The following is a 67,321-nucleotide window of genomic DNA, read 5'->3' on the forward strand; positions in this document are numbered from 1 at the left end:
GCTAGACCCTGCATACTGCAACTAAGACCTGACACAGTCAGCATATAAATAAATAAATATCTAAAAAATAAAATCAAGCTTGTGATTTTTCCTGCCTCTTCTCCCAGTTTCCCAGTTAAGCAATAGGCCTAAGACTTGCCTCTCTCGTCTGCCCATCCCTCCACACATAAACTGGTTCCTGTGACTTCCTCTTCCTTCAGTCTTGATATCCACAGAACCACTTCCTTCCAGAAAGCTCATGCTCCTGGTCTGCTCCACATCTTGCCACCTACTGGGAGAGGGGTTGTAAGCTCTAGCTCTCTTTGCTTTGGGGCGGGAATCTGTCCATTTCTCAGATTACAAAGGAGAATTCACAAACTGATCCTGAATGCAAATATTCTGTCTTAATAGAGAGAAGCTTGGAGGGAGTGGTAGACAGGATTCTAAGATGTCCCCTAGGATCCTTGCTCCTGGGTTACATGCCCTGCATAATACCTGAGACTGTGAACATGCTGAATTTCACTCCTCTGATCAGATTATGTTACATGCATGTTGACTTTAACAAAGGGAGATTGTTCCAGAGAAGCTTGACCTAATCAAGTGAGCATTTTTAAAGCAGTGAGTTTTCACAAATATGGCATTGGCATAGCTATAGATTGACTTATTAGTCAGTGGAATAGAATGTAGAATCCAAAGGTAGATCCTAGTATATTTGATAATTTAATATTTGACTAAAGTTGTGATTTTACCAAATGTAAAAGAGTGAGTGATTTAATACATGATGGTGACTCTAGTAGCTATCCAAATGAGGAACAAAATCCTGCTCTTAAACCATTAAAAGAAACCTGGACCTATTACACAGATAAGTATGATAGTAATCATTGTTTTATTGTATAATCTAGGAGACTCTGAGTACAATATCAAGGAGGGGAGATCTTAACCAAGATTGGAAACCCAGAAGTTATTAAAAACATGTAAATATTTTTGAGCCTTTAAAGTCAAAACCTCATGGAAATAAAACTAAAGATAAGTTTTTAAAAAATGGTCATATAATGATACTTCCTTACAATGAAAAATGAACTCTAAAAAGTGGACTAGAAAGATAAATAACCCAGAAGGAAAATGAGTAAAATATGAATAGGTGAATGACCAAGAAACATGTGAAAATGACAGATTTCACAGAAGCATGGGAATGGATATTAAAATAATAATACATCACTTTTTTCCAGACTGGAAAAGGTTTTAAAGACCTCATCTTTAATTGTTAGTTTGAATATGGGAAGAGGCATTCTCTCAAACCTTGCTGATGGTAACAGGAATTGCTTAAACTTTTTAGAAACATCATCAAATAACTATTAAAATTAGTTATGTATAATTTCTAATTTTTAAATTCTAATCTATATAAATGTTTAACATGCATTTGTTTCTATTTATAATGTGCATCATTTTTAAAAAATAAACCAAATGGCAAAGCAAACAAAACAGACCACAGCAGAGGGTCTTCTCTTTTCTCTTGTTGGTCCCTAAGGAAGAGGTGAGAGAAATGTGCTCCTGGTGGCCTGGAAGAAGCAGCAAGAAGTCATGAGCCATCTATGGGGGCCTCATGGCTAGGAATGTGGGTGACATCTAGGAGCTCAGAGAGGCCCTTGACATGGAAACTGTGACTTCAGTCCCACAGCCACAGGAACTGATTCTGACCAACAACTTCAAGGAATTTCAGTCAGTTCAGTTCAGTCGCTCAGTCGTGTCCGACTCCTTGCAACCCCATGAATCGCAGCACGCCAGGCCTCCCTGTCCATCACCAACTCCCGGAGTTCACTCAAACTCATGTCCACAGAGTCCGTGATGGGACTCTGTCGTCCCCTTCTCCTCCCACCCCATCTCATCCTCTGTCGTCCCCTTCTCCTCCCACCCCCAATCCCTCCCAGCATCAGGGTCTTTTCCAATGAGTCAACTCGTCGCATGAGGTGGCCAAAGTATTGGAGTTTCAGCTTTAGCATCAGTCCTTCCAATGAACACAAGGAGTTTAGAAGGGGATTATTTCCTCAGAGTACCCAGAAAAGGGGCACAACGTGGCTGACACCCTGATATCAGCCTCATGAGACCTTGAGAAGAAATCCCAGCCACACTGACCTAGAGAATTGTGAGCTAGTAAATCGGTGCTGTCTTAAACCTCTAAGTTTGCGGTAAATTGTGAGTGTATATGCTTAGTTGCTTCAGTCGTGTCTGACTCTTTGCGATGCTATATACTAAAACTGACCAGGCTCTTCTGTCCATAGGGTTCTCCAGGCAAGAATACTGGAGTGGGTTGCCTTAGCCCCACTCCTCCAGGGGATCTTCCCTACCCAGATATCTAACATGCGTCTTTTATGTCTCTTGCATTGGCAGGCAGGTTCTTTATCACTATCACCACCTGGGAAGCCCAACTGTATTGTTACCTGCAACTAATATAGAAAACTAACACAGAGGGAGCATGAGAACAGATGTTATGGGAAAGCTCATAGATGAATCTTTTATTTTTTTCCTCTTTTTTGTCCATGCCACTGGGCATATGGGATCTTAGTTCCCCAACCAGGATCAAACCCACGTCCCTTGCATAGAAAGGTAGATTCTTAGCCACTGGACCACCAGGGAAGTCCCTGTAGATGAATTTTGTTGCTGTTGTAGATGAAAAACATTGCTGATTACACAGTGCCAAGGCTAAAGGCTGAGTGGAGCGCTGAAGGAAAGTGGTGCCAGAGGCCAGCCAAGGGGACCTGTGGCCTGGGACAGTGAGAAGTGGGCCACGTGATAGGGATGGATGATAGGACTGGAGAGCTGGAGAGATCAGGGAAAGACTTTAGGCAAGGGGATTGGTCTAACGAAAAGTGTGTCGACAGGAGTATGCCAGATGTGAGGAGTGACCCTGCTGGCTTCCCCTTCCTTTTCTGCAGTCGATTTGGATGACTCCCCGCACTTTCATACCTCCAGAAACTGGCGTATTCCCCTTCCTCTCTCTATAGCACCCTTTCCCTTTTCCTCACTTGTCTTTCAAGACTCAGCCCCAAACTCCTCCCCCGAAGACCCCCTAACTCCCCAATCTCAGTAAGATTCATCCCAGACCCAAGGTTTTATGGCTTAATAACAGAAGCTGGGAATCCAACAGCTTTACTTGTTCTACTCTTTTCCGTTCACTGAAGAAAAGGAAAGAAACTCTTTGCTGGGTCAATAATCAACTTCAAAATTTAGTCCCTTTGCCTAATTCTCACTTCCAGAGGGGTGTTTTCTTAAAGGCAGGCACCCTATAACTAGGTCAGGCTGGCAACCCTAATTCAATAGAAGGAATTGGCTGTGAGTTTCTAAAGAAGTTGGAGATGTGAGGCACTGCCTGAAGCCCCCAGTGAGAAATCCAAAGCCCCAGGCTCTTCCCACAGGATTCTTGATCATGTTCTCATTTCCTCCTCCAGAAACGTGGGGCTAAAATAAGCCCATAGGCTGAGGCAGGGGTGAGTCAGCTCTTGGAGTGGAGCAATCACTGCATGGCAGCTCCTTGTAAGAAACATCCCCCTTGAGTCCGAGTTGTTTATGCCAAGAGCTGCAAGCCTGAAAAATGAGTTCTCCTAAGATAGGTTGGCTCCCTCGTGGTTCAAATGGTAAAGAATATGCCTGCAATGCAGGAGACTCGGGTTCAATCCCTGGGTTGGGAAGATTCCCTGGAAAAGGAAATGGCAACCCACTCCAGTATTCTTGCCTGGAGAATTCCATGGACAGAGGAGACTGGCAGGCTATAGTTCATGGGATCTCTGGGAGTTGGACACAACTGAGTGACTAACACTTTCCCTCTCGACACAGATTGGTAGCAGGCTTCCCTTCCTACAGACGGCATGGAGCTTCACAGCCTGGAAACTTTCTGTGCCAGCATTAAAAGAAAGGCACCCATCCCTCTGGGCAGGCGAAGCCTGGTGACAAAGGAGGAGGTGCTGGAAGCCAGGTGATGTGAGGTTTAGTCCCAGCTTCACTGTTTACCAGGTAACACCCTCCACCACTGTGGGTGTCCTTTCTCTCAGTTACAAAATGAAAACATAAACCCAGATGATTTTCAAGTTTCTCTCTGGCTTTGGCATGCTTTTGGATTATCTGAGCAGCTCCCCAAATGCCAGGTCTCCAAGCTCATTCTCAGGCCTCAGCTCGCAGGTATGGAAAGTTAAAGGTGGAGAAAGAAATTCTGATGTGGCCTTGGGGGTTGTTGCTCAGTTGAACCAGGCTCCATCAGCGCCTGCTGGCTGGGTGCCTCTACTGTGCTAGCACCCCAGAAATGGCTGGGGATACAGAAGAGAGAGAAAGAGACAGTCCCTGTAAGAACTCGTTTCTAGCAGATGAGGATGTGGACAACAAGATGACCAGCGGTATGAACTCTCACTAAGCCCTGACTGAATGATACATGCAAGGAGCTTAGAATGAGGAAGAGACTACAACATTCCAAATGGGCTTCAGAAGGAATTCAGTCCTGTTACTAGACCCATCTCAGTCAGAAGATACATGCACGCTAATGTTCATTGCAACACTTTTTACAGTAGTCAAGACATGGAAGCAACCTAAATGTCCATGGACAGGTGAATGGATAAAGATGATGTGGGACATACGTACAGTGGACTATTACTCAGCCATGAAAAGAATGAAACAATGCCATTTGCAGCAACATGGATGGACCTGGAAATTATCATACTTATCAACTAAGTCAGAGAAAGACAAAGATGATATCACTCATATGTAGAATCTAATTTTTTAAAACCTGATACAAATGAAAATTATTTATAAAACAGAAACAGACATACAGATATTGAAAACCAACTTATGGTTACCAAAGGGGAAATGTGGGGGGAGGGGATAAATCAGGAGCTTGGGGTGAACATACACACTACTATATATAAGATAGCTAACCAACAAGGACCTACTGTGTAGCACAAAGAACTCTAGCTCAAATATTCTGTGATAACCAATATAAGAAAAGAATCTAAAAATGAATACATGTATATGTATACCTGAATCACTTTGCTGCACACCTGAAACCCAATATTGTAAATCAACTATGCTCCAGCCAACTTAAAAAATAAAACTTAACTGAGAAAAAGATCAGTATGAAATGACCAGAGAAGTTAAAATTCGTTTTCTTCCAATGATTTAACATTTAAATGTCCTTGCAGTTTTCTCCAGACCTCAAGAATAATTCAATAATTCAGGGTTACTTATTGTCCTGTAGTCTCTCCATAATTGAAAGAAAAATAATTCACACACAATGATGCAGGCCACTCAGCTAAGAAACTACTTCCAATACCAAGAGTAAGAAACTGCGTAATTCCTAAGAGTGACAGTTCTATTCCTGTTATGCTCATCATCTGATATATTTACCGTAGTCAGCATTCCCCAAATGTCTTTCAACCATTTAAAAAATATTTATTGATGGCATTGCATTTTGAACCACATTTAAAGGCAAATATTAAAATTTAATCACATATTTTAATATTCTCAGCTACCATGAGGCTTCATTCAGTTTTATGACTTTCTCCTTAATGAGGTATTTTGCCTTCAGGCTTTTTTTTGAAGATTTAAACATAAAATAAGTGAAAATGAAGATATCACATATAAAGAAGATGAATAAAACATATATATGCAGAAGACTGAAGAAAATATATATAATATATTATATAATGGTAAAATTCTCATAAAACAATACTATGTAACCACCAATCAGGTTATGTGGTTGGACAGATTCTCCTCTTTTTCCATATAGGATCATCCAAACTGCACATTTGTCATTTGTAACCACAGCTGTAATATAGCACATAAACCCCTAGGGTGATACCTAGTACCCAGTCAGTGCTCAGTAGGTACTCATCCTAATTGTGATACAGTGATTCATTCAACAAACATCTGTTGAATTTGTATCCTGCTGTATCAAGCACTGGAAGAAAGAAGATGGGTGGAACATGATGTCCCATCCCAGGACTGAGGGGGAGACAGACATTAAACTGATGAAGCTGAAAATTGATTGCAATCTACACCAAAGGAGAGCTTGACCCAGTGGCTCCTGGATGCAAAGGAAGGAGTGATTCGCTGGGGGAAAAAAAGGGCACTGTTCAATCAGTGTGGTGGGAAGATAGTGGATTGTTCCATCACAGGGAACAGCTGAGCAGAGAATGGAGGCTTATGTCAGCAGACTTGGCACTGTGCCCTGTGGGGAGGGTGGGATGAGCCGCAGGGGAGAATCGAAGGAACTGTACTTTCTCCTTGGGAGATGAGAGAACCAATAGTCATGTATGCCCGTTTCGGCATCAAATCAAGATTGCTCTCATAGTGGAAATTTTGGGCTAATGTAAAAATATCTTTCATCACCACCTGTGACTAATAATAATAATAACATTTATAGAGCTTACTGAGCACCATGCATGCATTATATCACTTAATCATCACAAAAATCCTGTGAGGTGTATACTGTTATAATGATAGAAGTCAGTTATTATGAAAACATACTTTTAACCTATTAGTGTTAAATATCCTTGTTCCGCACTTACTGAATATAAACTTTTAGGCAAGAACTTAGCCTTTCCAGGCAGTGGTGTGATGAAAGTGCCAAGATGAGGGGGTTGTGGAGAGGTACACTGATTAGAATGACGCCTATGTGATGCCAGTGTTTAAGAGGTGTTGCTTCTTATGGACCCATCATCTCATGGCGGCAGAAGAGGCTAAGGGAGGAAAGGCTGTGATTTCAAAGGCACACAGTCAGTAAGTTGTCAGTAAGTTGTGGATTCAAAACTCAGGAAGTCTAACCACAGAGCCCATGCTCTTCATCATTAACTGAGCCAGGTTTGGTTGCTCAAGCGTGGGTAGATTTTTTACCTTGACTTTGTTTCAAGGACTTTCTCAAGTTATGTACCCTGAAATGTCCAACCAGAGGGGAGTGAAGAAATGGTCCTCTATTTGGTCATCACCACCTTCAGGAAGCTGCTAAGTTAATGGATTCATCAAACATTATTCACCTGCTTAGCCCCTCCTAAGCATCAGACACAATGTTTTGCCATTTCTCATGAATTATCTCAGATCCTCTGCACCACAAAATGTATATGATTATTCCCATTTTATCAGTGAGAGAGTTGATGCTCAGAGGAGTGGCTAACTTTTCCAGCACCACACAATTACTATCAACTTCCCAACGTGCACTCCACAACATCTGCAAGGGCAGGACTTGATAAGCAGAGCAGACCTCGCAAATCAGATCCCTGTTTCCAGTGGGAGAACCCAGGCCAAAACCAATCAGTGCAGAGCTTTCTATTGGCTATGGGATTAGTTCTGAAATGAGCATTCATTTGAATCAAAAAAGTGCAAGGGAAAATTTTCTCTTCTGTAAATATCATCTTCACTCTTTAGATCAGAGCTTGGCAGGAGACAATCTTATCCTCTGACGTTGTCGTGTATGGTTTTGGGGTCTGGGTACTGCAGCCACCTCACCGTCAGCCTGAGCGTGACTTGTGCAGGTGGTGGGCATGACCAGGATAATCAGACCATTGGATTAAGTCAGTCCTGAAGCTTTCAGTTCCCTGGGCCAATGACTGTCCTTATTGTTCCTAGCAGTTTGAGTAGAGATTTCTGCACAGCCAGCAAGGCAGGGAGCTGGGCTCCCAAGTCCAAGACCAAATTGTGGGCTCCCCAATCCACACTTTCCTGCAGGGCCTGGCTGCAGACATGGCTCTCCTACTCAGGTTGTTTACCATCTGGCAGAAGGCTTTTGGCATTCTGCTGTAGCGGCAGATTTGATCATCAGTCACAATGCCAAGGGGATGGTGGTTTGAGTCATTGTTTATCTGTTGGTCTAATTCTTTCACAATAAATATGCATTGCTTAGATAATAAAACAACAAAAGGGAAAATTCCATGTGAGGCAGAGATAAAAAAGCTCTGCTTAAAAAAGAAGGCTTATATAAAGGTAAAACTGTGTGATCTGTGTTTGGCATGTTTTTTAAAAAGCTAAACAGGATCAGGCCAAAGACAGGAGCAAGGCATCAAACCTTTTATCACGGGCTAGATGCCAGTTCCCTTTGAGATCTGATTATTCAATTGGAGGAGCTGGTTGTAGCTATTGCCAAATTTTCCTTATCCCTGCCCACCCCCCCCCTCCCAATAGAGGACCTTCCATAGAAATACTTTAATCCTGACAGCTTCTGAAGGCATGGGCCCAGCTATGAGAACTCCTGGAACTTAGAGGTCCTACAGATTCATGTAATTCTCAAGCCAGAGAAAGCCTGAGGAAATCTACTGTCCATTGGAAAGCTGGCTTAAAGCTGTGTTTTCATGTGGACTTATTCACTTCCCTGCTTCACAGGGAGAACCTCAAGGACATAGACAGCTCTCTCTCCTTGACAAAGAGAGGCCCTAATGACCAGGGGTAGTGAGGTTGTACCGTAGAGACAGAGAATGATAGAGGAATGATGGAATCACAGAGCGGACAGCCTTCTGAGGATGTAGAGGGCCCTGCCTGGTTGTTAGCACCAGTGGCACAGAGGGGCGGAGTCCTTTTGGGGAAAGGAAAACTATGAGTGAAGGTTTATCAAGAAGCAGATGGAATTTGTCTGTTGTGCTAGTACGGGTTGTTTTAAGGCCATCCTTAGCTTTATGCATTCTGACTTTGGTGTCTCACACAAACATATTAGAATGCCCCACATCCCGTGATAAATGGAATTTATACATGACAAATTATAAAGTTATAAGTTGTAAAAATAAAGTTATGAAAGTTTTTATGATGCATTTTGTAGACATACTAGATGAGACACATATTAATTTAGATTTTATTGCTTTCATATTTCAGGGTAAAAGATTTCCCTAGGTCCTTAGAAATCTTAGAAATCTGTTACCATGCAGCCTAATAGCTAAAACAGCCCTAGTGGATGAGAAGGTCAGTTGTCCATCTGCTGGGCTGTGGGCAAGGAGCAGATGCTTTGATCTCTGCTTTTCTCAATGTCTGGCAAATGGCAGGGGACTCAGTGACAATGAGCAGACTGATGCTTAGGTAGGACAGGAGACTGAACTCAAATAAGGGTTGGTCATTCAGGAAATCAGTGGGGGTTTAGGCCAAAAGCTGTAGGCAAGACTTGGGTCATTCTACACTGGAATCTGATGTGTTTTCTTAATTTCATTTTTCTAAATATAGGGCAGTGATGACATAGATAACTGAAGAAAACCTCTCTGGGTCAGGCACTGTGGGCGTCCCTGTTACATATCATGGTTTCAATGAAATCACAAACAAACTTGTGCAGTAGGTAGTACTTTTATTACATTTTACAAATGATGAAACTAAAGCTGGGTAGATGAAAGGACATGGAGAAAGTCACACAGCAGAGCAGGAACTCAAAGTCTTTCGTCAGAGATGAAGAACACGTCTTTCCCTAGAGAGCTTTCAAGGTAGTAGGTGAGTGCTGGGCAGAGAAGAGGTGAGGGAGAGATGTTGAGAGCTCTCTGAGAGCATTTCTGAAAGTCTGGTTTCTTGGGATCCTTGTCTCCTTGGCAGATTTCCTTTCTGTTCCCCTGCAGGTGTCCTGCTGAGCCTCTGGCTCTGTAGACCTGACTTCAGCTGCCTCTTTATTGCTAAGGATAGATCATCTTACTGGGCTTTGCCAAGGGCCTTAATAAATCAGATCCTGTGATTGTAGCACACGAAGGTAGGCAAAACAATTACTCTGATTCAAAAAACAGAAAATCACTCTCGAGCTAGAGCCCAGTGCCTGACCTTCCTACCCCCAAGGGCACGGGCTAAGGTTCCTTTTCGCCCCATTTACTAGATTAATTTCAGCCTCTAGAGAATCCCAACCCCCAGCCATATTTGCCTACTGTTGTTTTTAACCTCGAACAACATCATAGCAACAGAACTCAGAGGAAAGATCACAGTGTCTGAAGTCAGACAGACACTTGTTCACATCCCAACTCAGCCTCTTGCTAGAACTCGGATTTTGAGTGGTTAGCTTCAGTTTGGTTTCCTCTCCTATGCAGGGTTGGGGGTGAATTAAATGATGTAATATAAACTTACAAATGTATTGAATTACCTGGAAATTCATATTTTTTTTTGAAGGAAGTCCAGGGCAGAGAAGCAAGAGAGATGCCTTTATTTTCTTTCAGGGCAGAAGGTGGAGGACAAGGAACAGTTTTTTAAGCTGAGAGAATAAGCAGTGCGAGGCATCGGGACAGATGAAGTCCAGTAGAGCTGGACTTCCAATAAACTATGGGGAAGGGATTGAGGGGAAGTAAGTCGAGGTTGGAAATCTCAGGCAAATCCAGGTAGTTGAAAGCTGCATAAGGACTTAGCACATGATCATAAAAGCACATGAGTCACCCAAAGGTTTTAAGCAAGGAAGTGCCATGACTTTATTTATGTTTTTATAACTTCATTTTGCTTGGGTCGCGATAAGATTGGCAGAGGGTCAAGGCTGGAGACAAGCTGCGAGCTGGGAGGCTGGTGACCCCGTCTAGGTGATGGAGCGGCAGCCTTGATGGGGAGCAGGTGGGTATAGAGAAAAGTGGGTGATGGTTCCATGTGCTCATCCTGTGGCTTTGGATAACCTTGTTGAGCCTCAGCTTGTTTTTCAATTGTTTATAAAGGAGAATAACAGCATCCTTGTCCCAGAGTTGTTATGGGATTAAATGAGATCATGCATGCAGCGAATGGAGCATGGCGTCTGCCACACACTGAGTGCTGGCAGGATGGAATTGAGTGTTATTGTGGCTGGTGGCGGCAGCAGTGGTGCTGGAAACGGTACAGGATGCTCTCAGGGCACATTGCAGTAGCAAAGGAAACAAACCGCATGGGCAGTGAGTACTAGAACAAGCCAGTTTCAAAAACGAAATCCTGGTTAAAAGGTACAAATGGTCCTGATGAGGAAAGAAGGAGAGAGGGGAGGAGGGAAGTCGTCTAAAGAGATCAGTGTGCCTGCTTCTGTGAGCTGAATTAGGACACAATGAGAAGGTGTCCTAAAAATGCAAGTGGGGTGGGCGGACGGGAAAGCCTTTGAAGAGGGTCGGGAAAGAAAGCTTAAAAAACTCTAGGCGGATGGAAAGACTATTTTTTAGTTTGGTACAAGAAGCCCACAGAAGATATACAGCCTGTATCCTGAGTGTTCCTATCCTCCATCCTGCCTGCCAGAAAAATTAATCACTGAGTCAGGAGAGTGGAAAGTGAAGTTGGTTGGAGGGAATAAAGAAATAAAAATCCAAGGGAGAAGAAAAGATAGTCTTGCTCTGTTAAATACATTCAAGTCGTGTGGCTCAGACAAATGGCATGTGAAGATTCATTTCAAAATGGGAATGTTTTTATTGTTTTTGTGGATTTTAAAAGAATGTGTGCTCATTATAAACTTCTCAGACTGTTGAGAGGGACTATTTTGAGCACTAACTTTGTGGCAGGAACTTGGCGTAGAGCTTTATATGCATTTATGCCATTTAATTATCACCCACACTTACTGTGTAGGTAACATTGTTTAACCATTTTACAGCTGATGAAACTGAGATTGAAGAGGATAAGTGACTTGCCCGGAATCACACAACTATTTCTGCAACTTGCTAGTTTGGAAAAGTTACCTCACCTCCCTGAACCTTGTTCTGTTTTGTCAGCCACAAATTGGCAATTGCCATCTCCCTCTACAAGGATTAAATTGTGTGCCACTGCAGCTGCTGACCTTCAACACCCCTGAAGGAGTTCAGTGTGGAGAGCAGAAATGAGGCACTCTGCTCCAGGAAAACTGGCAGGACAGGTCTTCAGATAGATATTCTCAGGAACTGATTTTATGAGCCCAATTCTTATACCACCTCAAACCTAGAAAAGCACTAAACTCCTTCATGGTGACAGTTGTTTCTTGTCTAGATAAGATTACCAAGAAAACGGCATGTGAAAACTTGGAAGATAAAACAGTGGTTAGGAAGAAGGATCAAAGTGTTACCAAGAACAAGTCCTACTCACTTTCTTTGTTGGTTTGCTTATACATGAACTGTTGGGAGGATGACTAGAGAAATGGACATGTGGATTTTAGTGTGGCATTTTCCAAAATATCACTATGCCTTTGTGAACAAATGACCAAATATTGATGGCATTACTGCTGAGTGGAATCATCACTGAATAACTGTGTCCCTAGAGGGCTGACTAATTGATTAATGACAACCTGGAACAAAGGTCTCTTCTGAGGAGTTGTGGCTTTGGTCTTGTCCAGTTCAACATTTTTATCAATGTTTCATGTGAGAGCATTGATAGTTCTCTAATCAAATCTGAGAATGTATCAAGGCTGAGAGGAAGAACAAATGGATTGTATAATAGAATCAGGATTCAGAAAACTATCAATAGGCTGGCATGAAGAGAAGAAAAGAGCAAGTTGAATTATGCTAGCAATAAATCTAAAACATAGCCTCCAAACTTTCAAACACTAGAGTGAGGGTAAGTGAATCGTTGTTGTTATTTAGGTGCTAAGTCGTATCTGACTCTTTGCTACACCATGGACTACAGCATGGCAGGCTCCTCTCCTCCACAATCTCCTGAAGTTTGCTCACATTCATGTCCATTGAGTAGGTGATACTATCTATCGCATCCTCTGTCACCTCCTTCCCCTTTGGCCCTCAGTCTGTCCCAGCATCAGGGTCTTTTTCCAGTGAGTCGGCTCTTTGCATCAGGTGGCCAAAGTATTGGAGCTTCAGCATCAGTCGTTCCAATGAATATTCAAGGTGCATTTTCTTTAGGATTGACTGGTTTGATCTCCTGGCTTTCCAAGGGACTCTCAAGAGTCTTCTCTAGCACCACAGTTTTAAAGCATCAATTATTTGGCGCTCAGCCTTCTTTATGACCCAGTTCTCACATCCATACATGACCACTGGAAAAATCATAGCTTTGATTATATGGACCTTTGCTGGCAAAGTGGTGCCTTTGCTTTTTAATACACTGTCAAGGTTTGTTATAAAGTGGTAAAGGGTAAGAGAGAGAGTTGGCTTAGTAACAGACTCTGAAAAAAAGACTAAAGTCTTGCCTTTATGGTAAACAACCTTAGACTGTTGGAACATATCAGATTGTCAAAATCATAAAATGACACTTTGGGTTACAATTTTGGAATCTCTTTGGATAGAATAATGCCAGGCACCTAATATATGCTCAGCAGATACTGTTTAAAATAACACATGATTTAATGATTTTCCTGGAACACTGTGTTGAGTTATGTGTGCAGTCACTGAGTAAATTTTTTTTTTTAGGACTAGAGCCAAGCTGCAGTTAAGTGATGGGTACACATCAGTGAACAAATCTATGTAGAAAACAGAAACATTTTTTGAACATCCAATATGTACCAAACACTGTTAAGGTTGTAAAGATGAATACAGCTCCTGCCTTCAAATCCTTGTTAAAGAAATGAAAGTATAAATCACAACCCATAAATGTTACGTGCCATTATGCCTTTAGAAAGAGGTGGTCCTGAGAAGTGTATGATTAACTCATAAGAGGTGTCTGGAAGAGTTGCAGTGGATGGGACATACGTGAGGTTTTTGGTATGTAACAAATAGATATTTGCTCACTCTTGGTACCCATCTGTGTGAAAGTGTCCAGAATAAGACAAAGGGAATTGTGGATAAACCTGAAACTTGCAATATATAAGGTAATAGAGAAGGAACTTGGATTTTTGTAAAACCTGGAGAAATTCTAAGGATAGGGTCAGCTTAATGGGCATGTAAATGTGAGATATTGTTATATATAATAAGGAGTGATCTTGTCCTGTGTGGACTCAAATAATGCCTTTAGTATCGATACAGCTGCAAGTTTTAGCTTTTGAACTGTGGTGCTGGAGAAGACTCTTGAGAGTCCCTTGGACTGCAAGGAGATCCAACCAGTCCATTCTAAAGGAGATCAATCCTGGGTGTTCATTGGGAGGACTGATGCTAAAGCTGAAACTCCAATACTTTGGCCACCTCATGCGACAAGCTGACTCACTGGAAAAGAGTCTGGTGCTGGGAAGGATTGGGGGAAGGAGGAGAAGGGGATGACAGAGAATGAGATGGCTGGATGGCATCACCGACTTGATGGACATGAGTTTGAGTGAACTCCGGGATTTGGTGATGGACAGGGAGGCCTGGCGTGCTGTGATTCATGGGGTCACAAAGAGTTGGACACGACTGAGCGACTGAACTGAACTGAACTGAACTGCAAGTTTTAGGGCAAAAGACCTGGGTTCACACGAGGAAAATCTGACAGTAGTTTATTAGTGGAAGGATGTATTTGCAAAGTAGGGGATTCCTTCTCATTTGAGCCATTCATGAAGAAACTGCAGTGGACACTTCAACATATGATGAAGGTTGACTCACATTGATCTGTGACTCACATTGGCCTCTGAGGTCAGATTTAGCCCTGAAATTCTGTTTTATAAACTTCCATATATTGTATTTAGCAATTTGTATCATGCATTGCTATTTTGCAATATGTGTGTAAATCATTGCACCCTAAGTCAATTTTGAACTTTCTGAGAGCCTGAAAAAAAGGTCTGGATGTGATGTATGGGAGGAAACATGAATTTGAAATTTTTTACAATACCAATACACTGTGTTCCTTTTGGTCAAGCTGTTCTTCTCTGCAACTCAATTTCCACATCTATGAAACAAATGGAATAAAATGTATCCTATTGTGTTGCTGCTAGGATAAGCTATAGTGTGTGGGTAAAGCATTGTGAACAAAGTAACACAAAAAATGGATGTACATATAATGGTAGTTATATTTATGCTATATATATATGTATGTGTATTATTCATAGTATATCTACTGTTATTCCACAGAGGAATGAATAGATTAGTTCTATCTCTCAGGATACCTGTTCAGTTCAGTTTGGTTCAGTCACTCAGTTGTGTCCAACTCTTTGTGACCCCATGAACTGCAGCAAGCCAGGCTTCCCTGTCCATCACCAACTCCTGGAGCTTGCTTAAATTCATGTCCATTGAGTCAGTGATGCCATCCAACCATCTCATCCTCTGTCGTCCCTTCTCCTGCTGCCTTCAATCATTCCCAGCATCAGGGTCTTTTCCAGGGAGTTGGCTCTTTGCATCAGGTGACCAAAATATTGGAGCTTCAGCTTCAGCATCAGTCCTTCCAGTGAACATTCAGGACTGATTTCCTTTAGGATTGACTGGTTTGATCTCCTTGCAGTACAAGGGACTCTAAAGAGTCTTCTCTTCAAGTCTACCTGTTGGGCGAATACTAAATGCTGAGTGATATCTTGGGGCCCAGCAAGCCAGAACTTCAGTGGTCACTGATTCTTTCCCCAAGGAGAAAAGGATTTTGCTCTATTCATTTTAACTCTCTGCTCCTTTGCATTATTCTTTCTCTGGCTCCTCAGTGTTCTTCACTGTAGGTTCGGAAGCTGCTTGCATGTAGACTGGTGGATTCAGAGTACCCTCTAGAGACATGTACTGATGTGAGAGTTGGACTATAAAGAAGGTTGAGCACTGAAGAATTGATGTTTTCAAACTGTGGTGCTGGAGAAGACTCCTGAGAGTCCCTTGGACAGCAAGGAGATCAAACTAGTCAAACCTAAAGGAAATCAACCCTGAATATTCTTTGGAAGGACTGATGAGAAGAGCTGACTTATTGGACAAGACCCTGGTGCTGGGAAAGATGGAAGGCAGGAGGAGAAGAGGGCGGCAGAGGATGAGATGGTTGGATGGCATCATTGAGACAATGGACGTGAGTTTGAGCAAACTCGGGAGATAGTGAAGCACACGGAAGCCTGGCATGTCTACGGGGTCACAATGAGTCGGGCACAACTTAGTGACTGAACAACAGCTAGAAACAGAGGGATTTGTTCCACTTGAGAGAAGCAGACTTTTCTTATCATTCGGTTGCTGGTGCAGGTGAAATGTGCCAAGAACGAGTGAGATGCAGAAGCAGGGAGCAAGGGAGAGAGGTTCCACCTTTTTTTCACTCACCCCTCCCTATCAATGCACTTCTCTGGCTGCTTATATACCCAACCCCCAGATAGATCTGAAGACAACGAGCCACACAGGATTTCTGTTCCTGAGCGTGGGTAGTCAACTGGGAAATTTTTCAGTGGGACTGTAACTGAATCTAGTGAATCCCAAATAGGTCAATGACTCCGGGCCAAGGAACTCACTAAACGTGGTGCCTGAATTATCTTCTTGGGCATCTAGGTAACATATCCTGTTCAGCTGTCAGAAGAAGGAAGGGAAGAGCTTACTCAAGCACAGTGAACCACAGAATGAAATTTTAGTTTTATTTTTCAAATATTTATTATTTATTTTGACTGCACTGGGTCTTAGTTGCGGTATATAGGATCTAGTTCCCTCGCCAGGAATTGAACCTGGGCCCCCTGCACTGGAAGCACAGAGTCTTACCCACTGAGACCACCAGGGTAGTCCCTGCAATTTTAATTATAAAATTTATCCTCAAATATTTAATCTCCAGTTCTTTCTCATACTCAGTTCTTTTAAAGTTCCACACCACTCCTGTCACTAAAGAAACCTGAAGAACAACACATTTCCTGAATGTAGAGGGGAAGGCTGTGAGGGGCAAGAGGAGAAGGGACGGGGACGGGGATTCTATGGTGAGTAATGATGAGGAGAGTGTGATAAGACCCAATTCAGGACCCAACTTTGCCTTGAATAATTAGCAAGAGTTATCAACTTACCAAAATCAGAACACATATCTGTTTCTACTCTTTTTTAAAATGTGGACCATTTTAAAAATCTTCACTGAATTTGTTACAGCACTGCTTCTGTTTTATGTTTTTATGTGTTTTTTTTTTTCAACTCTGGGGCATGTGGGATCCTAGGTCCCCAACCAGGAATTACATTTGTGAGGTAAAATCTTAACCACTGGACCACTGGGGAGTTCCCTTATTTCTGTTTCCAAAAGAAAATGATGAAATAAATTTCTTAGAGTGAGAATGTTATAACTGTTAAGTTTATCAAAGAAAGCATAAAGGAGTTTATTTCTAATTTCAATTAGGCAACTGCTCTAAGCAGGACACAAACCGACTAACTTTAAAAGAAGGTAATTGAGACTTCCGATCTGTTCAAGATATACCATGAACAGAGTACATAGGTAATCCAGAGAATTAGAGAAGAAATTTAAAATTCATAGTGAAGTGAAAGTCACTCAGTTGAGTCCGACTCTTTGTGACCCCATGGACTATACAGTCCATAGAATTCTCCAGGCCAGAATACTGGAGTGGGTAGCCTTTCCCTTCTCTGAGGGACCTTCCCAACCCAGGGATCAAACCCAGGTCTCCCGCATTGCAGGCAAATTCTTTACCAGCTGAGCCACAAGGGAAGTCCTTAAAATTCATATGTATCTGATAAAGCATGTAAGAGTAAAACTTTAAGATTTCTTGCAATCAATAAAAAAAAGATAACCCAGTTTAAAAATGGACAAACAGCTCATTCTCAAAGGAAGGTATCCATGTAGCCAGGAAGTACAGTTAAAAAGGTGCTCAAGTAATTACTCTTCAGACAAATGCAAATTAAAATGACAATGATGTATCACTTCACTCTTAAAAAATGGATATGTTTTAAAATATTAATGCCAAGCAATGGTGGCCATGTGGAACAAGCTGAATTCTTAACCCTTGCTGGTAGCAATATAGAATAGTATGACCCCTTTAGAAACCAGCTTAGCAATTTCTATTGCAGCTGAATATACCCACCTTCAGTTCAGTTCAGTTCAGTCACTCAGTCATGTCTGACTCTTTGTGACCCCATGAATCACAGCACGCCAGGCCTCCCTGTCCATCGCCAACTCCCGGAGTTCACTCAAACTCATGTCCATCGAGTTAGTGATGCCATCCAGCCATCTCATTCTCTGTCATTCCCTTCTCCTCCTGCCCCCAGTCCCTCCCAGCATTAGAGTCTTTTCCAGTGAGTCACCTCTTTGCATGAGGTGGCCAAAGTATTTAACATCAGTCATTCCAATGAACACCCAGGACTGATCTCTTTTAGAATGGACCCACCTTATGACCCAGTAATTCCACTCTTGGGTGTATTATACCCAGGAAAGGCTAGTGCATAGGAGATGAGTGCTTAGGAACACTAATGAAAGTATACAAATATGTACTTAGTAACTTTATTTACAAATAAAAGAAAGAAAATAATTAACAAAAATTTGGGGGCTTCCCTCATAGCTCAATCAGTAAAAAATCTGCCTGCTATGCAGGAGACCCAGGTTCGATTTCTGGGTCGGGAAGATTCTCTGGAGAAGGAAATGGCAACCCACTCCAGTATTCTCACCTGGAGAATACCATAGACAGGCTACAGTCCATGGGATCTCAAGAGCTGGACACTACTTGTGACTAAACCACCACCAACAACACAAATTTCAGGATAGTAGTTATTCGGATAAAGGGAAAGCAGGAGGGGATTCTAAGGGGCTTTTGGTGTATGGCAACACTACGTTCGTTTGGCTTAGGTGGTGAACACATGACTCTTCATTTAATTATTACTGTAATTGCACTGATACTTTATAATTTTATGTGTAGTTAATTTAAAGTATTTTCACATTTAAAAAAGATGAGTTGTGGGACTTCCCTGGCAGTCCAATGGTCAAGATTCTACGCCTCCACTACAGTGGGCATGGGTGAAGGTTGAATATCTAAGATCCCACATGCTGGGTAGTGTGGCAAAAAAGCTAAAAATAAAAAAGATAAATCATATTAAAGACTGCTACCCAAATGTGGGAACTCACTTCCTTTTTAAGCCTCAGCCTTTCCATCTATAAACTTATTGGGATGGAGTGTAATATTCAAGGTGTCTTTCTGTTCTTACACACTATTGCCCTGGAACCACTGGGAAGCTAGGCAACATGAAGATGGAAAATACCCCTAATCAGGAAATTATAAAAGATCCATGATCATCAGTATGTGGTCATTAATTAGCAGAGTTGGATATCTAGACTTGCCCCCTGATACAGAAGCAAAGCCTTCTAACTTGCATGTATCATCTTGGGAGAGACTAGATGTCTGACTCTGTGACCCCATGGTCTGTAGCCCGCCAGGCTTCTCTATCTATGGGATTCTCCAGGCAAGAGTACTGGAGTGGGTTGCCATGCCCTTCTTCAGGGGATCTTCACTACCCAGGGAGTGAACCCGTGTCTCCTGCATTGCAGGTGGATTCTTTTCTGACTGAGCCATCAGGGAAGCCTAGAAGAGACTAGACTAGAAAATAATAATGGAAATTGGTTAATACATCTCACCAAAACCTTGAAAAACAAACGAGTGAGACAAAACAGGGCATTTGAGGAATCACTTACCCGAAGAGCTTCCTTCTCAAGTTGGTTTCTTTGAGGAAGTTGGAAGACCTCTTTGCATGTGAATTGCATATAAATACTCTCGTTAATGGAAACATCTAGCCCAGATTCTCAGAAAACCCAGGCTGAGGAAGAACCTTTCTGTACAGATAATTTACTGGAGGGTGCACTCTTTGAGCACCAGTTGCATATAAAATTGGAAGTAAGGCAAAAAAAGAGAGCAAGTAGTCGTATGTTCCCATGCTCATCAAAGATTTACAGTAGATACTGCTGATGTTAGAACACACGAGCACAAAGGAGCCTTGAAACTACTGCAGCTCAGAACCACCCACTGGATTATGATGTGAGGGAAAATATACGTTCCTGATTTCCCCCTTTCTCTTTTCTATTGATTAAAGTCTGTAGGAGAGGTAGATAGGCTGACTAATGCCCCCCCCGCCTCAAGATATAGCCATATCCTAATCACTGGTTGTTGTCGTTGTTTAGTCACTAAGTCATGTCCGACTCTTTGTGACCCCGTGGTCTGTAGCCCACTCAGCTCCTCTGTCTGTAAGATTTCCCAGGCAAGAATACTGGTGGGTCACCATTTCCTTCTCCAGGGGATATTCTTGAACCAGAGATTGAACCCGCATCTCCTACATTGCCAGGCAGATTCTTTCCCACTCAGTCACCAGGGAATCACTGGACACACAGCAGTTTGTCATCCTAATACAACCAAAAAATGCCTCTTCAAAAAACTTGCTCTGGAGATTGCACAGGAAAATGTTCATGAAGGATTCTGCAACTTTAAAGTTCCCATGGCAGTTCACTATCATTGAGTGGTGTTGCTGTTTAGAAAAAAAATCTGAAAAGTATTAAAATGAATATATGATCTCCACACTCTTACCTGCTATATTCATAAAGGGCTCAAAAGTTATGGCAATGTGATTATTTTCCTCTTTATATTTCTTGCCTTTTTATGGTTCCAAAATATATATTTATTTATACATAAATGCAGATTGTGTTGGAGTAGGGAATGGCAACCCATTCCTGTATTCTTGCCAGCAAGATTCCGTGGACAGAGGAGCCTGGCAGGCTATGGTCCATGGGATGGCAAAGAGTCGGACACGACTGAGAGACTGAGCATGCAGGTTGTGTAGATGATAGACTTTTCTCATAATGCAATTTTAAGTGTGAAAGGGACACTAGTCACAATTGCAGTGGTACAATATGAAACTGGATTGGCACAACATACATAAACTGTCACATCCACAATTGTGCGACACATAAGGGGTGGTAAAGCTGAACACCAGTGGTCAGATTAAAATGGTCTTGTTGGTTTACAGGGCTTCCTTGAAAATAATGGGCTGGAAGGGCTTTGGGAGAGGTTCACTCAACTTCATGAAAAGGCAAATTTTGGTGGCGATGGGCACTTCTCAGAAGCTCCAGGTAGCCTTCTTTGTCCCATTTTTCCTGGATGACCTTGAGGTTCTATACTCAAGATACATGGACAAATGAAGGAAATAAGTCTGAACTCATGCATTTTATGATCAGCATATTTCTGTCCCCCTCCCTCCCATCCTTTTTTAGTTACGATCTTACAGGTTCTCTTCAGAGTTCTCTCTCTAGTCTACGGGAATGGCATCCAGTGCTTACTTGTGTCATAGTTTTTACCACACTGAATTATAACTCCTTCCTAAACACTTGTGTCCTTGACTATACCTGAAGTGTCCAGATTGTAGTCAGAATTCAAAGTATATTTTCCAAATGTATAAGTGCATGAACTGTTTTGCTTATCACATAGGCAGAATCATATGTTTTCTTTATTATAAACCTTCTATCTAAGGACCACTTTCTGTAGGAATCAATGCAGAAAAATCCAGAAATCTTATTGTACTATATAGTTAAAAGACACAGGTCAGTGATACTGAAACCCATGTAAGCATTACAGTCACCCATGGAGCTCAAAAGGCTCACTGAAACCCTGTCTGCACTCTCTTCTAAATCTGAGTCCCTGGTTGTGGAGCTGAGGTTAATGATGTACACTGGTCAATCTGATGGAACTCACTGTTCTCAGGTATCCAAGTGACAGAGAAGGTATTCAGAGCTGAATGGAGATTTCCTAATCCCCAGCCTATTGGTATCTTTCCATGATACCACCTTGCCCCTGATTTTGTGAGAATCGCCACTGCTTCAGTGTGAAATATATGCTGCCACACTGCACGGAAATAACAATGATATTTGCAAAAGTACTATTGAAGCTAATTTTTTCAAACTAATTATCCTTACTGATAACCAAGCATATGGGCACTATCGATGTCTTTTTTAGAATATAAATATAAATTATTCTCTCATATACATGACCACACTTAAAAATTAACAGAGTATTCATGCATGTCTTGTATGGCATGCTCTCTAAATTCACCAGGTTCAGCCATTTTCTCTAATCTAGCAAAAAAGACTTGTCTCTAAATGTTTTACAAGTGAGTTATTTTTCACATTGTGTTTGCATGTGTGTGGGTGTGTGCATGTGTTCATGTGCATGTGTTAACCGAGTGGTCTTTCTTACCACGTGAATCAAAACGTATCTCAATGTAGAACTTACTACGTTTCCCCAATTCCAGAGAAAGAACTAAACTAGTGGGAAAACACCAGGTCTCTCGCCAAGAGCTGCAGTATTGGTGGGTGAATTCTTAGTGAGCTTCCAGCCAAACATCAATATTCCATTTAGGGAGCACTTCTTTTTACGTAGTTGACTATGTGTCACCTGTCCCATTGCCAGTTTATGTATATTAGATTGAAATGTTTGCAGTGTCAGTACTTCCCTGATTTTGCCCCACAAAACAGCAATTTTGAATGGTTTAGCTTACTATAAATAGCAATATGCAGATGGAATCCCTTTTTTGGAGATCTTTTCGAAGTACAAACCAACTGCCTCAAACCCAGTTCACTCCTCAACAAGATGGTGAGGGGATGGGAATGAATTTGTGCTACTGATACTTTTACCCATATGAGTGCTCCCATATTTCTTTACAGATACACTAAATGAACCTAATGAATGATTTTGCCCTTTCCACACACCATGAATAGCAACTGGAGTTACAGCCTTGGGTCTCTAGTGGTACATCAAATATCTTAAGAACTTTCTAAACATATAGGTAATTTGCATCTATTCCCAAGTTCCTGATTCAGTAACTGTAGGATGAAGTTTTGACATTCTGATGCATAATCAGAATTAAGAAAACAATTCATAGGCACTGAAAAGAAGAAATGCCTTGCTTCAGTAATCTTATCAAGCACGTTTGGAAGTTTAACTGGGTGTGTGAACATTACAACCAGAGAAAGGAAAGACCAGTAAAAGCAAAAGAAAACTATCTCTTGCCTTCTTCACCAGGTATTCCCAAAGGACCTGGAGGGCCTGGGGGGCCTCAGGGTCCCAAAGGTTCACAGGTTCAGAATTTCCTTCAGTCTTGAGATCAGCTAGGGCTGATATGATGGACAGAGCCCAAATCCAGAAACCTAGAGCAGAAGGGTAACAGAAAAAGTTCTCACAGACTGGAAACTAGTGCTACTGTTCAAAGGATCCTATTCCCACCCCATCAAAGGGATGCAAACCCTCACAATCCCAAGAAGTATCTGTTACTACAGGTGTGCTGAGACTAGGGTCAGAGAAGGTTAGGAAGGTTCCAAGGGCATTATCCCAAATGCCCTCTAGATGGGACATGGAAAAGGCAGAAGGGACCTGCTGATCTTTCCTATTGTAATCCAGTGTCACTTCTTCCAACTTATGCTTCAGCTGGCCTGAAGCCTGTGGCAGCCACATTTGCATTCGTCTTAGTTGTGAGGGTTTGGCAACTGAAGTCCACTCATTTAAGCATTGAGGTTTCTTCCATGGAGAAATTGCCTACTTTCAGTTCTTCTCAGTTTTTCCACCTATACATGAAGGGGTAATTACGCCTATCTAATAAGAGGGTGATGGACAGGGAGGCCTGGCGTGCTGTGATTCATGGGGTCGTGGAGAGTCAGACACGACTGAGCGACTGAACTGAACTGAACTGAAGAGGGTAGCATCTTCTCCAGCACCACAGTTCAAAAGCATCAATTCTTCGGTGATCAGCTTTCTTCACAGTCCAACTCTCACATCCAAACATGACCACAGGAAAAACCATAGCCTTGACTAGACAGACCTTGGTTGGCAAAGTAATGTCTCTATTTTTTAATATGCTATCTAGGTTGGTCATAACTTTCCTTCCAAGGAGTAAGCGTCTTTTAATTTCATGGCTGCAATCAGCATCTGCAGTGATTTTGGAGCCCCAAAAAATAAAGTCTGACACTGTTTCCACTGTTTCCCCATCTATTTCCCATGAAGTGATAGGACCAGATGCCTTTGAACTGTGGTGCTGGAGAAGACTCTTGTGAGTCCCTTGGACTGCAAGGAGATCCAACCAGTCCATTCTAACAGAGATCAATCCTGGGTGTTCATTGGAAGGACTGATGCTAAAGCTGAAACTCCAATACTTTCGCCACCTCATGCAACGAGTTGACTCACTGGAAAAGACCCTGATGCTGGGAGGGATTGGGGGCGGGAGGAGAAGGGGACGACAGAGAATGAGATGGCTGGATGGCATCACCGACTCGATGGACACGAGTTTGAGTGAACTCCGGGAGTTGGTGATGGACAGGGAGGCCTGGCATGCTGTGATTCATGGGGTCGCAAAGAGTCGGACACGACTGAGCGACTGAACTGAACTGAACTGAAGAGGGTAGCATAGGGTTTGGGGATAATATAATGAAGTATTTAGCTCAAGGCTGATATCCTATGTAAGATTATCCTGACCATTGCTCTTCTTGTCAATATATTTAGGTGGTAGAAATTTTCCTTGATTGACATCCTTTTATTCTCATTAACAAAGCAAAGCCTGAACATGGACTTAAATCTCACAAAATAGGTCAACAATAAATATAAATTCTAGAGGAAATTGTCCCTAGTTGTCCTAATGACTTGATTTAGGTCATATCTGAATGGTCTAGTGGTTTTCCCTACTTTCTTCAATTTAAGTCTGAATTTGGCAATAAGGAGTTCATGACCTGAATCAAGAACCTAAATAAAATCCCTTATGATTATACAGTGGAAGTAAGAAATAGATTTAAGGGTCTAGATCTGATAGAGTGCCTGATGAACTCTGGACAGAGGTTCGTGACATTGTACAGGAGACAGGGACCAAGACCATCCCCATGGAAAAGAAATGCAAAAAAGCAAAATGGCTGTCTGAGGAGGCCTTACAAATAGCTGTGAAAAGACGAGAAGTGAAAAGTAATGGAGAAAAGGAAAGATATAAGCATCTGAATGCAGAGTTCCAAAGAATAGCGAGGAGAGATAAGAAAGCCTTCCTCAGTGATCAATGCAAAGAAATAGAGGAAAACAACAGAACAGGAAAAACAAGAGATCTTTTCAAGAAAATTAGAGTTATCAAGGGAACATTTCATGCAAAGATGGGCTCGATAAAGGACAGAAATGGTATGGACCTAACAGAAGCAGAAGATATTAAGAAGAGGTGGCAAGAATACACAGAAGAACTGTACAAAAAAGATCTTCATGACCTAGATAATCACAATGGCGTGATCACTCACCTGGAACCAGACATCTTGGAATGTGAAGTCAAGTGGGCCTTAGAAAGCATCACTACGAACAAAGCTAGTGGAGGTGATGGAATTCCAACTGAGCTATTTCAAATCTTGAAAGATGATGCTGTGAAAGTGCTGCACTCAATATGACAGCAAATTTGGAAAACTCAGCAGTGGCCACAGGACTGGAAAAGGTCAGTCTTCATTCCAATCCCAAAGAAAGGGAATGCCAAAGAATGCTCAAACTACCACACAATTGCACTCATCTCACACGCTAGTAAAGTCATGCTCAAAATTCTCCAAGCTAGGCTTCAGCAATATGTGAATCGTGAACTTCCAGATGTTCAAGCAGGTTTTAGAAAAGGCAGAGGAACCAGAGATCAAATTGCCAACATCCGCTGGATTATGGATAAAGCAAGAGAGTTCCAGAAAAACATCTATTTCTGCTTCATTGACTATGCCAAGGCCTTTGACTGTGTGGATCACAATAAAATGTGGAACATTCTGAAAGACATGGGAATCCCAGACCACCTGACCTGCCTCTTGAGAAACCTGTATGCAAGTCAGGAAGCAACAGTTAGAACTGGACATGGAACAACAGACTGGTTCCAAATAGGAAAAGGAGTACGTCAAGGTTGTATATTGTCACCCTGCTTATTTAACTTCTGTGCAGAGTACATCATGAGGAACGCTGGGCTGGAAGAATCACAAGCTGGAATCAAGATTGCTGGGAGAAATATCAATAACCTCAGATATGCAGATGACACCACCCTTATGGCAGAAAGTGAAGAGGAACTCAAAAGTCTCCTGATGAAAGTGAAAGAGGAGAGTGAAAAGGTTGGCTTGAAGCTCAACATTCAGAAAACGAAGATCATGGCATCTGGTCTCATCACTTCTTGGGAAATAGATGGGGAAACAGTGTCAGACTTTATTTTATTTGGCTCCAAAATCACTGCAGATGCTGATTGCAGCCAGGAAATTAAAAGACGCTTACTCCTTGGAAGGAAAGTTATGACCAGCCGTGATAGCATATTAAAAAGCAGAGACATTACTTTGCCAACCAAGGTCCGTCTAGTCAAGGCTATGGTTTTTCCAGTGGTCATGTATGGATGTGAGAGTTGGACTGTGAAGAAAGCTGAGCGCCAAAGAATTGATGCTTTTGAACTGTGGTGTTGGAGAAGACTCTTGAGAGTCCCTTGGACTGCAAGGAGATCCAACCAGTCCATTCTGGGGGAGATCAATCCTGGGTGTTCATTGGAAGGACTGATGCTAAAGCTAAAACTGCAATTCTTTGGCCACCTCATGCGACAGTTGACTCACTGGAAAAGACTCTGATGCTGGGAGCGATTGGGGGTAGGAGGAGACGGGGACGACAGAGAATGAGGTGGCTGGATGGCATCACCGACTTGAAGGAGATGAGTTTGAGTGAACTCCGGGAGTTGGTGATGGACAGGGAGGCCTGGTGTGCTGTGGTTCATGGGGTCGCTAAGAGTCGGACACGACTGAGCTACTGAACTGAACTGAACTGAACTGAACTGTCCTAATGACTGAAAGCTCTATCTGTGTTGATAAATCAACTATTGTAGCAGAGTGGTCCTAACTGTTATTACAAGTCTAATGTCTGTGTCATCTTAATAATCTTAACGCTTGCTTTAAAAGACAATAAGCCACCAATCATATCCTTGATAATAAAAACTGGCCTTAATTTCTGATCCTATTGATGACTTACAAAATGCTAACTCAAGTAATTATGAGTGTAAATCAAGACAATTGTTTATCAAAATAATCTGAGAATTTGTTTCTCAAAGTCAGACACATTTTCACACATGCAAACTCTGACAGTTCCCAACTGTGCAACCTTGAAGAAAATAAACTGTTTCTCAGCCTCAGCTATCGTGGTGCTATGAATTCTGACATAAGTCACAGAATTGTTTAGAAGCAAAAGAGAATGATGTAATAAATATGCCTGCCATGAGGCATGGTACATCCAACAGTCCCATGTAGTAACTCCTGCCCTCTGGCCCCTACTCTCTGCCTTTTAATGAAAACACTGTACATATTTGAGCATCTTTGTGACCAGAAATTATTGATGGTTTCTCATATGAAAGCCTTGGGGCACCTTTAAATAATTTTAAGATGGTTATGAGAAAAATCCCAAGTGTTCAGGCTTACATAGCCCTTATTTTATCTTTGTAATTTTATAGACCTCTCTGTGAGGTTGAGAAAGTTTCAACATTACATTCCTCATTGGAGTAAGGAAAACACTGAAGTCCAGGAAAGGCAAGTATTTTGACTTCTTTGAGACCATTTTACAGGATGGAAATTTTGTTCTATAATATTATTCTGTTTACTCTTCGGTGATTGTGCTGTTGTTTAGTTACGGCTGAAGCTCACACGACTGGAGATGAGTGAGGGATACCGTGTATGTTCAGAGTCTACACTGTACCGTACACCCCCTGCCCCAAATAAATATACACGGACATATACCTGCTTGCCACTCGGACACAGAGTTTTCTCTCACACAGACAGTCATTCAATACAGGTTGCCTAGTACAACAAACAGTACATTTAATAGTTTTTTATTAGGTGCTATAGCACTGTCCTCAGTTCAGTTCAGTCGCTCAGTCGTGTCCGACTCTTTGCGACCCCATGAATCACAGCACGCCAGGCCTCCCTGTCCATCACCAACTCCCAGAGTTCACTCAAACTCATGTCCATCGAGTCGGCGATGCCATCCAGCCATCTCATTCTCTGTCGTCCCCGTCTCCTCCTACCCCCAATCCCTCCCAGCATCAGACTCTTTTCCAGTGAGTCAACTCATCGCATGAGGTGGCCAAAGTATTGCAGTTTCAGCTTTAGCATCAGTCCTTCCAATGAACACCCAGGATTGATCTCCTTTAGAATGGACTGACTGGATCTCCTTGCAGTCCAAGGGACTCTCCAGAGTCTTCTCCAACACCACAGTTCAAAAGCATCAATTCTTTGGCGATCAGCTTTCTTTACAGTCCAACTCTCACATCCATACATAACCACTGGAAAAACCATAGCCTTGACTAGACGGACCTTGGTTGGCAAAGTAATGTCTCTGCTTTTTAATATGCTATCTAGGTTGGTCATATGGAGAAGGAAATGGCACACCACTCCAGTACTCTTGCCTGGAATACTCCATGGATGGTGGAGCCTGGTGGGGTGCAGTCCATGGGTCGCAGGAGTCGGACACGACTGAGCGACTTCACTTTCACTTTTCATTTTCATGCATTGGAGAAGGAAATGGCAACCCACTCCAGTGTTCTTGCCTGGAGAATCCCAGGGATGGGGGAGCCTAGTGGGCTGCTGTATATGGGGTCGCACAGAGTTGGACAAGATTGAAGCGACTTAGCAGCAGCAGCAGCAGCAGGTTGGTCATAACTTTCCTTCCAAGGAGTAAGCGTCTTCTAATTTCATGGTTGCAGTCAGCATCCACAGTGATTTTGGAGCCAAATAAAATAAAGTCTGACACTGCTTCCACTGTTTCCCCATCTATTTCCCATGAAGTGATGGGACCAGATGCCATGATCTTTGTTTTCTGAATGTTGAGCTTCAAGCCAACCTTTTCACTCTCCTCTTTCACGTTCATCAAGAGGCTCTTTAGTTCCTCTTCACTTTCTGCCATAAGGGTGGTGTCATCTGCATATCTGAGGCTATTGATATTTCTCCCAGCAATCTTGATTCCAGCTTGTGCTTCTTCCAGCCCAGCGTTCCTCGTGATGTACTCTGCATAGAAGCTAAATAAGCAGGGTGACAATATACAACCTTGACGTACTCCTTTTCCTATTTGGAACCAGTCTGTTGTTCCATGGCCAGTTCTAACTGTTGCTTCCTGACCTGCATACAGGTTTCTCAAGAGGCAGGTCAGGTGGTCTGGTATTCCCATCTCTTTCAGAATGTTCCACATTTTATTGTGATCCACACAGTCAAAAGCTTTGGCATAGTCAATGAAGCAGAAATAGATGTTTTTCTGGAACTCTCTTGCTTTCTCCATGATCCAGCGGATGTTGGCAATTTGATCTCTGGTGCCTCTGCCTTTTCTAAAACCTGTTGGAACATCTGGAAGTTCACGATTCACATATTGCTGAAGCCTGGCTTGGAGAATTTTGAGCATGACTTTACTAGCGTGTGAGATGAGTGCAACTGTGCGGTAGTTTGAGCATTCTTTGGCATTCCCTTTCTTTGGGATTGGAATGAAGACTGACCTCTTCCAGTCCTGTGGCCACTGCTGAGTTTTCCAAATTTGCTGTCATATTGAGTGCAGCACTTTCACAGCATCATCTTTCAGGATTTGAAATAGCTCAACTGGAATTCCATCACCTCCACTAGCTTTGTTCGTAGTGATGCTCTCTAAGGCCCACTTGACTTCACATTCCAAATTGCGGCTCCAGGTGAGTGATCACGCCATCATGATTATCTTGGTCATGAAGATCTTTTTTGTACAATTCTGTGTTTCTTGCCACCTCTTCTTAATATCTTCTGCTTCTGTTAGGTCCATACCATTTCTGTCCTTTATCGAGCCTATCTTTGCATGAAAAGTTCCCTTGATATCCCTAAGTTTCTTGAAGAGATCTCTTGTTTTTCCTATTCTGTTGTTTTCCTCTATTTCTTGCATTGATCACTGAGGAAGGCTTTCTTATCTCTCCTTGCTATTCTTTGGAACTCTGCATTCAGATGCTTATATCTTTCCTTTCTCCTTTGCTTTTCACTTCTCTTCTTTTCACAGCTATTTGTAAGGCCTCCTCAGACAGCCATTTTGCTTTTTTGCATTTCTTTTCCATGGGGATGGTCTTGGTCCCTGTCTCCTGTACAATGTCACGAACCTCTGTCCATAGTTTATCAGGCACTCTATCTATCAGATCTAGTCCCTTAAATCTATTTCTCACTTCCACTGTGTAGTCATAAGGGATTTGATTTAGGTCATATCTGAATGGTCTAGTGGTTTTCCCTACTTTCTTCAATTTAAGTCTGAATTTGGCAATAAGAAGTTCATGATCTGAGCCACAGGTAGCTCCTGGTCTTGTTTTTGCTAACTGTATACAGCTTCTCCATCTTTGGCTGCAAAGAATATAATCAGTCTGATTTCGGTGTTGACTATCTGGTGATGTCCATGTGTAGAGTCTTCTCTTGTGTTGTTGGAAGAGGGTGTTTGTTATGACCAGTGCGTTTTCTTGGCAAAACTCTATTAGCCTTTGCCCTGCTTCATTTCGTGCTCCAAGGTCAAATTTGCCTGTTATTCCAGGTGTTTCTTGACTTCCTACTTTTGCATTCCAGTCCCCTGTAATGAAAAGGACATCTTTTTTGGGTGTTAGTTCTAAAAGGTCTTGTAGGTCTTCATAGAACTGTTCAACTTCGGCTTCTTCAGCATTACTGGTTGGGGCATAGGCTTGGATTACTGTAATATTGAATGCTTTGCTTTGGAAACGAACAGTGATCATTCTGTTGTTTTTAAGATTGCATCCAAGTACTGCATTTTGGACTCTTTTGTTGACCATGATGGCTATTCCATTTCTTCTAAGGGATTCCTGCCCACAGTAGCAGATATAATGGTCATCTGAGTTAAATTCACCCATTCCAGTCCATTTTAGTTCACTGATTAGTAGAATGTCAATGTTCACTCTTGCCATCTCCTGTCTGACCACTTCCAATTTGCCTTGATTAATGGACCTAACATTCCAGGTTCCTATGCAATATTGCTCTTTACAGCATTGGACCTTGCTTCTATCACCAGTCACATCCACAACTGGGTACTGGTTTTTCTTTAACTCCATCCCTTCATTCTTTCTGGAGTTATTTCTCCACTGATCTCCAGTAGCATACTGGGCACCTACCGACCTGGGGAATTCCTCATTCAGTATCCTATCATTTTGCCTTTTGATACTGTTCATGGGGTTCTCAACGCAAGTATACTGAAGTGGTTTGCCATTCCCTTCTCCAGTGGACCACATTCTGTCAGACCTCTCCACCATGACCCATCCGTCTTGGGAGGCCACACATGGCATGGCTTAGTTTCACTGAGTTAGACAGGGCTGTGGTCCATGTGATCAGATCAACTAGTTTTCTGTGATCATGATTTCAGTGTGTCTGCCCTCTGATGCCCCCTCCCAATACCTACCGTCTTATTCGGGTTTCTCTTACCTTGGTCGTGGAATATCTCTTCACAGCTGCTCCAGCAAAGCGCAGCCGCTGTCCCTTACCTTGGACGTGGGGTAGCTCTTCTCAGCCACGCGTCTGCGCATGGTTGGTTGCGCCCCTGAGCCGGAGTCTCTGGCGTCTGTGCCGCCGGAGCCGGTGTCCTCAGACATATTGTAATAGTACTTCCGCTGGTTAGAAAATATAACCACCACTGGAAGGTGTTATTAAATAACCAGTTGACTTATTTAATGCAGTGCTCCTATATGAAATCTTTGGGAATAATTTTTTCCTATCCGTATTGCAAATTACCAAAGAAAATGCATATTTCTAATTATGGACAGTATGAATTATATAAGGGGACTTTTTTCTGTTTTGTTTTGCCCGCAGGAAACTGAGCTTCATATTTCCAACTCAAATTTTGAAACTGGGTAGGTGCACACATCTGCACTTTAATTGACCATTTAGTATGGTTTTACTTTTTGTCTTTTGTCTACTTCTAATTTTTCCTGCTTATATTTTTATACTTTGTACTATTAATTTATGTAAGATAACTCAACATAATATTTAATGCCAACATTATTTCAGAATAGACCAAGGAGAGTTCATATTATGACATGCTTTTGTGGATGATGAAAAAAATGGACCCTTATAAATGTTAAGAAGCTTGACCAGGGATGAGATACGACCTGCACTGTTTCCTTTATAAGCCAAAACTCACACTCTTAACCAAGGTAGCATGTTAATCCCCAGAGGAAGACTAATGTGAAGCCGACATTCTGATTGATGCATAGCTTGTTCAGATAGAAGTGAAAGAAAATCTCAGGGGAGCAACGATGAGACAGTTAGTGGGTAACAAGCTGGAGTTTCCAAGCTCTGAGCAGGAGTCCCAAAATACAAAACTGAAACAGTCCTGAAGTGGTTGGTACTGGCCAAGTACAGAATAGCAGTCTCGAGACTCTGTTCCAGGAAAGGGTAAGCATCTGGGTCCAGGAATGCCAGGCAGAAATAGAGCTAGTATTGCTTTCAGCGGAATGCTATATTGAGGACTCTGAGCACAAGGGGAGCTAGAACAGAAATTGAAACTCTGATATATTGGAATCTAGACAGAACAACCCAGAGAGCAGTGCATCTGAAAATCAGTCTGTGAAATCACACCACGAGTGCATTCTAGAAGGATTCAGGCTCCTCTAAGGAATTAGTTTCTCATAGACTGCTCTGTGTTCCTCCTAGAACCTATTGGATTGAGAGGTGAGCCAGGAATCCCAAGGCCAGCAAGTCAAAATGTAAAATGCCTTTGTGGAGAAAAGTCAGTCTTCACAGTGAAGCTCAATGCAAGCCTTCCTCCACCCTCCACAATTGTCATCTTTCCAGAAGGACTTAAAGGACTTACTTGTCACCCTGCTTCTTTAACTTTTATGCAGAGTACATCTTGTGAAATGCTGGGCTGGATGAAGCACAAGCCAAAATCAAGATTTCCAGGAGAAATATCAATAACCTCAGATATGCAGATGACACCACCCTTATGGTAGAAAGTGAAGAAGATCCGAAGAGCCTCTTGATGAAAGTGAAAGAGGAGAGTGAAGAAGCTGGCTTAAAACTCAACATTCAAAAAGCTAAGATCATGGCATCTAGTCCATCACTTAAGAGATGGGGAAACAATGACAACAGTGACAGACTTTATTTTGGGGGGGATCCAAAATCACTGTAGATAGTGACTGCAGCCATGCGGTCACTTGCTCCTTGGAAGGAAAGCTATGACCAACCTAGACAGCATATTAAAAAGCAGAGACATTACTTTGCCAACAAACGTCCATCTAGTCAAAACTATGGGCTTTCCAGTAGTCATGTTTGGATGTGAGAGTTGGTCCATAAAGAAAGCTGAGTGCTGAAGAATTGACACTTTTGAACTGTGGTGTTGGAGAAGATTCCTCAGACTCCCTTGGATAGCAAGGAGATCCAACCAGTCCATCCTAAAAGAAATCAGTCCTGTATTCATTGATGCTGAAGCTGAAGCTCCAATACTTTGGCCACCTGATGGAAAGAACTGACTTCTTAGAAAAGACCCAGATGCTGGGAAAGATTGAAAGAAGGAGGAAAAGGGGACAACAGAGAATGAGACGGTTGGATGGCATCACCGACTTGATAGATACGAGTTTGTGTATGCTCCGGGAGTAGGTGATGGACAGGGAAGCCTGGGGTGTTACAGTCCACGCCAGGTTGCAAGGAGTCAGACACGACTGAGTGACTGAACTGAACTGAACCCGCAGGATTCCTGAAAATTACTATTTCAACTTTGATGTAGAGCTTTAATATTCCAAAGTGAAGCTTTAGCTAATGATGAACCAAACTCAAGTTTTGGAAAAACATCTGTTGGCCAAAGAAGAGTATGATAATATTTTTGATGCTATAATTATGTTATTGGAAAAGGGGGATGAGGTGTGGTTAAAAGCATTTGAAAGTGATGAATAAAAGCAAGCAGAAGTCACTATTTCTCAGGTTTCCTTAATTCATCCCTGAAACGCTAAGCCTCATATGAGTCTGCAACCTGAAAGGGAATAAAGCCAGGTTTCACTTTCTGAAATCTTGGATTTATTCCTCTCCCCTTTCTGAGAAAAATGGTTCCATTTTTTTAAAAAGCCATTAAAACTGGGGCTTGAAAGATGTTATCAGAATCAGGAAATTAACTCAATCAACCCCATCCTTAAGACCAAGGATATTCTTGTTTACATCACCCTGACTAGAGTCCACTGGACCCCAATTCCTCTGTCTTAGAAAGATGTGATGAATACATTCTCCCCACTTTCCCTATTCACATCCCATCTATTTTCAGAGTTTTTTTGTGCCTGAAGATCTTATTCTCTGTGCATTCTTCCATGCAAATAATTTTCTGTAATTCGCCCCATTGGCTCTGTCGGGGGCTTCCTTGGTGACTCAGTGGTAAGATTCCACCTGCAGTGCAGGAGATGAGGGTTCAATCCTCATGTCGGGAAGATTCCCTGGAGGAGGAAATGACAGCCCACTCCAGTATTCTTACTGGGGAAAATCCCATGGGCAGAGGAGCCTGGTGGGCTACAGTCCATAGTGTTGCAAAGAGTCAGACACAACTGAGCGATGAGTATGAACACAAGGCTCTGTCAAGTCTATTTGTACTATCGAAGGGGCTGAGGTGAAACTGGAACTTTCCCTTGCCAGTTATAGAGGGCTAGCAAATTGTGATCATTCCTCTTCTTGAAACATGAGGATGAATTAAAATATTATATTAGAAAAAGTGACAATAGCTGCTGTAGCATAGTCACCTATAACTCTCAATAGCTGAACAAAGTGTTCACAAAAACTCTGCAAGGGTATTTCTGAACAAAGAGTGAATCTCTTTTTAGTAGGAAGAGAACCAGGGTCCTTCCTTATTGTGGATGGGCATCTTCTTCAGCATGTGCTTCCAGGTTCTGCACGTTCAAAGTGGCAGAGGAGAAAAGAAGATGGATGGGAGTACATGGGAGAAATTGGTGGATAAGTCTTCAAAGTGACTCCCAATACGAGTGCCAATCCTGGAAGCCAGTTGCATGGTCCCTACTAACTCCAAGGTGAAGAGGATTTCCAAATGAAACCAAGATGAAGGAGAAGCAGTTTGGGTGAACAGCTAGCCAGTCTCTGATATAGAGACATACATCTATCCATATGTATAGATATGTTCTGTATGTATATCTTTGTTTGCCTTAATAGCATGTCAAAGCTAACGTATGCTAAGAAAGACACAAGGCTGAGTTTAGAGGTAAGAGAAGTAAAAAAGGAAATTAAGACACAGGAGCTGCTTTTTCCCTACAGAAGTTATTTTCCAATATGTTCGTATAGGAGCCGCCACTTAATTGCTTTATGAGACAATGAAGACAGAATTAATGTCCCAGAACTTAATAGCATGTCAAAGCTAACGTATGCTAAGAAAGACACAAGGCTGAGTTTAGAGGTAAGAGAAGTAAAAAGGAAATTAAGACACAGGAGCTGCTTTTTCCCTACAGAAGGTATTTTCCAATATGTTCATATAGGAGCCGCCACTTAATTGCTTTATGAGACAGTGAAGACAGAAGTAATGTCCCAGAACTATCCAAGATGGAGAGTCTTATGAAAAACCTGCCAGTGACTAAGCTCCCCAATGATTAGACCAGGATAAGAAAGAAACAGAACTAAATCTTCCAACTTTTTCCAACTACAGAAGAGTGTAAAGAGAATTTGCCTTGGTGGATCTATCTTATTAAAGTCCTGGTTGGCTGTTCCATTCCCCCAACAATCTTTAAAATTTCTGGCTAGTCCATTGCTTGCTCTAACTATTATCAAGATGTCAGACTAGCTGTGGTGTTGGCTTTCCCTGATCATTGGATGCTTATAACACTATTTTGACAGTGTCCTGGGCATGGGCTTTTCCACCTACTGCTCAAAATAAAGTCAGTCCCCTCTCCTACCAGTCCTCCTAGCCCTCCCCACTCCAGCAGAAGTTCTGGCCCAGAGTTAGGAGTTAGACGGCAGCAGCCTCTGATAAAGAATCCATAGATTACCACTGTTCTTAATGAGATTCAGTGGACTTTTAAAATAAATATTTCTTAGTTTTTTTTGTACTTTGATCATTTCCCAAAGTTGCAATTTTTTGTGTGGCAATTTTGCCCAGTTTTATTTTTGCTTTTTAAAGAGAAGATTGTCAGGCTTTTTCCTCAGCTATTTCCAAGATCTCATTGTCAATTAATTAAATTTTTATTAACTTAGGTTCACTTTGGCAAGCACAGAGTGCCTCGTTGGCACACACAACGATGTCAGTAGATTGATTATTATAGAAAAGCAAAAAGTTCTCAGAAAATATAGACAGTAAGGGAAAGGAGCAGAAGAAAAATCTCCTGGGCTCTAAAGTAGGAGAAAAGTGTTTATTATTCTATATTTAGCTCCAATTTTATCCTAAATCACTTCCTTCCCTGGGCTAGCATCACAGTCTATAAAATTATGGATTTAGACTAGAGGAAATGGGATACCAGTCCATCTCTCTTATTTCTGTTATCCTGGAAGAGTCAGAGATGGGTTTATCTCTAACAAACAAAGTTCATCAGTTTAATAGTCCCAGGCTTGGCCATCACAAGAAGAGATGACTTCCAGATATGGGTGGACAGAAGTATTTCACTTTGAATGTCAATTTGTGAGCTTTCCTGGCATATTTGAATGTTTGACTGATCTGGTTAAAAATTAACCTTGACTTCAGCTTCAGGAGACAAGAAAATCAAATACTGAGAAAAAACCAATCTATTAAACCATCTACCATAAACTTTGAAAAACAAACAGATGATCAGGTTATAGGACAGGTGAGGAGGTGGTCAATGAAAGAGCTTCAACGCCTGGGGGAAGGGGAAGAGCCGGGTCCATGAACATTGCAGGTAAGTTTTCTTATGAATATCTACCGTAATTAGATTAACCCATTGCACTGGTAGATAGCATTCCAAAGCACTTTAGTCTCCCAGCATGTGATTTATATTATTTTTTTAAAATTATAACATCTCTGGAAGGCAGCTGCTTATAATGCTGGACAAAAATATAGACACTTTTTCAAATTTGCCAATTGGATATTGCAAAGGGAGTATAAGGAATAGAAGCTAATGAGGGACAGGGCAAGACCTTTGCTTTCATTATTAAATCAATATCAACTCATTCAAATTAAATCAAGGTCATTATAACATAAATCAGGGATCTCCAACCTCCGGGCCATGGACCAGGGGTAGAAGGTTCAATGTGTCATAAAGGGGACAATATAACAAGCGCATTAATAGGAGCATTGTGCATTAATAGGAGCAAGTATAATGCAAGCATGTTGATCTTATCAGCTTGATACTTCAAAGTGGAATGAAGGCTACTGCACTAAGTAAAAGGTTTAGTGTAGTGGGAAGTAGTAGTTGGCTGATTCAGTCTTTGGTATTTGTCAGTTCATTTACCAACAACCAACCACTCCTTATATATCTTCTGTGTTTCAAGCCCATCCAACAGATAAAGCAATAAGACAGTACAGAGTAACACATGGGTAAATCAGGTGCTTATTCATCATAAGAAGGATATTACTCTCACCAATTGTTTAAAAATCACTGCTAAACAGATGGCAGGAGGCTCTGAGTCCATGAGAGGTTTGCATGAGATTGAAAAAGCAGCATTGATTTCATATAGCATAAATTAGAAGTTTTTTTTTATTTCGTTGTGTTCAACGTGAAAGTATCTCAGTTCAAAGTGCTTCCTGATATTGTCTGAATAAATCACAGCATTGGTACATGTAGAACTTCATGGAACTAAAGATCAAAATAATATCAATTTCTTGGAATCGTAAAACCATCCAGCCAGTTGACAAAATTTGTAGCACAATCTCTTCAAGAGAGGCTGATCCATCTCCCAACCTGTCTGAAACTTCATTGATTTTTCTTCTGATCCAGGTTTCTGGATTTTAGCTCAGTTTGTCCTCTTACTTGTGGCCAATGTCAAGTCTTCAGCAGACTCTCAGTTGTGTGAACCTCATGGGCCCCGAGGACCTCCAGGACCCAGCGGTCCTCCAGGGCCACGTGGTTATGCAGGTGAAAAAAAATTAAATGGCTCTCTTAGCCTCCATAGTGTCTCTTTGGTTTCAGTGTTCATAGATTTAGTGAAATCTTCCAGGTGATCTGATGAGAATGAGAATATTGATCATTGAGATAAGTCATTTTTTGGTAATGAATGACTATGGCCTGTTTTTCTCAATTCTGTAGAGTCCTAATATTCATCTACTAAGACAGCCTCCAACTCCCAAGAAATCTGTGTGCTCCAACAGCTGTTCAGACACACTGGGTGTGCAGTGCAAGTTGAGACATAGGAATACAGCCCCATCTCTAGACTAGTGCAGAGCACTTGCATTGGCATCACGTGGGGCAGGTGTTAGCTGAGATTCTTCCAGTGATATCACAGGCACATGGGGCAGCACATACTTTGACATCCTGTTCCCTTGTCATCTGCTGAGAAGTACATTTGGTTAAGCTCCCATGGAGACTCCATCAGCTTTGAAGACTTGTATTCAACTTCTAAAGCAATGGTTTTGAAATCTGGCTGAGCGTCAGAATCACTCACAGACTTGTTAAACATGTAGGTTCCTAGTCTCCATCCTCAGAGAGTCCTCTAGAGGCCTACAGTGTAGACTGGCCCTGAGTGACTGGGGGACTCTGGTAGGATGGCGTTCTACTGCTGTTCTGATAAACAGGCATGTTTGAATACCCCCGTTCAGAATTCCCATTTAGTCCTGCCATAGTGTGATCCTTAGATTTATCTGTGTAACTTCCAATAATGATCCTTAGTACTCAGCCTTATAGTAAAGACATGGCAGAACGTGTCTAAAGATCCATTAATATACTTATTAATTCAATTACTCACTTATTGAACATATTTTGAGTGATAATTTTATAAATGATGCTGAGTATGACATTTAGGAAGAAAATTAAGTACGACTCTTGTTCCCAGTTTGGATGAGGCCATCACTTAAGGGAAGGATTATAATTCTTTGTAGTAATTCTTTATAACTACATGAACAATTAATACCAGATGTGGTACAAGGAGACAGAACTTTTCCAAATCTAAAGAAGACAGGCAAGCCTTCTGGAAGCAGTGATGCTTGAGCTAGGCTCTGACCAGTGAGAAGAAAGTAGTTGGAAGGGCAAGAAGCTTAGAAAGGAAGAAGTAATTCATTTACTATGCAAAATACAAAACCTTAAATGGTATCATTCTATTTTCTGTTTATTTTGCAATCTAGGACCCATAGGTATGCCAGGACCAAGAGGGAGACCTGGGCTTCCTGGACTAGTTGAGAAGTGCCCACCCCTACCTCAATCTGCCTTTCCCGTCAAGCTGAGTGGGCCTTTCCCAGGACCCTCCCAGCCCATTGTCTTCCAGGAAGTTCTGTACAACCATCAGGGCCACTTCAGCCCTGCAACTGGCGTGTTCACCTGCAGTGTCCCTGGCGTGTACCACTTTGGTTTTGACATTGAGTTGTTTCAGAGTGCTGTCAAGGTGGGTCTCATGCGGAATGGCACCCAAATCCGGGACAAGCGAGCAGAAGCTGGGGATACCCACGAGCAGGCTTCTGGAAGTTCCATCTTAGAGCTGGAGAAAGGGGACAGGGTCTGGCTGGAGTCTCAGCTGGACAAAGAAGAATCTGAAAAAGGAACTACTCACACTGTGTTTTATGGGTTTTTGCTCAATGGAAATTAAGACGGCTAGTGGTAACTGCATGGTTCTCTCCCTCAAGTAACTCTAAATTTAAGAAAAGAAGCTTCCTACATCCCAAATATTTCATCTAGAACTGCTAAATGATGAACAAATCACTAAAACAGTAATGGCCAACTTGGACAAAATGAATGTATTACCAGTTGCTGAAACCAATAAAGATGCATGGTTCATCAATTTATCAATAATATCTTGTGATTCTCAAATATCAAGATCCTGCATGGCAATAAGTGGGTGAAAAATCAAAGTGAGGTAGGAGGCTGCCCAACCAGGTTGCTGTTAAACACACCAGGAAAACCCCTATTCAGCTCCTGTTTTGCTTGCTCCCACCACTCCTCCCTGGTGGCTCAGCGGTAGGTAAAGAATCCGCCTACCAATGCAAAAAATGTGGGTTTGATCCCTGGGTCAGGAAGATCCCCTGGAGAAGGAAATGGCTATCCACTCCAGTATTCTTGCCTGGGAAATCCCATGGACAGAAGAGCCTGATGGGCTACAGTGCTTGGGATCACAGAATTGGATCATGACTTAACAACTCAACAACACCCCACCTCACCCCCAGGGGACAAAAACCTCACTCAAACTCTCAAGTCTATTTTGGGAATTAAGGATGTAAATATAGAAGTAAATATCTCTGGCAGAGATAGCAAGCTTGCTTAAAATACCAAATGAAGATGCTTCCCATCAAATGATTGCCCTAAAGATAATTGGATGAGTGATAGTACATAAGGTCAAAGATGGAAGTGAAGGAATTTCTGTGGCTTCATCTGAAAGCCTGAAAACTTCAGATTAATAATTAATTTACTCGAAGCTGCTACTTAACTTACCCAATATCCCTTCTACCAGTTTCTATTCTAGCTAATTTTGTTCGCATTGTCTCAATGAACCCAGTTTTGTTTTGTTTTTTAAAGTAATTGACCAGCCGCTATTGCATTCAGGGTGACCACAAAATACACTATCCTTTCTGGTGAGATGTAAATGCATGGTACTTACAGGAGTCGAATTTAAAATGGATATGACTCAACTGGCTTTTGTTTTTGGCCTTTGATCTCTGCCCTTTGCTTTCTCCTTTTCTTCTATAAGGAATGAAGATTCAGTTCTTACAGCTGCAACAACCATCTTGCAAGCATTAAATCAAAGCCACATAATCCATGGTTGAGCAGAAAGATAAAAGTAACAATGTTTTTTGTACACTGACATAAGTCAACTTTATGCTACTGATGACTAGACTTTTAAAAGAATATTGGGGACTTTCCTGGTGGTCCAGTGGCTAAGACTCTGCTCTGCACTCCCAGTAAAGGGGCACTGTGTTCAAATCCTATTCAGGAAACTAGATCCACATGCTGCAACTAACCATCTCATATGCCACAACTAAGACCCAGTGCCAAATACATAAATTAATATTAAAAAAATAAAAGAATTTTGGTGGGTTTCTTTTTATTATTGACGTATAACTTAAATACAGTAAAACACAAATCTAAAGTAAACTGTTCAATTAATTTTATATACATACAAGCATGGACCCATCATCCAGATTGATACATAGAACATTTCTGTCATCCCAGAAGTCTCCTTGGTGCCCTTCCCATCCACAATCACATCTGCATCATTGAATCTATTTCTCTGACTGTCAGCATCATTTATCAATTATCTTTGTCTATGCTCACACTCAGGAGTGCAGGAGGAGAAGGGGACAACAGAGGATGAGATGGTTGGATGGCATCCCGGAGTTTGAGCAAGCTCTGGGAGTTGGTAATGGACAGGGAGGCCTGGCGTGCTACAGCCCATGGGATTGCAAAGAGTTGGACACAACTAAGCAACTGAACTGAACTGATGCTCCTTCTCAGTTGCTCAGATGTGTCCAACTCTTTGCGACCCCATTGACAGTAGACTTTGAAGCTCCTCAGTCCATGGGATTGTCCTGGCAAAAATACTGGAATGGGTTGCCATTTCCTCCTCCAGGGGATCTTTACAACCCAAGGATCGAACCCACATCTCCTGCATCTCCTGTATTGGCAGATAGATTATCACTGAACCATCTGGGAAGCTGTCGTCTTTGCCTATACCTGTACTTTGTATGAATGATATAATCCAATATAAAATGTTTTGTGTCTAGTCTTTATTCAATCATCATAATATCTGTGAAATCTATCCACACTGTGGTAACAGTAGTGAAACGTTTCATTGAATGGAAATGTAGTCTTCCATTACAAATCAGTTCAGTTCAGTTCAGTCGCTCAGTCGTGTCCGACTCTCTGCGACCCCATGAATCACAGCACACCAGGCCTCCCTGTCCATCACCAACTCCCGAGTTCACTCAAACTCATGTCCATCGAGTCGGTGATGCCATCCAGCCATCTCATCCTCTGTCGTCCCCTTCTCCTCCCGCCCCCAACCTTTCCCAGCATCAGAGTCTTTTCCAGTGAGTCAACTCGTCACATGAGGTGGCCAAAGTATTGGAGTTTCAGCTTTAGCATCAGTCCTTCCAATGAACACCCAGGATCGATCTCCTCTAGAATGGACTGGTTGGATCTCCTTGCAGTCCAAGGGACTCTCAAGAGTCTTCTCTAGCACCACAGTTCAAAAGCATCAATTCTTCGGCGATCAGATTTCTGCACAGTCCAACTCTCACATCCATACATGACCACGGGAAAAACCATAGCCTTGACTAGACAGACCTTTGTTGGCAAAGTAATGTCTCTGCTTTTTAATATGCTATCTAGGTTGGTCATAACTTTCCTTCCAAGGAGTAAGTGTCTTTTAATTTCATGGCTGCAATCAGCATCTGCAGTGATTTGGGAGCCCAAAAAAATAAAGTCTGACACTGTTTCCACTGTTTCCCCATCTATTTCCCATGAAGTGATGGGACCAGATGCCATGATCTTTGTTTTCTGAATGTTGAGCTTCAAGCCAACCTTTTCACTCTCCTCTTTCACTTTCATCAAGAGGCTTTTGAGTTCCTCTTCACTTTCTGCCATAAGGGTGGTGTCATCTGCATATCTGAGGCTATTGATATTTCTCCCAGCAATCTTGATTCCAGCTTGTGCTTCTTCCAGCCCAGCGTTCCTCATGAGGTACTCTGCATAGAAGTTAAATAAGCAGGGTGACAATATACAGCCTTGACGTACTTCTTTTCCTATTTGGAACCAGTCTGTTGTTCCATGTCCAGTTCTAACTGTTGCTTCCTGACCGGCATACAGGTTTCTCAAGAGGCAGGACAGGTGGTCTGGTATTCCCATGTCTTTCAGAATGTTCCACAGTTTATTGTGATCCACACAGTCAAAGGCTTTGGCATAGTCAATGAAGCAGAAATAGATGTTTTTCTGGAACTCTCTTGCTTTCTCCATGATCCAGCGGGTGTTGGCAATTTGATCTCTGGTTCCTCTGCCTTTTCTAAAACCTGCTTGAACATCTGGAAGTTCACGATTCACGTATTGCTAAGCCTAGCTTGGAGAATTTTGAGCATGACTTTACTAGCATGTGAGATTAGTGCAATTGTGCGGTAGTTTGAGCATTCTTTGGCATTGCCTTTCTTTGGGATTGGAATGAAGACTGACCTTTTCTAGTCCTGTGACCATTGCTGGCAATGCCAAAGAATGCTCAAACTACTGCACAATTGCACTCATCTCACACACTGGTAAAGTCATGCTCAAAATTCTCCAATCCAGGCTTCAGCAATATGTGAACCGTGAACTTCCAGATGTTCAAGCTAGTTTTAGAAAAGGCAGAGGAACCAGAGATCAAATTGCCAACACCCGCTGGATCATGGAAAAAGCGAGAGAATTCCAGAAAAACATCTATTTCTGCTTTATTGACTATGCCAAAGCCTTTGACTGTGTGGATCACAATAAACTGTGGAACATTCTGAAAGACATGGGAATACCAGACCACCTGACTTGCCTCTTGGGAAACCTGTATGCCGGTCAGAAAGCAACAGTGAGAACTGGACATGGAACAACAGACTGGTTCCAAATAGGAAAAGGAGTACGTCAAGGCTGTATGTTGTCATCCTGCTTATTTAACTTATATGCAGAGTACCTCATGAGGAATGCTGGGCTGGAAGAAGCACAAGCTGGAATCAAGATTGCTGGGAGAAATATCAATAACCTCAGATATGCTGATGACACCACCCTTATGGCAGAAAGTGAAGAGGAACTAAAGAGCCTCTTGATGAAAGTCAAAGAGGAGAGTGAAAAAGGTGGCTTAAAGCTCAACATCCAGAACACAAAGATCGTGGCATCTGGTCCCATCACTTCATGGGAAATAGATGGGGAAACAGTGGAAACAGTGTCAGACTTTATTTTTTTGGGCTCCCAAATCACTGCAGATGCTGATTGCAGCCATGAAATTAAAAGACGCTTGCTCCTTGGAAGGAAAGTTATGACCAACCTAGATAGCATATTAAAAAGCAGAGACATTACTTTGCCAACAAAGGTCCATCTATCAAGGCTATGGTTTTTCCCGTGGTCATGTATGGATGTGAGAGTTGGACTGTGAAGAAATCTGATCGCCGAAGAATTGATGCTTTTGAACTGTGGTGCTGGAGAAGACTCTTGAGAGTCCCTTGGACTGCAAGGAGATCCAACCAGTCCAATCTAGAGGAGATCAATCCTGGGTGTTCATTGGAAGGACTGATACTAAAGCTGAAACTCCAATACTTTGACCACCTCATGCAAAGAATTGACTCATTGGAAAAGACTCTGATGCTGGGAGGGATTGGGGGCGGGAGAAGAAGGGGACGACAGAGGATGAGATGGTTGGATGGCATCACTAACTTGATGGACGTGAGTTTGAGTGAACTCCGGGAGTTGGTGATGGACAGGGAGGCCTGGCGTGCTGCGATTCATGGGGTCGCATAGAGTTGGACATGACTGAGCAACTGAACTGAACTGATATATATATATAAAATTTTATAAGGAATACTACCCAACCATAAAAGAGAGTGAAATTTTGTCATTTGCAGCAACATGGAGTGACTTGGAGGGCATTACAGAGAAAGATAAATGCTGTATGATATCACTTTTATATCGAATCTAAAAAATATAACAAACTAGTGGATAAAAAAAAGAAGCAAACTCACAGATACAGACAACAAACTAGTGGTAGTAGTGGTTACCAGTGGAGAGAGGGAAGGGGGTTAAGAAAAATGTATGGTTTATTATGGGATCATATGAAATATGTGTGTGAAACTTTTGGAAATGTAAAGCACTATAGAATCTAAAGAATCTTTCATTCGATTAAAACTAAGTAAAAATTTAGAGAGCCACTATAACCAGTGAATATGCTCTTCAATAAGAAATAGTTACGTTAAGTATAGGATATCCATAGTGGCGGTGGTGGTTTAGTTGCTAAGTTGTGTCTGATTCTTGTGACCCCATAGACTGTAGCCCATAAAGCTCCTTTGTCCATGGGATTCTCCAGGCAAGAATACTGGAGTGGGCTGCATTTCCTTCTCCAACAGGATATCTATATGTATATGCAATACTGTATACAAAGAGTAGAAATTTGAAAAAAAGCAAAAATAAATAGAAAAGTTATAGGCATATGTGTATGGAAAAATACAAAAGGACTAACACCTAAATAAATAAATCAATAACATTTTTAAATTTCTCAATTCTTCCAGAAATTATTAAAAGAAGAAAGAGGGAACAAATAACACATAGAGCTTTTGTCTGAACATCAACTGGCACAGCTTCACTCTGGTTAAAAGCCAACTGAGGTCATTGGCCTCAGACAGCAAAAAATTAAATATTAAAGAATATCGATTTATTCGAACATCTTCCTCATACCTTTGAAAGGCAAGCAAGTGAAAGAGGAACAGAGCAGCTGAAACACACCCCTTACAACAACTTCCATCTTTGCATCAGAATGCCTGGGAGAGGACAGTCTCTCTCCATGGTGTGTGTAGGTAAGTGTTATCACTAGAGAATTGGATTCCATATGTTGTTACAAAGAACTATCCAAAGGACTGTCTCCTGCCAACACTTGTTATTCATTTTGTGATCATAATAATTCTGAGATACAATTTTCCCACAACACAGGACAAAAGGATAGACTTCATATCAGCATTTCCAATCAGATACAGCAAATATAAGTGGAAACTTCTATTTCCACCCCCTTATATTTGGACCGAAGCTTATGTTACCAATTTGTAAATAGCTCTAATTCATAGCAAATTAGCACAAAGGACTTATGATATAAAGAAAACAGAAGGAGAGACAATGCAAACTTTTCATGTATTTGACTGTGGAATGTGTTTCTGTTTCCCTTCTCTACAGTGATGAATACAATATCAAGCTCTTCCCATTTCATGAGTTGTTAAGAAAAGGAGATTAGAGACGTGCAAGACACATGTCTAGACACCATAGATAATTTCTGTATGTCCATCTTAGAACTGCTTGGATGGATGTTCTGGGTTGTCGTGTTAGTGACCATCAACACTTTGAGGGGCAACATTCCTTTGTTGGGAAATCAGCACAGTATGCTCACAGGAAGGTCAGAAGAGTGGGAGGGCTCAGGAACCACACCTTAGTGTCCATATATGGTGCTGCTGCTGCTAAGTCGCTTCAGTCGTGTCTGACTCTGTGCGACCCCATAGATGGAAGCCCACCAGGCTCCCCCGTCCCTGGGATTCTCCAGGCAAGAACACTGGAGTGGTATATGGTGCTAGACCCTTTTTATACCTCATTTTCTTTAAGCCTCACAACCACTTAACAAGGAAGGTGCTATTTACTGCCCCATTCTGAATATTAAGCAGAGAGAACCGAAGATGACCTGGGACATATTTCACAAAACGCACGTACTGAGGCGGCTAGGATTTGAATTCCCCTCTCTCTCTGAATGACTTTGGAAAACACGTTAAAAAATGAGTGTAATTGTTCTCTTCATTGACTTTTCTTCCTTTTTACTTGGAGCTTCAAAAAAATCATAAATGAAGGTCAGCTTTGCTGCAGAAAATTGATGATGGTTTGCTTGCCTTTGGAAGGAAGTAGAGTTGCCTGGAACTAGAAGGAGAAATGGGGGGTGATTGCAAATGGGCACATGGGGTCTTTTGAGGATGATGGGGATCTTCTAAAATTGGATGGTGGTGGTGGTTACACAACTGTGGGAATTTGTTTAAAATCATTAAATTTTACACTTGAAAGAGTTTCATGGTATGCAAACTATATCTCAACAAGAGCTGGTGTTTTTGGTTTGTTTTGTTTAGTGTATTGTTACCTGTTGAAATGTTAACACTTTGACGAGTATACTTAACAAAAGTTACCTCATCAGTGTTTCATTGATGAGATGAATTTCAGTTTTCTAGGATAATTTTTCTTTGTTCGTATGCTAACGCATAAACAGAGGCACCTATCTTAACAGATTTTCTTCTCATGTCTATGCTGTAATACCACTGCTTAATTAAGGCAGGTAAAGGGCTGTCATTCAATGAAAGTCCTACATGTTTGTATATTTTTGGTTACTGGTTGAGCATTTTCTTTACAGCCAACTGTGCATTAGATGCTTTATTTGTCACTGATTCTCACCACAACCCTCATTATCTCTATGTCACAGTTTGGAAAGAGATATTCAGAGAAACTAAATTTCTCAAGCTCTGATTTTTATTTTTGCTGTGATATACTATCTATTTACCAATTATTTTTCTCACTTAGGCCTGGAATATATTTTACGTAACCCTATATACCATTATAAAATGAAGTGTGATATTTTTTACTGATTAAAAAAAAAAAACACCGAATAACATCATTTCCAATGACCATCTTGTGTTTCAATACTTCAGGATCAAGCAAAGGTGTTTGGATCCCCAAATAATTGAAAGTTATTCCACTGTTTGGCATAAATTCGTTCATCATCACTTGTTCACTTGACAGCTTCTCTTTCTGTGCATTTTAAAATACAACAATTAGTTCCCTTTGAGGAAATCATGGAGGATATCCCAAGATGAGTGAACTCTGAATTTTTTAAAAAATTTATTTATTTTTAATTGGAGGATAATTGCTTTACTGTATTTTGTTGGTTTCTGTGATACATCAACATGAATCAGCCATAGGTATACATATGTCCCCCTGTCTTGAACCCTAACTGTTTTTTAAGGATGAAAAGAAGTTTACCATGCAGATACAAGGAAAACATTTAGTAAGCAGTGTAGAATCAATAAATGAAACCCCCAATTGACTTGTTTTTGAGGAAACACCATGCTTAATTGTTAAGGGCTGCAGGTGCCTAGCTGTCATGAGGATAATAACACAAGACTATTTACTCAAAGAGACAGGGGGGGAAAAGACACAGGATGTTTGGGTGTCCTAGAGAAAACCTCTAAGTCATCAGCAGTTCACGTTTCAATAAGAACATTAATAGCAAATACAAGGAAACTATAGATTACCTTTGGGCCTGATTGCACCTCATTAAGTAGGAAGGCAGGCAGTGGGGGTCGGATTTCCTTGGCAGTCCACTGGTTAAAACTTCTTTCAATGCAGGGGTTGTAGTTTCAATCCCTAGTTGGGGAGCTAAGACCCACATGCCTCTCAGCCAAAGAAATCAAGACATAAAACAGAAGCAATATTGTAACAAATTCAATAAAGACTTTTAAAAAATAAGGAAAGCAGGGGGAAGTCTCTCTTTATGACTGAGTTCACATTTATTTCTTGAGACTGGGAGACCTGGCTGCCTAGACAGTGTTGGGAACATAATCATTCAAGAGAAGCAACACCATCTTTCAGCTTATGTGAATGTTTATCCATTTGACCCCCTGCTCTAGATGTTTGGATCTTAGCTTTGTCTGTTCTATCAGTCACGGCTGATGCCACTTCTCCAGAAGTTACCGGGTCCTGTGATTCTCAAGGATTTCCAGGATTTCCAGGGCCTCTAGGCCCTGCAGGGTTACGTGGCCCTCCAGGTGAGAAAACATTTTTCTTCACATTGCATTAGTCACTTCTTTCTGACTGAAATATCTATAAGCTCAAGGAAATATCCAGATGCTTCTGATGGTCAGTAACAATGGAGACAATGGCTTTTGGAGGGAAATTACCAAGGTCTCCCACTTCCAGCCCATCTACACACCTAGAGTCTTAATGCAGATGATGAAGTTTTTACCCCAGAAAAACTTCAGGGATGGGTTCTGAAGAAGCCCCCATGTGAACTTAGCCAGCTCAGACATTATCTTGGTGTACTCTTTAACATGGCACAGTTCCTCTGTGCTGTGCTTACTTGCTCAGTTGTGTCCAACTCTTTGCAGCCTCATAGACTCTAGCCCACCAGGTTCCTCTGTCCATGGGGATTCTCCAGGCAAGAACACTGGAGTGGGTTGCCATGCCCTCCTCCAGCGGATCTTCCCAACCCAGGGATTGAACCCAGGTCTCCCACATGACAGGCAGATTCTTTACCATCTGAGCCGCCAGGGAAGCCCAAGTATACTGGAGTGGGTAGCCTATCCCTTCTCCAGGGGAACTTCCCAACCCAGGAATCGAACTGGGGTCTTCTGAATTTCAGGCAAATTCTTTACCAGCTGTGTTACCAGGGAAGCCCATAATTACTGTGTTCACCCTTGATTCACACTGGAATACTGTTGAGTTTCTTGCAAACTCAAGGGCAAAATGGTATTGTAGAAAACAACTGAGAATAAGGCATTATGCACTTTCTCCTCAATTCTGAGAACTTACTTTGCCATCTCAATCTCACTGGAAATTATTCACCAGAGCGAGCCAACATCATTGATTCCTTAATCTGACTACCTTTAAATCATCTGTAGACACTGATTAATATTCAGGTTCCAGGTTTCATCCCCTTGAAATTCCAATTCAGATGGTCACGTATTATTAACTAAGGCACTACTATTCACAGGTTCCACAGCTCACTCTCATGCACACTCCAGCTGGGGAAACATTGCTCTAATATCCATTTTTATTTTTGGAATGCTACAGTTCCTAGAGTTCCCTGTGTCAGTGTCTTCTCTGAGTACTCCTTACTAAGCATTTGTTATAATAAAAACATCATTCCTATGAAACTAAAGGGCAATTCAAGCCATTATTTAGTCAATCACTGCTTCCAAAAAGATACTATGCCTATCATCTGGACCTTGGATATCATATGATCGTGTTTTAGGAACAAAATTAGGTAGGGCACTGGATCATCATCTATTTAAGGAAATAAAATAGGTACTTAATGGAAGAGATGACTATTCAGTGCAAGCAAATGCTACAATCAAAGTAAACACTGGATTCTGCCACTGTAATGACAATGAGGGGACACTTTCTGGGAAAAGGACGTGTAAGGTGATCCTTAAAGGGAGTGTAAGTTAGTAGGAAGGGTGGTGTGGAAAGACATTTATGGACTGTGAAATGTATGAACTTCAAATTTCCTCTATCTTCCTTCTGTTTACTTTGGTGTTTAGGGCCCCAAGGCCCTCCAGGATTGTGAGGACCAACTGGGATTCCTGGAGACATTGAGAGTTGCTTGTCTCCGCCTAAATCTGCCTTTGCAGTGAAGCTGAGTGATCCCCTCCCAGCCCCCTCCCAGCCCATTGTCTTCAAGGAAGTCCTGCATAATGACCAGGACCACTTCAATCTTACCACGGGAGTGTTCACCTGCACCATCCCTGGCGTGTACTGCTTTGGCTTTGACACAGAGCTATTGCAGCACGCTGTGAAGTTAGGGCTCATGAAGAATGGCACTCAAATCCTGGAGAAGGAGTCCAAGGCCAAGGACAATTATAGGTATCTTTCCGGAAATGTTGTCTCGCAGCTGACATTGGAAGACAGAATCTGGCTGGAATCCAAGCTAGACACAAGAGAGACTGAGAAAGGACTGATTCAGATTATGTTCTTTGGGTATTTGCTCTATGGAAATTATGCTGGCTAAGGGGTAATGGCACACTTGAATTCCTCAAGTGGTCCTAAACCTCATAGCAAACTTCCCTCCCCACCCTCAATACTTTTCAGTGATCACAGAATAAATTACATTAAGAATGCTCAATTTACCCATGTGAATGTAACCCTGCTGCTGCTGCTGCTAAGTGCTTCAGTCGTGTCAGACTCTGTGCGACCCCAGAGACAACAGCCCACCAGGCTCCCCTGTCCCTGGGATTCTCCAGGCAAGAACACTGGAGTGGGTTGCCATTTCCTTCTCCAATACATGAAAGTGAAAAGGGAAAGTGAAGTTGCTCAGTTGTGTCCGACTCTTAGAGACCCCACAGACTGCAGCCTACCAGGCCCCTCTGTCATGGGATTTTCCAGGCAAGAGTACTGGAGTGGGTTGCCATTGCCTTCTCTGAATATAACCCTAAAAAGCAGTAAAGATTAATTATCCATTAACTGGTCAACAATTTCTTATTGAAAGCCCATGAAATTTCATGTATTCTGCTATATCATAGAAACTTTGGGGAGAGGGTAGGTCAGGAAACCAGAGCTGGCTGAAGCTGGGGAACCAGGAAAGTCATCATGCCTTTTGTTTTTTTCTGATAGTTTTTCACCAGAGGAAAAAAATAGTCTTGATCACAGCCCTTGACACCAGTTCAATTTCACAGTTTATCGTATAGCTAGGAAAGCAAATATCCCAAAGAGATGAAGAAAATTTGCTTCAAGTCACACTAAGCTACGAATACAATCCACCAAGTACATATTTTGCATTTGATGCATACCATATACTTTGAAGATGGTTTGAGCAAGGAGCAAGCGTACAGAGTAAAGGAATTATTTTATTGCTTAATATTCCTCAGACACTATGCAGTACCCATTCTATCACTTGTTAAATTTATTTCTAACAGAGTTTGAACTTTGGGTTGTCAGTGAATCTAGTTAAGGGCATGATCTTCACCCTCTTTGCAAACCATGGGTCACCTGTGACACCCATCTGGAGAATGAAATATAATCAGGCGGGGCTTCCTGGATGATATTTTCAAAGAGAAATCCTCAAGTGACTTGTTTCTTTGGATTTTTATCCTTTGCCCTCTACTCTTTCCTCTTCCCCCATCACCTCTCCCCTACTCCCACACCCAGGAAGATGCAATGCCTGTGGCAGAAGCAGCCGTTATGCAAACCTGAGAACAAAAGACATGTATTGCTAAGCAGACTGAAGGAGTAGGAAACAGGTAAGATAATGTCCTTGCACAGACACACCAGACTTACAGATGAGAATAACAATCCCTGATTTGAGTAAGCCAATGCAGACTGGTTTCTGTTCAGTTCAGTTCAGTTCAGTTCAGTAGCTCAGTCGTGCCCGACTCTTTGCAACCCCATGAATCACAGCACACCAGGCCTCCCTGTCCATCACCAACTCCCGGAGTTCACTCAAACTCATGTCCATCGAGTCAGTGATGCTATCCAGCCATTTCATTCTCTGTCGTTCCCGTCTCCTTCTGCCCCCAATCCCTCCCAGCATCAGAGTCTTTTCCAGTGAGTCAACTCGTCTCATGAGGTGGCCAAAGTATTGCAATTTCAGCTTTAGCATCAGTCCTTCCAATGAACACCCAGGACTGATCTCCTTTAGAATGGACTGGTTGGATCGCCTTGCAGTCCCAGGGACTCAAATGCAGCCCTGATAAACCTGTTCTTTTCCTTTACAGACTTGCTCTCCCCTAGAGACTTCACCTACCATCCACTCTTCTTACTCTTCCCCCTTTCCTTTCCATCATCTCTTAAACATCTACACTGTGCTAAGAGATAATCTCTAACCTTCACGATCCCACTCTAGTTCACACACAGACACGAGAACGAGTCACATCTCTGTAATGGGTTACTAGAGGAGATCAGAGATCACTGATGCACACAGAGGCATTCTCAGGGTTGCCGTATCAATGTGTCCAAAACTGAGTTCAAGACTGCTTCTTCCTTCAACACCTCCTGTATTTCCGTTGTTTCCTTTCCCCATGATCATCAACATCCACTGATTAGTGCCACCTACCTCCCTTCATGTCACCTTCCCAGTCCAATCTGTCACCAAGCTAAATCAATTTCCATCATTACATTCCTACAAGCAACACCATCATCTTCACCTGTCACTGTGCTAACTGATGGGCCAGTCCTCCACTTGGTGCCAAAGATCTTTGATTGGATGTATCTCATCCCAGCAGTGAATGCTCACTGCACAAAAGACAAAGTTATCATATTAATCTCTGATTAAAATCATTTCATAGCTTCTCATTTTTCTTAGGATAAAAATCAAATTGTAATTGCATATTTGAAAACTGCTAAGAGGAAGGACTGATGATAAAGCTGAAACTCTAGTACTTTGGCCACCTCATGTGACAAGTTGACTCACTGGAAAAGAGTCTGATGCTGGGAGGGATTGGGGGTGGGAGGAGACGGGGACGACAGAGAATGAGATGGCTGGATGGCATCACCGACTCGATGGACATGAGTTTGAGTGAACTCCGGGAGTTGGTGATGGACAGGGAGGCCTGGTGTGCTGTGATTCATGGGGTCACAAAGAGTCGGACACGACTGAGCGACTGAAGAAGAAGAAGAGAGTAAATCTTAAAAGCTCTTGTCACAAGAAAACCAATTCTGTACCTATTTCTGATAACAGATGTTATGTAGACTTACCATGGTGATCATTTCACAATATATATGCAATTATTGAATCATTATATTGTGCATCTGGAAATAACTTCATTTTGTCAATGATACCTCAATTAAAAAATAAAAACTAAGTTATTAATATGGTTTACTTTACACCTCTCCATATTTTTTTCCTACTACATTTTTCCTTAGTGATTGGTTTCCAGCTACACTGAAGTTTTAGTCCCTCAGATAATGTGGTCATTGGACCACACTGCCACAGGGCATTTGCACTGTTCAACCCTCTGCCTAGGTCACTTATCTCCATAACCACCAACATTTTTTGTGCCCAGTCAGAATTCAGAAATAGCTTCTTCAGAAAGGAACTGATAATTAACTGGCCCCTTTTATGCATTCTTACATTATGATTTTCTTACTTCTTTGTTATAACAGCCATAACTTTATTCTTACATTAAAAAAATTCTCAGACTAATGTCTCTCTCCTCTGCTAAACTGTGAGTTTCATGATATAAAAAACTAGCTTTTATTTTGGTCTTTATTGTAATCTCAAAATCCCACACTTGTCTAGCACATTCTAGGTGCTCAATAGTTTTTGAAACAATGAGAGCAGAGAAATACTTGGCACAGCTGTTAGCACATGGTAACTTTAACTTGCTATCATCAGATTTGTTATTTTGTTGTTACTAAAAATTGACTTTGTTCCAATCATAACTTGTAGTGTGATTTAGTCTACACTCACTCAAACCATTCATGCATTTATTCAGTAGACAGATATTTACAGAGTGATAGGGAGAACAAGAAGAAACAAAATTATATATATTAAGTACTTACTTTGCTCTAAGCCCTTCACTCTCAATAAAATAGATTTGCCTGCTTGTGTCTTAATTTACCTGGTGCTCTATAATATCCAAGAATATGTTGAAAGAAGACATATTGTTTCATCAATATTTTTAGTTATTTCTGAAAAATTGCAAGGAAAATGGAAACACTGTCTTTTCTTTCTTTCAAACGTTTTAGTTGTTTCTGAAGTCTCTATTAATGGTAAAGAAATCAATGAGGCACTTTATCCATCTAAAACCCTTTTAATATAAATTTTCCCACTCAATTTCTCACCATTTTTAGAAGGCATTTTTATAACTATATAGGTATGAAAAAACACATAAAGCACAAAACTGACACTTGCACTTCTGACTTCCTGTGTGTGTGTGTGTGTGAGCACATGTCCACATACACACATGCACATATGTAGCCAAGGCATGAAGGTAGGTATAACTTTTCCCATAAGTGGGAAAGAAACATTTACTACTAATTCCTACTTACTAATGTTGACATAAAAGATACACAATGTGAGAGTTGCGAGCTAAGTTTTATTTGGGGCAAAAATGAGGACTGCAACCAGGAGACAGCACCTCAGATAGCTCTGAGAGACTGCTCCAGAGAGGCTGGGTCAGGGTGGGGGAGAAGGTCAGTATATATGTGATTCTGGTAAAGAGGGGATACGTGGAATCAAGCACATGTTTTTCCAGAAAGTTTCTGCTGGTCTCGTGAAGCTCTTACTAGTCACGAGCAAGTTGTCACCATGAAGGATCTTAGTGCTTTTCTAGAAATGAGGAGACACAAGAATTGGGCTCAGAAAATTGGCTCTGGAAAATATCTAACTATCTGAAGACCTGTTCTGCCAGTTTTTCCCTGAGCACAGAGTCCCTCATTTCTGTTTTCTACCCTGAACTCCTTTCAGGGGTTGTTGAAGGTCCGCAGCTACAGCAGCACATGATTTAATCCTTGTAGAGGGGGATGGCGAGTGCCGATTTGTAGTTGACACTAATAATGGTGGGAGGGAGAGGAAGGAAAGATTCAAGCATCACAGCTTCTACTATCCAGAATGAATGACCTTTTGTTTAAACACTAATACAGTTCTAGGGTATGGAAATGTTGACCAGGTCACGCATCTCTGCTAAATGTATACTTTCAGTGTAATAGAAAGCATACACATCATTTGTCTCACAAGAAATACGGACATGGTTTCAGTAGTGTGACCAGCTTAGACTATCTTTCTGTTCTCTGCAGCCGATGATCTAAGTCCCTTTCGTCCCGTTTGGATGAACCACAGGTGAACTGAGCCATCAGGAGTTCAGAGGAGGTTTGTCCCTAAACACAATCCTAACCCCTACTTTTAGATATGTTGTCAAAAAATAGTCCAATTTTACCCTCAACTTCCTAGCACTTTTATATCATTTGTAGTTATTTATGTATACTAGAGTTAGCACCTTATACGTTTAGATTTTAATAACATAGATACAAACTAACTTATTGCAACAATCATGCAGAAACACATACATGATCCTAACACATACACAATGTGTGTGAATATATATGTATACAAAATTTTACTTATATATAATTATATATATAAACTGCATATATAATTATGTATTTTTACTTATTTAATATTTATAAGCTTTCCTCTTTAGAAATCAATCTTGAGGGGCCCTCTAATTAATTTCCAAGAACACAGACTGTTTTAAAAAAATCCTTAGATCTGAAAAGATAGACTTCCAGCCAAAAAGTAAGTGGGTATGTATATAACAAAATAAGAGGAACTGAATCAGTGTAAAACTGTGAAGGAAGAAAAAGGGCCTGAAATACGGCAACAACTTTAAAAAACATGGGCGGTTAAGATTTCATTCCACTTAACTCGTTTGCACAGCTGTGATATAAAGCTTTTCAATCTAACATCTTATGTAAAGTCTGCTACCATAAGTATATCACTTAATTGACTGTCAGGATAACAATCAAAGTAAAAGGCCTGAAGTTTATGCCACGGGTACTATAATAACCTGATAAAATACTGAAACGACACTGAAAGCATACAAAATAAGACAGTAGATGGCAAAGTGTATATGCTCAAAAATGTTCCCCTAGAAGGGGTAGAATTTGCAGTAGTGTGCCTTTCTAGCCCAGCACACTCCCCAACCCTTCACATCCCCTACAGCCAAAAACAGCAGAGAAGTCCGTAGCCTCACCACCCACCTAAGGTGCCAGAAAGAGGAGTTCAGAGCTGGAAAAATCACCTGGAAGTTTAAAGGAAGTAAGTGTTGGCATCAGAGTCTTTTCCAGTGAGTCAACTCGTCGCATGAGGTGGCCAAAGTATTGGAGTTTCAGCTTTAGCATCAGTCCCTCCAATGAACATCCAGGATTGATCTCCTTTAGAATGGACTGGTTGGATCTCCTTGCAGTATAAGGGACTCTCAAGAGTCTTCTCCAACACCACAGTTCAAAAGCATCGATTCTTCGGCGATCAGCTTTCTTCACAGTCCAACTCTCACATCCATACATGACCACGGGAAAAACCATTGCCTTGATTAGACGGACCTTGGTCGGCAAAGTAATGTCTCTGCTTTTTAATATACTATCAAGGTTGGTCATAACTTTCCTGCCAAGGAGCAAGCGTCTTTTAATTTCATGGCTGCAAGGTTGGGGGCGGGAGGAGAAGGGGACGACGGAGAATGAGATGGCTGGATGGCATCACCGACTCTGTGGACATGAGTTTGAGTGTACTCCGGGAGTTGGTGATGGACAGGGAGGCCTGGCGTGCTGTGATTCATGGGGTCGCGGAGAGTCGGACACGACTGAGCGACTGAACTGAACTGAACTGAACTGAAGTGTTGGCAGCTGGAGAGTCTCTAGACTCCAGGTGTGAGTATGAACTCTAAGCAAGTACTGGCTGAGAATTACATGCATGATACAACAGAGGGCCTCCTGAAAAAGCAGGCAGAGGGAAGAAAGAAATCTGTTCTTGAAAGACACAGCAGCCCAGGATAAGACTTGTGATTTTCTGCCTTTTCAACTGAACATATTTCATAGTAATGCAGTTTAGACAGAACACTGAAGCCTTGCGGCCTCAAGGTGGTAGAGGGTAGAGCCAGCCATGTAGTTGGAAATTAGGTTATCCCCCCCAAGCAAGATACCCACAGGGTGAGCCCAGTCTCTCTCTAAATTCTACTTGTATGTTAGGCACCAAATTACACAGGCATCGGGGAAAACCCACAGAGGTCTAGTTAAAAAAAAATAAATCAAGAGTTAGAAACCCAAGAAAGAGAGCAGAAATATTAGGATAAATATTTGCAGCTAGAGTTCAGACATGTTAACTGCCTAATAGAACAATATAGAAAATAATATAGAAATACATGGAAATATATATTATTTATATATTATAAATAAATAGAAACAATATAGAAAATAACAATTCTCAGGACAGCTTAATAAAACCTAAAGTCTCAACAATATATTATCTATGATAACTAGATTTCAAGCAGAAAAATTACAAGAAACAGAAACATGAGAAATATGTTCCCATCTTCAGTGGAGAAAAAACAGCAGCTGATAGAAATTGACTTCACCCAGGCCTAGATGTTGAAATCAAAAAAAAGTAACTATCATATATATATATTTTTTTTTAAATAAGGGAAGTGCGTTCAAAAATAAAGGAAATACATGTTTAGAGAGGGAATTGCAATAGCAAAATAAAAATTACATTCAAAAAGTAAATTTGAGAGCTGAAAAAGAAAATACTGATATAAAAATTAACTAGATTAGGTCAAGCAGATTGAAGCTGGCAGGGGTCAGTTCAGTTCAGTCACTCAGTTGTGTCCGACTCTCCGCGACCCCATGAATCACAACACACCAGGCCTCCCTGTCCATCACCAACTCCCAGAGTTCACTCGAACTCATGTCCACAGAGTCGGTGATGCCATCTAGCCATCTCATTCTCTGTCGTCCCCTTCTCCTCCCTCCCCCAACCTTTCCCAGCATCAGAGTTTTTTCCAGTGAGTCAACTCGTCACGTGAGGTGGCCAGAGTATTGCAGTTTCAGCTTCAGCATCAGTCCTTCCAATGAACACCCAGGATTGATCTCCTTTAGAATGGACTGGTTGGATCTCCTTGCAGTATAAGGGACTCTCAAGAGTCTTCTCCAACACCACAGTTCAAAAGCATCAATTCTTTGGCGATCAGCTTTCTTCACAGTCCAACTCTCACATCCATACATGACCACGGGAAAAACCATAGCCTTGACTAGACGGACCTTTGTTGGTAAAGTAATGTCTCTGCTTTTTAATTACTATCAAGGTTGGTCATAACTTTCCTTCCAAGGAGTAAGCGTCTTTTAATTTCATGGCTGCAATCAGCATCTGCAGTAATTTTGGAGTCCCAAAAAATAAAGTCTGACACTGTTTCCACTGTTTTTCCATCTATTTCCCATGAAGTGATGGGACCAGATGCCATGATCTTTGTTTTCCGAATGTTGAGCTTCAAGCGAACCTTTTCACTCTCCTCTTTCACTTTCATCAAGAGGCTTTTGAGTCCTCTTCACTTTCTGCCATAAGGGTGGTGTCATCTGCATATCTGAGGTTATTGATATTTCTCCCGACAATCTTGATTCCAGCTTGTGCTTCTTCCAGCCCAGCATTCCTCATGATGTATTCTGCATATAAGTAAATAAGCAGGGTGACAATATACAACCTTGACGTACTCCTTTTCCTATTTGGAACCAGTCTGTTGTTCCATGTCCAGTTCTAACTGTTGCTTCCTGACCTGCATACAGGTTTCTCAAGAGGCAGGTCAGGTGGTCTGGGATTCCCATCTCTTTCAGAATGTTCCACAGTTTATTGTGATCCACACAGTCAAAGGCTTTGGCATAGTCAATGAAGCAGAAATAGATGTTTTTCTGGAACTCTCTTGCTTTCTCCACGATCCAGCAGATGTTGGCAATTTTGATCTCTGGTGCCTCTGCCTTTTCTAAAACCTGCTTGAACATCTGGAAGTTCACAGTTCATATATTGCTGAAGCCTGGCTTGGAGAATTTTGAGCATGACTTTACTAGCGTGTGAGATGAGTGCAATTGTGCGGTAGTTTGAGCATTCTTTGGCATTGCCTTTCTTTGGGATTGGAATGAAGACTGACCTCTTCCAGTCCTGTGGCCACTGCTGAGTTTTCCAAATTTGCTGGCATATTGAGTGAAGCACTTTCACAGCATCATCTTTCAAGATTTGAAATCACTCAACTGGAATTCCATCACCTCCACTAGCTTTGTTTGTAGTGATACTTCCTAAGGCCCACTTGACTTCACATTCCAAGATGTCTGGCTCTAGGTCAGTGATCACGTTATCGTGACTATCTTGGTTGTGAAGATCTTTTTTGTACAGTTCTTCTGTGTATTCTTGCCATCTCTTCTTAATATCTTCTGCTTCTGTTAGGTCCATACCATTTCTGTCCTTTATCGAGCCCATCTTTGCATGAAATGTTCCCTTGGAATCTCTAATTTTCTTGAAGAGATCTCTTGTTTTTCCTATTCTGTTGTTTTCCTCTATTTCTTTGCATTGATCACTGAGGGAGGCTTTCTTATCTCTCCTTGCTATTCTTTGGAACTCTGCATTCAGATGCTTATATCTTTCCTTTTCTCCATTACTTTTCACTTCTCTTCTTTTCACAGCTATTTGTAAGGCCTCCTCAGACAGCCATTTTGCTATTTTGCATTTCTTTTCCATGGGGATGATCTTGGTCCCTGTCTCCTGTACAATGTCACGAACCTCCGTCCAGAGTTCATCAGGCACTCTGTCTATAAGATCTAGTCCCTTAAATCTATTTCTCACTTCCATTGTATAATCATAAGGGATTTGATCTGAATGGTCTAGTGGTTTTCCCTACTTTCTTCAATTTAAGTCTGAATTTGGCAATAAGGAGTTCATGATCTGAGCCACAGTCAGCTCCTGGTCTTATTTTTGCTAACTGTATACAGCTTCTCCATCTTTGGCTGCAAAGAATATAGTCAATCTGATTTCTGTGTTGACCATCTGGTGATGTCCATGTATAGAGTCTTCTCTTGTGTTGTCGGAAGAGGGTGTTTGCTATGACCAGTGTGTTCTCTTGACAAAACTCTATTAGCCTTTGCCCTGCTTCATTTCGTGCTCCAAGGCCAAATTTGCCTGTTACTCCAGGTGTTTCTTGACTTCCTACTTTTGCATTCCAGTCCCCTATAATGAAAAGGACATCTTTTTTGGGTGTCAGTTCTAAAAGGTCTTGTAGGTCTTCATAGATCTGTTCAACTTCGGCTTCTTCAGCGTTACTGGTTGGGGCATAGGTCTGGATTACTGTAATATTGAATGGTTTGCCTTGGAAACGAACAGAAATCATTCTGTCGTTTTTAAGATTGCATCCAAGTACTGCATTTAGGACTCTTTTGTTGACCATGATGGCTACTCCATTTCTTCTAAGGGATTTCTGCCCACAGTAATAGATATAATGGTCTTCTGAGTTAAATTCACCCATTCCAGTCCATTTTAATTCACTGATTCCTAGAATGTCTACGTTCACTCTTGCCATCTCCTGTTTGACCACTTCCAATTTGCCTTGATTCATGGACCTAACATTCCAGGTTCCTATGCAATATTGCTCTTTACAGCACCAGACCTTGCCTCTATCAACGGTCACATCCACAATTGGGTATTGGTTTTGCTTTTGCTCCATCCCTTTATTCCTTCTCTAGTTATTTCTCCACTGATCTCCAGTAGCATACTGGGCAGCTACCGACCTGGGGAAGTCCTCATTCAGTATCCTATCATTTTGCCCTTTGATACTGTTCATGGGGTTCTCAAGGCAAGTATACTGAAGTGGTTTGCCATTCCCTTCTCCAGTGGACCACATTCGGCTGTGGTCCATGTGATTAGATCGACTAGTTTCCTGTGATTATGATTTCAGTGTGTCTGCCCTCTGATGCCCCCTCCCAATGGCAGGGGTAAGGATCAGTAAATTAAAGATCAAGGGAATTACCCAATCCAAAAAACAGTATGAGAACATATTGAAGGAAAAGAAATAAACTCTCAGTGATCCTTGGTACAAATGTTATGTGATTCAGCATAAGTGTAATTCATCAAGCTACTAGAAGTTTGCTTTGAAATGTAAATGGTATAATGGTAATTCTTACAAAATATTTATAGTATATATTTCAACAAGTTTTGAGTTTCCATCATTCTTTCTAGGATGTTTATTTTCCGAAAGCCTATTTAGCAAAATATACAATCATTAAATAGCTCATTTTAAATATAAATGAATATATATGCTAAACAGACTGACAAATGTAGAAAAACTCATGGTTACCAAAGAAGAGAGGGAAGGCACAAATTAGGAGTAAGGAATTAACAGATACAAACTACTATGAATAAAGTAGATAAGCAACAAGGATATATTGTATAGCACAGGGAATTATAGCTACTATGTTGTAACAACTTTTAAGGGAGTATAATCTGTAAAAATACTGATTCACTATGCTGTTCACCTGAAACTAATATTGTAACTCAACTATATGTCAATTAAAATTATTTTTTAAATAAAAGAAAGGATGAATAGTTAGTTGCTCTGACATTTGATCCTCACTTTTCTCAAAGAAGTTTGTAAATGTAACCAATCAGACATTTTCTAAACCTTACATCTAATGCTCTTGAGTGGTTTATTTTAAATAAATATGCAACTTACTAATGTACTGATAAAACATGGAAGCTAGCCGTGTAACCCTTATGACCAGAAGGACCAGGTGACTCTCAAAGTATAAAGCCCTGTGTGCGTGTCTAGTTGCTTCAGTTTTGCCCGACTCTTTGCAACCCCATAGACTATAGCCTGCCAGGCTTCTCTGTCCATGGAATTCCCCAGGCAAGAATACTGGAGTGGGTTGCCATTTCCTTCTCCAGGGGATCTTCCTGACCCAGGTATCGAAACTGTGTCTCCTGCAGCTCTGGCATTGTGGGTGGATTCTTTACAGCTGAGCCACCAGGGAAGACATAAAACCCTAGAGATCCCCGAAATAAATGTCTCTCCTGCGCCATCTTGTCCTGCTCACACAGTTAGCAGCCAGCACTCTGAGACTTGATCATTTTCTGGGGTGAGAAAAGAGATCCCATAATCTTTGCTTGACAGATTCAGAATCTCCCAAATGTGTCTGTTGTATTTGTGATGGCTTCTCTGTCGTGTTCTTTGCCCATTTTCTGTAAAGTGTGTTTCCTGTAGAATTACTATTTCATGGGCCTGTGCTGACCATTCAGCACTGTCTGATGTCTCAGCTGGCATTTGACATCCAGGAGGTTGGTCTGGAAAGAGACATTTCTGGAACTGTCAGCATATAGAAGTTATTTATTTATTTATTTTTTAATGCGGGATTGCGGAGCTGGACTTCTCCAGCCGGTGGCGGGAGGGGGAAATTCTCAAAAAGAAGCAATAGGTGATATGATACCCAGCCTGGTCCCTGGTCCTCCTGACTGGCACCCGTCCAGAAGTTATTTAAAAGCACAACATGGGATGAAATCACATGTGGGCTGAATGGATTGTTGTTGATGTTTAGTTATTAAATTATGTCTGATTCTTTGTGACCTCATGGACTGTACCCCACCAGGCTTCTCTGTCCATGGGATTCTCCAGGCAAGGATACTGGAATGGATTACCACTTCCTTCTCCAGGGAATCTTCCTGACCCAGGGATTGAACCCATGTCTCTTGCGTCTCCTGCACTGGGAGGCAGATTCTTGAAAGCCCTGGGGTGAAAGGAGGTAAGAAGTAAAAAGAACAAATCTAAAAAACAGGACATGCCAACATATAGGGGATTGAGAGAGAAACCTCTGGGGTTGGAGGAAAATCAGGCAAGTGTGGTGACACAGGCGTCAAGGGAGAAATGTAGCAACAAGTCAGGGATCAGTGTGTTAAGTAAAAGGTTGACTGATCATCTGGATCCAATTTCAGGGTTATTCGTGACATTGATAACAATACTTTTGGTGGGACAGTATAGAAAGCTTGAGTGAAGTATGTTGAAAAGAAAGAGAAATTAGGAACTGAAGTATAGACAACTGTTTTAGGACCACAGAACTGGGTAATTGAGCTGACATTTCTTCTCTCATGGTTCTGGAGGCTGGATATTTGAGATAAAGGTGTTGGTAGGGCTGGCTTTCTCTGAGGCCTCTCTCCTTGACTTGTAGACGGCCACCTTCTTACTGAGTCTTCACGTGTTTTTTTCCCTCTGCACCTTCCTGTGTCCAAATTGCCAGTAGAGTCCCTTATACTGCAAGGAGATCCAACCAGTCCATTCTAAAGGAGCTCAATCCTGGATGTTCATTGGAGGGACTGATGCTAAAGCTGAAACTGCAATACTTTGGCCACCTCATGCGACGAGTTGACTCACTGGAAAAGACTCTGATGCTGGGAAAGGTTGGGGGCGGGAGGAGAAGGGGATGACGGAGAATGAGATGGCTGGATGGCATCACCGACTCTGTGGACATGAGTTTGAGTGTACTCCGGGAGTTGGTGATGGACAGGGAGGCCTGGCGTGCTGTGATTCATGGGGTCGCGGAGAGTCGGACACGACTGAGCGACTGAACTGAACTGAATAGGATTAGGATTCCCCCTCATGACTTTAGTCACCTCCTTAAAAGTCCTTTAATATTCTGAGGTGTTAGGGGTTGGGAATTCAGCATGATAATTTCGTGGATATATAACTCAGCCCATAGAAACTTTCTCGAGAAGATTTTGTGTAAAGAGGATAAACCAACCAGTAGTTGGAGAAGGCTTTGGTGTCAAGGGAGAATTTTCTCTTTGAAGATGTGGAAACCTGGTGTGGTTACTTACAGAAGGAATGATCTAGTAGAGAATAAAACTAGGTGAGAGAGGGGAAGCTTACTGAAACTATGTCCGCAAGTAGCTCAAGAAAACAGGACCAAGTGCACAAGTGGAATTCCTACATAGCAGCGTAGGTGTCAGTCTGAGGAACAAGTCAGAAAGCAGAAGATTCAGCTGAGGGGCAGAACTTGAGTCAGTGCGATAGAAGGACTTTGAAAAGTTTGCTTCTAATTATTTATTTTTCTAGGCAAGACAGAACACAGGGTAATCAGCTGAATGTTGGTGCTGGAGATCTTTAGAGAGAATGAGGGTGTGAAATTGTAAATAAGAATGAAGGACACAGCATGAAGTTGCTAAGCAACGCAAAGGATCTAATTGTGACCAGTGGTCCTGAATTGAGAGTGAAATCACTGTGGCTGCATACTAACGATTTCCTAATTGTGAACAAAGCCTGAATACTGAAAAGTGCAAAGCATAAATGAACAATATGATAAGTGACTATAAAATAACTGCCTGGGCAGAATTCTTTTAAAAGACCCCATGCTCCTTTTAGGACTTGTTGCTAATTTTTCTTTGTCTTAATACATACACATCAATCATTTAAAAATGTAGTTTAGGACTCCCCTGGTGATCCAGTGGTTAAGACTCTGTCTGCCAATGCAGGGGGCACGGGTTCCATCCTTGGTTCAGGAAGATCCTACATGTTGTAGAGGCATCTAAGCCCATGTGCCACAACTGCTGAGCCCAAACTCTAAAGCCCGAGAGCTGAAACTTCTGAACCTGCATACCTAGAGCCCATGCTCCAGAACAAAGAGGAGACCCTGCTCAAGGCAAGTAGAGAAAGCCCACATGTAGCAATGAAGACCCAACCCAGCCAAAAATAAAAAAATAAACTAATTAAAAAAAAATTAAATGTAGTCTGGTTTGCATGTTTTTTTCAATGTTTATTTATTAATTTTAGTAGGTGCTTTTTTGTTGTTTTTTTTCTGTTTTTTATGGTATCTGTTTCCCCAGTTGGGGATTAAACCCAGAATCCTAATCATTAGGCCACCAGGGAGCTCCTGGTTTGCATGTTTTTTAAATTTATAAGCATGGGATATTATTGTAAGAATCCTTTAAATCAACAGTACTTTCGCTTCACAGTATGTGTAACATGTGTGGGCAATGCTCATTTAATTTCATTGGACAGCACTCCATGACGTGTGCACCGGGAATCCTGTTTCTATGCTACTGTCAAGGTACATCTGAGTTGTTACTATGCTACTGCAAACACGCTTACCTGCTGTTCAATAAGCCCGTCAGTTCTTTAAGGATACGCTCTAGGCATATTCCGTACAAAACACTCCCCTGTAACATCTTTCTTTATCTGACTAGGAATCCATCGATGAATGCTATCAGCCAGTTTTGGGGAAAATGCGTGCATGTTATAAGTCTTACAATCCCTGAACAGGGTTTCTCTTTAATCTTATTTGAAACCTTTCAGTATAAATGTATACTATTCTCCATAATAGTTTCACAATTCTGTTAGGTCTCATCCTAGATACATTTGCTTTAAAAAATAAAAGATACAGTGCCCTCCGTTACTCTGGGCCTTCCTCCCAGCAGTCGGTAGACACAGGCCTGTGGAGGCAGCGCAGCGATGGCCGTGGGAACTGCCAAACAATGGGAGGTGTGGTTGGATCAATCCCTTCTTGCTCTTTTCTGTGGGCTCCCTCGGTGAGCTTGGCTCTGTCTTCCCCAGCCCAGGTTACCTATATTTGCTATTTTTGTTGCTCATTAAATTGCATGGTTTCATTTTATATTCTGACGAATTGATTCTGCTATGGAAAGCACAATTGATTTTTGAGTTAATTATATCTAAAATGTTTGTTAATTTTCATTAATTTAATAACACATAAGTGGTTTTATTTCTTCTGCTTGAATTCATACACTGGTAATATAATAAACTTTGATTCTTCCTTTCTAACTTTGTGTTTTTTTCCTGCTTGTGCCATGGGTGAAAATCTCTGGTGCAGTTCCGAGTAGAAGTGATTGTGGGTATATTATTTTAGGTCTCAGTCTGCAAGCTCACATTCCAGGGTGAGAGGCTCTGTGTATAACTTTTCAGTCATCACTATCAGATTAAGAGAATTCTCGGGTGGGATGGGGAGGGAGATGCGAGGAAGGTTCAAGAGGGATGGGACAAGTGTATACCTTTGGCTGATTCATGTTGCTGTTTGGCAGAAACCAACACTATTCTGTAAAGCAATTATCCTTCAATTAAAAATAAATTTAAAATCAAAAAAAGAAAATTCTCTTTTATTCTTTATTTCCTAACAGATTTTCAAATTTTTAAGAAGTTCTGATTTTTTTAAAAAAATCAAGTACTTTTATTGTCCTTTTAAATGGCTATGTAATTTTCTCATTTAATTTGTAACTATGATAAAGGATTCTTCCAGTCAGTAATGTGGATTTAGGGACAAGAAGAAAGATGACCTTGGTAGCTATGAGAAGACGGAGTTTTAAAAAGGTTTTATTGGAGTGTAGTTGCTTTACAATGTTGTTAGTTTCTGCTGTACATCAAAGTGAGTCTGTCATACGTATACATAGTATGTCTCCTCGTTTTTAGATATCCTTTCCATTTAGGCCACCACAGAGTGCTGAATAGAGTTTCCTACGCTATACAGCAGATTCTCATTGGTTATCTATTTTATATATGGTAGTCTATATATGTCAGTCCCAGTCTCCCGAGTCATCCCACCCTCTCTTCCCCCACTTTATAACTGTGAGTTTATTTTCTACATCTGTGACTTTATGAGAGGAGTGATTTTTAAGTGTTTAGAATCTATTTACCAAAATTCCACACTTCGGAAGGAGGTAAAGTTAGGGATAGTCAATGACTGAATTTTTGTCAACAGTATGCAAGCAAAAGTTTTGTGACCCATCTCTTGGCATTCCCCAGTTAAAAAAATATCTCCCACAGGACTCTCCAGGATCTTTCCACTTTGATTCTCTTGATGTAAGAATAATGGAAGCTCGTAAGCCACATGTCAAGATAGCAGAGCGGTAAAGGACGGAAGGAGTCTGAATCCCAGAATCACTGTTCAGGAGAGATTCACCCTCCAGCCAGGAATACCAATATTGGAATTTTAATAAGTGAGAAATAAACTTCTATTGAGTTAAGTTCTTTTCCCAGTTTCATCAATTAGTGTTACCTTAAATCACATAAATTTCCCCAAGTTTTTGTTGTTACAGAAGGAGGGTAAATCTTATCAGTATCATAAGCAGGATGATAGCAGTGTGTTTTTCTTCAACCTTCTTTTCTAACCATAAAAATGACTTGACCAGTTTAATGGTGTGAGTGACAGAGAGTGAAGAATTAGAGAAATGAGGAGGCCCACATGGTGAAACTTGTCACTTAGGTGGAGAAGTAGATTTGGGAATGGGAGGCACCGTAAGCCTATTTCTCTTGGATAAGAGGGTGTCCATCCAGTAATGGGGCTCTGGGGACAGGGAGGCAGCTTGGCCCTGAAAGTTATCAGAAGAGTGATTTAAGTGAAATAATGTCATGATTTCTGAAGTGGAATTCTAAGGTCCAATTCTACTGTGATCAAACCTACCAGTTCCCTCATATGAACAGAGAATCTATTCACCAAAATTCCAAAATGCTAAGGAAAGGAAAGCCTAAGAGGTCAAGATATAGTGCATATTTATTTGTTTGTTTGCTTTTGACAGCAGAATCATAAGGGACTTGCTTTTGCTACAGAAAGAGGCCAGAACTATGTCAGGAAACCAGAGAAATAAATTGTAACTCTGGCTTGCTCCAGCTTCTCAGTTTCCACTTCTGCTTCCAGCCATACCTTCTCGCCTATGTGCAGTGGCAGGG

At 41.5% G+C, this 67,321-nt stretch overlaps 3 protein-coding genes across 3 annotated transcripts in view; 2 read left to right on the plus strand and 1 right to left on the minus strand.

The window, feature by feature from the left end:
* The first annotated feature begins 3,842 nt into the window (after positions 1 to 3,842).
* LOC129536092 (protein HP-25 homolog 1) lies at positions 3,843 to 39,279 on the plus strand. Its single transcript, XM_088837032.1, has 5 exons — positions 3,843 to 3,949; positions 4,264 to 4,364; positions 36,360 to 36,443; positions 37,482 to 37,619; positions 38,822 to 39,279. Exons 1-5 carry the CDS (start codon positions 3,843 to 3,845, stop codon positions 39,277 to 39,279), a joined length of 888 nt encoding a protein of 295 aa, XP_088693158.1.
* Positions 39,280 to 45,159: 5,880 nt separating this feature from the next.
* LOC129535595 (protein HP-25 homolog 2-like) lies at positions 45,160 to 50,148 on the plus strand. Its single transcript, XM_055394067.2, is given in 3 exon segments — positions 45,160 to 45,199; positions 48,050 to 48,187; positions 49,682 to 50,148. Coding segments are annotated over 3 exon segments (645 nt in total).
* A 17,066-nt stretch (positions 50,149 to 67,214) lies between these two features.
* LOC129536093 (protein HP-20 homolog) overlaps positions 67,215 to 67,321 on the minus strand; it is a 2,020-nt gene continuing 1,913 nt past the window's right edge. Inside the window, exon 3 of the mRNA XM_055394837.2 lies at positions 67,215 to 67,321. This exon is cut by the window's right edge and continues 333 nt beyond it. Within this exon, the coding sequence (XP_055250812.2) occupies positions 67,215 to 67,321 (107 nt within the window).

The sequence above is a fragment of the Moschus berezovskii genome, chromosome 6, assembly GCF_049115385.1.
Source record: "Moschus berezovskii isolate FMDL1 chromosome 6, NW_MosBer_1.0, whole genome shotgun sequence".
Classification (NCBI taxonomy): domain Eukaryota; kingdom Metazoa; phylum Chordata; class Mammalia; order Artiodactyla; family Moschidae; genus Moschus; species Moschus berezovskii.

Excerpts from the sequence above, each read along its gene's own strand:
- LOC129536092 (XM_088837032.1), top strand. The coding sequence starts at position 3,843 with ATGGAGCTTCACAGCCTGGAAACTTTCTGTGCCAGCATTAAAAGAAAG. Across the intron at positions 4,365-36,359 it reads GGACAACAAGATGACCAGCG|GTTATAGGACAGGTGAGGAG; the intron begins GTATGAACTCTC and ends ACAGATGATCAG. Across the intron at positions 37,620-38,821 it reads AGGGCCACGTGGTTATGCAG|GACCCATAGGTATGCCAGGA; the intron begins GTGAAAAAAAAT and ends TTTGCAATCTAG.